General features: G+C 41.7%; 2 protein-coding genes across 2 annotated transcripts; both read right to left on the reverse strand.

Moving 5' to 3' along the window:
• Positions 1-16,059: 16,059 nt before the first annotated feature.
• On the reverse strand, positions 16,060-33,923 carry pdgfra (platelet-derived growth factor receptor, alpha polypeptide). The gene is made up of 29 exons (XM_069150696.1): positions 33,735-33,923; positions 31,443-31,514; positions 31,072-31,362; positions 30,290-30,550; positions 29,720-29,859; positions 28,690-28,852; positions 28,127-28,319; positions 27,378-27,493; positions 26,998-27,294; positions 26,650-26,916; positions 26,393-26,523; positions 26,127-26,295; positions 25,842-26,031; positions 25,590-25,705; positions 25,269-25,395; positions 24,988-25,184; positions 24,370-24,464; positions 23,748-23,880; positions 23,327-23,431; positions 22,114-22,224; positions 21,571-21,724; positions 20,727-20,887; positions 20,326-20,441; positions 19,719-19,841; positions 19,521-19,632; positions 19,339-19,438; positions 19,029-19,134; positions 18,052-18,287; positions 16,060-17,966 (listed from the first exon to the last, which is right to left on the reverse strand). The coding sequence occupies exons 2-29, from the start codon at positions 31,510-31,512 to the stop codon at positions 17,819-17,821; spliced, it is 4,428 nt and encodes a 1,475-aa protein (XP_069006797.1). The 5' UTR covers positions 31,513-31,514; positions 33,735-33,923; the 3' UTR covers positions 16,060-17,818.
• A 4,537-nt stretch (positions 33,924-38,460) lies between these two features.
• Positions 38,461-39,841, reverse strand: gsx2 (GS homeobox 2). The gene is made up of 2 exons (XM_069149950.1): positions 39,435-39,841; positions 38,461-39,206 (listed from the first exon to the last, which is right to left on the reverse strand). Exons 1-2 carry the CDS (start codon positions 39,808-39,810, stop codon positions 38,866-38,868), a joined length of 717 nt encoding a protein of 238 aa, XP_069006051.1. The 5' UTR covers positions 39,811-39,841; the 3' UTR covers positions 38,461-38,865.
• Between the last annotated feature and the right edge of the window lie 32,248 nt (positions 39,842-72,089).

A 72,089-nucleotide genomic window follows, 5' to 3' on the forward strand; every position in this document is an offset into this window, starting at 1 on the left:
CAAACACCACTGAAAATAACATACCTCTAATAGGTAAGGTAAAAACTTCCCCTGTACCTCCACACACAACAACAAATTTAACAACCTGTCAGTTGAAGTAAGAGCGTAAAGGTCAGTGAAATATTTGACAACTTTCAAGATGTCCATATACATAGAACATCTCACAAATGCAATCATTAGGAAATATAATTTTTATTTTGCTAGTGATCTCCTCAGTGGCCCCCTTATGTTTCCCAGGACAGACTGACTGCTGCCATTAAAAAGGCCCCAGAATGAAAAATGAGCACTTGTCACTTGTAGTACCCTTTGATGTGAATTGTCAACTTTGCCCTTCCTTCATTTTTATGTGTCACATGAACTTGCTGTAATCTCTTCCAAATATAATGCTTTGTTTGTTATGGGCCATAAAGCTATCAGTATGAGACTAACAGACTGCAATGAACCTCTGAGGGTTACAAGAGAGGAAGTAGCCCGTTTGACACAGCTATACTTTCATATTGTCTCCACCACACTTGCACTATGGGGAGGTGCAGCTGCCGCTTATACATCAACCTGTGGATGTTAAAAAAAACTGTTTCCCAGAGAGGGAAGGCTGTTTGTTTGGTTTGTAGACTTCAGACATATTTACGATGTAGACATAACTGAAAATTGCAGCTTTGAGAGAAGAGACAGTTTGGCAGTTTTCTATAAGGCGGGTTTGCAAGAAAGCTTGCTTGGACATTAATCAAAATCAGGCAGCTCTGTAATTACCTCTACTGCCTTTTTTCTTTTGTTTCAAATGTTCTCAGCTATGGACAGGTTAAAAAAAAAAAAAGCATGTTGGAATAAGCTTCAGCAGCCTTCTGTAGCATTGCCTACAGGTGCCGTTGATCCATATCAATATTTGCATAGCCATGGAATGTAAATGTGTAACATCCCAGGTATAGAAATACAAAGTAGCAACCTCTTTTGGAACAATATGTCATTGTGAAACTTAATATTAAGACTAACAAATGACATATTGTGGGTTCAATTACGGATTATCTAAATCACATTCAGGACCAAGACAGAAAAGTCGTAATTTTGCCCATAGACATCAAGGATAATATTCTCTTCTATATAATCATCGCTGAAAGTTAATATATTTTGAATGAGAGGCAATAAAGTCCATTATAATTACCCATCTGTTACATATATAATCAGAACCAGGACAAAGGCTTCATGATCTCATACCGCTCTTACCACTGACCATATCACTCGCAGGAGTTTGAAGGATGTGTTGTCCAGGGTCCCTAGAGCTCAAGGGTAATGTGAGCTAAGATACATTTTGCATGTCAATGTAGAGGAATTTTTCCTGGAGTATATCAAGTAATGTAGTCTGGCTTGTGCATGAAGATAACAGGGTGTGTTCAGGAAGGGGATTAATTGGTCTGTGGGAAATGGCAATATTAGGGACTGCTCAGCTGTTTAGAAAAGTGAGTTTGAAACGGCAACTTGACAGATCGAGCAGAACAATCAACCAAGCAGAATGACTAGAAAACACATTTTGATACTGTTCAATGTCCACACTCATCTCCTCTGAGATCAAAAGACTTTAGAAGTATTGAACACCCCCCCTCCCCAAAAAAAAAAAAAAAAAAAAAAAGGATCTACAGTAATTATTCACAGTGGTTTTACAGGCAGCTGTAACTAACAATTGCAAGTTGTTTGGCAAAAAAAGCATTTGTTGTTGGTTTTTGATTGTGACTTTTGTTACATTCTGACTGCTTTATAAAAGCTTTTCTTTGCTGGCTTTTGGATGTGGTCTCTCACATTACTGTTGAATATCAAAAAGATAACCTATTATTTAGTTGAGGACATGTGGGTGAGGCTGTAGATTACAGTTTCAGTATTTTTAGTAAGAGTAACAATTAAAATACAGAAGTGGACTGAGGAAGACAAGGGGTTTACACAAGAAGTGTGTGGGGGATACCAAGGGTTACAGTGTTGTTACTAAAAGGAAATTATTCATGGTATTTATTTAAGAAATAGTTTAGAAAATAATGATGGAATGAATGAGAAAAGCCTTTTATTACACAGTCGGTATGCAGGTTTGTAAAACCGAATGGTACCTTTTCACTGTAATTATAGTGCAGTTGTAGGGTATATTAAAGTTTATATTTAGGTTGTTTCTGTAGTAATCAACTGTAGTTAACATGCCAAAAGTAGTTTTCATGTCATGGATATTATAAAAACGTTTTTATTGAATATTTACCAGATCATTTCCAATGTTCTTACAGTTTAGTTGAGTGTAATTTGTTCCCACAGTGTTGCCTGCACTTCTTTCTACCCACTATGCATGATCTTAAACTAGATCTGCATGCAAGTAGCATACAGTGATCTATATAGCAGAGATTTATTTACTGAGAGATTTTCAAATATTCTCTCTCAAATCAGAATATAAATTGTGAATTTAACCTGCATCGTGAAAAGCTGTTCTTTTATCATTCTGAACACCTTTAATCATTTCAACCAGTCAGAAATGCAACACAATCAGTCAAAATGAAATGATTAATGCATGAATCCCAACTAAACTTTTTAAGGAAGTCTTCCCTTTAATTAGTACTTCCATATTAGATCAGATCAACCTATCTATTGTAACCGGCTATGTACCGCAGGCTTTTAAAGTGGCTGTAATTAAACCTTTATTTAAAAAGCTGACTCTTGATCCAGCTGTTTTAGGAAACGACAGACCAATTTCTAACCTGACGTTTATTTCTAAAATCCTTGAAAAAGTTGTTTCAAATCAACTTTTTGATTATTTACAAAGGAATGATCTGTTTGAAGATTTTCAGTCAGATTTTAGAGTTCATCATAGCACAGAGACAGCACTGGTGAAAGTTACTAACGACCTTTTATTAGCCTCAGATAATGGACTCATCTCTGTACTTGTTCTTCTGGACCTCAGTGCTGCTCTTGATACGATTGATCATACGATTTTATTACAGAGATTAGAAGATGTTACGAGGATTAAAGGAACTGAATTAGACTGGTTCAAATCCTACTTATCAGATAGATTCCAGTTTGTCCATGTCAACAATGAGTCTTCCAGACAAACAAGAGTTAGTTATGGAGTTCCACAAGGCTCAGTGTTAGGCCCAATACTTTTTACTTTGTACATGCTTCCATTAGGAGATATCATCAGGAAGCACTGCGTCAACTTCCATTGTTATGCAGATGACACTCAGCTATATCTTTCTATAAAACCAGATGAAACTAATCAGTTAGTAAAACTTGAAGCCTGTCTAAAAGACATAAAGGCCTGGATGAACAAAAACTTCCTGCTTCTAAATTCAGACAAAATGGAAATTATTGTATTTGGTCCTAAACACCTCAGAAACTCTTTCTCTAATCACTTAGTTACTCAAGATGATGTTGTCTTGGCCTCCAGCAAAACTGTGAGGAATCTTGGAGTCATCTTTGATGAGGACTTGTCCTTTAGCCACCATATAAAGCAAGTCTCCAGGACTGCCTTCTTTCATCTACGGAATATTAATAAAATCAGGAAAATCCTTCCTCAGCGTGATGCAGGAAAAACTCATTCATGTATTTGTTACTTCTAGGCTAGATTATTGTAATTCCTTGCTGTTAAGATGTCCAAATTACTCATTAAAAACCCTGCAGCTGATCCAAAATGCTGCAGCAAGAGTACTGACGGGATTTAGCAAGAGAGATCATATTTCTCCAGTTTTAACTTCTCTTCACTGGCTTCCTGTTAAATCAAGAATAGAATTTAAAATTATCTTGATGACTTACAAAGCCCTACATGACCAGGCTCCATCATATCTCAGAGATCTTATAGAACCATATAATCCTAGCAGAGCACTTCGCTCTCAGTACGCTGGTCTGCTTGTGGTTCCTAGAGTTTACAGAAGTAGAATGGGAGGCAGAGCCTTCAGTTTTCAGGCTCCTCTCCTGTTGAACCAACCAGCTCCCAGTTTGTGTTTGAGGGGCAGAAACCCTCTCTAGCTTTAAGATTAGACTCAAAACATTCCTTTTTGATAAAGCCTATAGTTAGGGCTGGCTCAGGTAGACCTGAACCAACCCTTAGTTATGCTGTTATAGGTCGAGGCTGCTGGGGGACCTCGTTACACGCTGAGCTTCTTTCCTTTCCTTTCCTCCTCTCCTCCTCTTTAACTCTCTATAGACTCATACCTCACCATCTTTTTCTCTCCCATAGTTTTTGCTTATTATCCTTTTGCTTATTATCTGTTGTCTCCCCATTCAGTTCCCTCGCTCACGTAGTTTCTGTTCTTTCTTTTGCAGATGTCCCGCCATGGAGCTGCATGTCTCTGCTCTGCGCTTGTCATCTCCACCAACAGTTCTTCTCTTGTATCCCTATGCTGTCCTTTTCTCTCTCTGCTCTCCTCTCACCCCAACCAGTCGAGGCAGATGGCCGCCCACCTCTGAGCCTGGTTCTGTCAGAGGTTTCTTCCTGTTAAGAGGGAGTTTTTCCTTCCCTCTGTTGGAGGTTTTCCTCCCTTAAAGATCAGTTCTTTCCCTCCTAGCTTATGTGGGAATTGCTGTATTGTTGGGTTTCTCTGTATAATGTTGTAAAGTTCCACTGTAAGGACTTTAATGTGTTAAGTGCCATGAAACAACCTGTGTTGTGATTTGGCGCTATATAAATAAAATTGAATTGAATTGAATGAATGAATGAATGAATGAATGAAGAAAAAGTTATTAATTAACCTCAACTGTAGCTAAAAGACAATCATAACATGGAAATCTGAACAATTTCATGGATTTTTCCACTGTAGCTGAACCATTGTGATTGCCTTGGGCAGCTGCAGCGCCTCAGATGCTCCTCTGTGAAAAATGTTTTTCTTCCCGTACAGAGTCACTGTTAATGTGGACAATGAGACACTTTTGATGCAAAGACAGTGTCACATGTGTCAAAAAAAAACCCCACTTCAGCAGCTGTGAGAAGGAATCAACAATAACCTGCTAATCACTAATGCCAATCGTTTCAGTGATCTATTGTGACACTGAATGACTCAAGGTATTTTTTTTTCAAACTTAAGGTGTTTGTGGTGAAAACATGGAAATAGTGAAGGTACAAATAAAGACAACACAAAGCAAAGTGCTGCTCATGTCTTGTCAAATGATGTTTCCTGTTCCTATTTCCTATGTGCTTTTACCTGGTCTACTTGCATGTTTTCTACGTTACAGTGTGTTGAGCTCTCAGGGCCATGCTATTTACCATTTCAAGCAAACTGACAGCAAAGTTTCACAAAAAATCTCATGGGCACAGCAGTATCCTGTGGGGAGTATGTAAGAGATAGATGATATCTGCAGGTGTTATGCCCCTGAAAATGGGGAGAAATAATCACGCGAGTGATGTGGTGATGTTTCCTAAGTGAAACAGAATTTACTGGAATGAGGAAAACACTGGGAATTCCCTGGGTATGCAGGCGAAGACAAAAACAATCGATCTCAGAATAGCTGATCAGGATACATAGCAGATGATTGATAAGGCAATGGTGTATCAACTTTGAACAAAAATGAATGAAATAAACAATGAATAAATCACAGTTTCTCTGTATTTCAACCTATTTTAGCACACTACGAGTTCTTGCTGTTTTAAAACCCTTTTTGAACACATTTTATACATTCTTCATTATGACATGATCTTTTTAACCATTTTATGAGTATGAATTGACTCTTTTAGAATTATCACAGAAAATATTTTGTGTAACTCAGGTAACCAGTTCTGGTTTTTTTACATCAACTTCAAATTGATAAGGATGGGAATCAAGTAATCCCATTAAAGACAGTGTCACCGTCCTGTCACTAGGAGTTCAGATAAAGTTCATGTCAAGTTTTCCTTGGCAGTGTTCTCTGTTTGTTAAAAATCAATGTGAGTGTTGTCTGTGGTGAATCACAGAAGCTGCAGCTATAGCTGTCCTCAATCACTGCAGGATTAAAACCACTTTCACTAGAGCCCATTTTCACTGCGGACTATAGCAGGTACTTTTCTGGATTTCCACTGCAGATTATACACCCTCAGTGTTGAGTTGTTACTACAGCAACGCCGCCTGAAAATACCCTGACGTCATCTTCAACACGACAATCACACAGAAGGGATGCTGTTCTTGATTCTCATTATGTAGCTGTTTGTCACAGCAGGTTGCGAATTGCCATTGAGTAGTCTAGTAAATAATAAAAATTGCAGATGCTATAGTTGCTTGGCTAGTTAACAATGGCGGGTTTGTGCAGAATGTCCAGCATCACGTGTGAAGTCATAGTGCAATCACGGCAAAACGTGAAATAGACATGCTTGTCCACAACACCAAAATGTTTTTGGTGCCTCCAACCATGTGCTTATTTATTAACCCCAACCACATGTAAATCACATGGCTCTACGCATGCAGTAGATTTCATTTTCGTCCATGACAGGAAAACGTGTAACTGTCACGCTTAGACAGGCCAAAGGGTGAATATACTCGTCAAACCACAAGAGGTTACCTTGTCAGTGTGACTTTCAGCCTCTCCAAGGCGTGAAAAGAAGACACTCGTGTGACCAGGGTCGAAGACGGAGGTCATGTGATGGAGGTAATTTACCAAAGCAGTCAAGTCCAAGCAGGGAGTTAGATTGGGTACAAAGCGTTAGAAGAGTCCATTAGAAAGTGATGTGGATTTCTTAAAGAAAAACTTTTTCAAACCTGAAACAACTATGTTTTTCCTACCTTTTCCTTGGTAGCTAAATCTTAGGGGTCTTACTTTTCAAACCCAGGTAAGGCAAAACTAGACACTGATACAGAATCCTGAAGTGGATTGACAAGCGTATTACGCTCTTTGGTGTGATACCGTGTTGCATTGTAAGCATTTTATGTTGACATTGTACCAGATACCAGGTACTAACCACAACTTTGGCCCAACAGAAAAACAAAAAAGCTAGTAGAGTTAAGTTGAATTGTTCTGAGTTGGTGCTGGCAGTTGAAAATGGGCTAAAGATCACTTGAAAACTGCAGACTAACAACATAAGAATATGTAGTTAGTCTGGCTAATAAAAAGATTTTGCCACATTTTTGGAAGATACACTCTTGGTGGCTTGATAGAGTTTATTACTTTCAGTCTGGCATATGAGAGGAGGATGTCAGTTAAGCCTGAGGCTCCTACAGCCCACTGTCACTGATCACATGAATGGAAGGGTCTCAACCCCAGGCCAAGGGCACAAGTCAGTAAGCACATGACTACTACATTGACTTGGCAGCGAGTGATTCCACATTCGTCCGCAAAGAAAAGCAGACACACCAGAGCAAAGACGAAGAGACTAAAGATACTGTAAAACACAAAAACAGTTTTATACAAAATGAAAAGCCCTCAGAAGTTGAAAAACAAGTCACATGCACAATGGCTGAGTCAACATTGTTGTATCCAGGTCAGAGCCCTAAGCAGCAAGAGGTGCAGTGTTCCAGATGGAACGCCATAAAATAGAGATGGGGAGGGGGTTAAGTACAAAAATGAAATAAACTGAAAACAATCATCACTCTGTCCAGAATTACCAAGACGCTTGTGAGTGTTTGGAGGGGGAGGGCTGGGGGTGGCAGTGATACAGATGCTATGGGCCTTGTTGCTTTGTTTGGAAGCAACAGTCTGCTTGTTTCTCTACATGTAGCTTCGGGGCACACAAGGCAAAGAACCGGTCAGAGCAGCTACTGAGTTTACTGAAGATTTTTCTGTGTGAAGAAACATTTTTGGTAAAAACATTTTCCGTTTACATCAAATGAGTAGAATCAGTCCGAGTTATCACTCAGCAAATACTGTAACGTGAGGCAGCTTGGCTGCATTAATGTTTAACGATGTATACCGTGCGGCTAAAGCGTGTCTTGTGTCCTCAGCAATCACCATTACAGTCGAAGGCCAAGTGCTGAAAAGCAGAGCTGTCAAAATTTCACATGAACTTACCTTACATGGATAATTAACATCATGTTAAAACCTGCTTCTCATTTATACATTGGCTACAGTCGACTGAGCAACAGTATATTAGCATTGAATAAACCTATTTATACGAGTCCATTCTCATTCCCAAGATGCCAAATATTGCCATTTTGTCAAAGCCGTCAGAGACATACGCAGAAGGTGCCCTTTGATAAGTCTTTTTTAATATTTTCAAACTTACAGAAAATGGTACATACATATGATAAAGATAATGAAAAGTAGTAATAATTGAAGTACCATAGATAACAACAACATAAACAAGTCAAAATTACAATAAAGAAATACATTGCATCAAATGACTTGAAAATATTATTAATTTGTATGGGATCAGAGATTAGATTATTAGAAGGATCTTTAATTTGATGAATCAGATGAGATGCAGCACGTCATTTTAATTGGTGGGCTAACAAACGTCCCGGCTTGTCACCATGTCCGTAATAAGTGCTACGATATTTTAACAGAATCTGCTCTGCATTGCAGGTAGAGATGAGGTCAAATTCAGCCTGCAGGTCCAGTTGCTTTTTAAATACTTCAGGCGAGGGGTTTGAAGCATACTTTTGCTCGAGCTGAAGTATCTTAGATGTGACCTCATGAAGCTTCGCTTTGGGTGTTTTATTTAACTGCCCTGGATAGGAAATCATTTTCCCTCTGATATATGCTTTAAGTTTCTCCCGTAGTATGGAATAAGACATGGAATCTTTCTGATTTAGAGTGAGAAAATTGTCACTAGAATTTGAGACGAGCTCCCAAAAATTATTGTCAGATAGCAGGAGGGGGTTGAATCTCCAAAGAAGAGGGCTTCTAGTATTACCGGAAAAGTTGATATCTAAGTACAAGGGGGCGTAATCTGAAATAATAATGCTTAAATACTTAGCAGAACTTACACATGAATTTAGTGAATTGTCTACGAAAAAAATCATCAATTCTATGGTAAGAATGATGTACTTCAGAGAGGAAGTAAAATACTTTAGCTGTGGGATTACAGAATCTCCAAGGAACAATAAATCCTTTATGTGATTCATAAAATCAGAGAAAGCTTTAGACATGTTAAATTGAGAGAAGTTGCGAAGGCAGGTATAATAACACAATTTAAGCCCCCTTCCAATATGAGCAGGTGGGTATTTAGAAAAGGAAGGTTGCTGAATAAAGTTTGGGCAAAGTTGACATCATCAAAATTGGGGGCATATACTGTACGTTTACCAGTAAAACTGGAGTTAATAAAGAACGGTGGCTAAAATAATATCATTGGAGTTCAATATTACTAATTTCAACCCAAACTATACAAACTATGAGCTCTTCCTCACCCTAACTCAGTAGTTTTGGTGTGTAACTCTAAATTGTGACCATGTCATATTTGAACAAGGAGAGATGGAAAATAATGTATTGTAAGTGACATTAATGACAGTTTGAGTTATAGATTTTGGCAGTTGGACTCCGACGATTAGAGGTCGCTTCTTAGAGCAATGTCCCAGATGGATGTAGGTGATAAAACAGGAATCCTCGGAGCCTAGATTAGATTTTATTTTATTAATCCCACAGTGAGGAAATTCGGTCGTCACAGCAGCAAAGAAAAACCACACACACAATATGAAAAAAATGTGCAAACACAGATAACATATAAGAAATGAGATAGAAAAAAAATTATTATTTTAGAAAAGAAAATAAGAACAATTAAAAAATACACACAGACTATACAAACAAAAAGTGGTGAAGTGGGGTATGCTGATTTCAAAATTAGTGTTTATGTAGCGCCAAAACATAAGACATTTCAGGGCACTTAAGACAGGAACCCAACAAATCCCACATGAGCGACAACTGGAAGGAAATATTCCCTTGTAACAGGAAGAAACCTCTGACAGAACCAGGCTCAGACGTGAGCGGTCATCTGCCTCGACCAGTTGGGGAGAGGGGAGATCGGAGGGGACTGATGGAAACTTTAGTGGAGATTCCCTGGAAAAAACAGATGGATGAGATGTTGATAGGAAGGAGGAGGATTGTGTATCAGGAGGTCTGAAAGGCAGAATAACACAATTACAATGATATTTACAGAACAGAGATGAGAAACTGATTGACTCAAAAGCACTGAGATTATTGGGAAAATATGGTGACGACAAGATTATGAATGAGTGATTTGACAGCGTGAGAAAGCAAAAGAGAGACGCAGAAGATAGCACAGCAGGATTAATTCATCTATAAACCATGATGTGAAGTTGCAGATGTTACTTACTGAACTTAAGTAAAAACATAATTTAACGCAAACCTCAATCTTTTCCTAATCTAACCATGTGTTTTTTTTTTGTTGCCTAAATCAATGGCACCTGTGTGTACTAGGATAAGAATGGGTTGTTTGTTCCTCAGCTCAATTACAGGCTTTGAAATCTGAAAAACAACAAAATAAAGCCAGGACATTATATCTTGAGACTCTGAGTCAGAGGTTAGTCATGGAAAATGACTGAATAATAAACAGAAATAGCTCAACCATAATGTGTAATTGATGAAATGGAAATAAATAAACATATTTACGACACAATAGACAAATACTAAATTATAGTCTGCTGTCACTGGCTGCTGACCCAACATGGACATGCTACTAATCAGACAGAGAAAGTGTCTGTATTGTTAAGTTTCACTTGTTAACCAATGACAACATTTTATTTTGAACTCTCTTGAACGTTAAACAAGAGATGATATTCAATAGATAAATATTAAAAAAAGAACTTTTCTATTTGAATTAATTGTCTTGTAGTAAGTAGTCAAAGAGAAATATGTGACCAAACAAAAGTTGGATGATAAATATAAAAATAAATCGTAAAAGTGTTGTTTGGAGTCCTGTGCTGTGCCAGCCTGGAGCCTTCTCATATGATTCCAGAAAGCAAACTCTCATAGTCATGAGTTAGCATGTTTTCCTGGCTTGCAGCAAGTTCCCAACAACTGGGCCAATGTTATTACAGCTATAAATTAGAGATTTTGATCAATGTTTTTCTTTGGTCTTTACAGCATATACAGCAACTGTATTCAGTTTGTGGGGGTCTTTTTAGGAGCTTATGCTAAAAGTACTGTTTATGTAAAATGATTGCTGTTTATTTTCCCGTCCTAGTGTGACAAATCAATGGCAATATCTCTTACAGGGATGGTGTTTTAATCTAGATATGATTCCCCCTCTTGTTAAAAAAAAAGCCTGGGAAGCACATACAGGGCAGGTCCCTCCGAGTAAAACCTTGAAACGAGACACCGGCCGAGGGGACACAAGGCTGCCAAGAGACAATTCAGTTTTACAACATATCTGTCCAAACCCTGAATCGCTCGTAGACCAGCTCTCCCCTAGGAGCGGAGGATGGAGACCGCACGGACGGCAACAAGGCGTCGGATTTCACCAAGGAGACTGATGTTACATATCAAACAAACCAAAGAGATTACTAATCTAATTGTCTCACACTCACTCGCGCAGCCAAATATATCAAAATCAGATTCCCTCTCACTCTCGCACAGTAAAACACGATACAATCAAATTTCCCTCAATCTCTTTCATGACTTATGATCTGGTAAGGTCTCACTGAGTCTCTCCCTATTGTTAAAAGAGATCTTTATTTGTCATTCTAAATCAAATCTAGTGTCATTTGGTTTTTAAAGCATTTGGTCGATGCACCGCCACCACATGTTATTGGCTTGTTTACGACGCGCTGAATGTGCTTTTCAGCCCTGCTTTACCAACTCAAAGTGATGAATTGTTCGTATGGAGAGGTAAATGGTCGACAACTGTCAAATAATGTGTTACATATTGCTGCACGCTAACTTGCCCAACAGTAGTTTTTTTTATTTTTATGGTATGAGTTTGAGTGTACCCCCTCCGACACATTTTGGCAGGTCGCCAACTCTTCCGAGTGTCTCTTTGAATGCAAGAAAAACAGTGTGAAAGATATCAGCAGCACGTCACATCACTTCATAAATAAGCAAGTGTTGACACAATCAATAATGTGTGTCTTTGGGTCGTTCCCTCAGCAAGATGTTTATCATTTCACATTTGTACATCTGTTACGTGAGATTGTTTGGTAGATTATCTTCACATTAACTGCAAGTATACTGCATGTGTCTGTATGTGTAATGAGTAATACTCATGTTGTGAGGACATAAATCTGCAGTCTTGTGGGAACTCTCCTCCCTTTTAGGGACAAAAGCAAATCCCCACAAGGTACATCATCGCTTTGTACATCAGAATTAGTGTTATGGTCAGGAAGGCTGTGGTTATTGTTGGGGTACATCCCCAGGAGATAAATGAAAATATAATGTCCTCTGAGGGAGAGATGACTATGTGTGTTTTTGTTGGGTGTTGTAGCTGGTATCACCAAGGGTCTAAAATAAATGGTTTTCCTTTCCACAAATTCACAGTTTTTAGACACACTAGTGGAATAGCTCTGTGACCTTGTCAGTCTCTTGTTTGGATCAGTTGACCCAGCTAGCTACCACTCACTGTGATGGGTTATTTAACTGGTCCCGAACCCTCTCCCTAATCCTAGCCATAACCTTGACCCTGCTGCAATGTAACAACCAATCACAGGAAGAGCGTCCCTCCCACTGATCCAATCTTGTACCATCCTAGCAGAGCGCAAGTGAGGAAACAAGCCACATGGAGATCAGGGCACAGTTACTTCTCTTCAAATAAAAGTATAACTTAGAATACTATCTTAGAATATATTAGAATCCTGACGTTATTTGAATTTAAGTGGTTTTAATGAAAATGTATTATTTCTTTTGGCAAACCCCTGCTGAGAGAAAGCAGTTCATGTCTAACATTTACAGACTCCCTCAGTTATATCACTGAATGCAAGATGTGAAGGTTCTTTTCATTATTTTTGGGACAAGTGTGCTTGTCATAAATACATTAAAAAAAAAAAAATCCCTGTTTCCTGCACTAGTTTACTTCTGCAGCATGAAATCTGCATGCAAACAAACTATTGGTCCTTAGCTCGAAGGACAGCCCAAAGCACAGCTCTTCTGAGTATCACCATTTGTCCATCCAGTAGAAACTCCTTTGCAAACTCCTCTTGACGTTGCAGCTGTGGCTTGGAACCGATATTGACCCTGTTGTGTGCTAGCACAGCTCTGCCTTCAGGGTTTGACAGTTTGAGCAGAGGAACAAAGCAAAACCAGCAAAACAAGGCTGCATTTGTTGGACAAACAAGGGGAACATTTTGTTGTTTTTGTTGTTGTTAATGCCTTATAAGTGTGCAGATGTGGGTTATAAAGTTATAAAATAATAGTTCAGGAGTGACTGATGAATGCACTCTGAAACAGCAAGTATTTATCATGTTATTTCACTTTTTTTTTTTTTTTTAATTAACATGATGTAATTTATTGCTTTATAAAAAATAAAGTTGCTGTAAAACAGCATGACTGCTAACAGAATTGATTAAGTTAAAGCTGTTGAAAGGTTGGTCTTATGACATGATTTTAAATGAATTGCATGTGCATCTTAGCTGGTGCACTGATGCCACAGACAGCTGCACCCTCCTCATGCATCATCACTGACTACCTGAAAGGTAGACCACACTTTGTCCGTCTGGGCGGTGTGCTGTCTGATGCAGTGGTCAGTGGTGCTGGAGCTCCACAGGGAACTGTTCTGTCTCCCTTCCTGTTCACCTTATACACCACTGACTTCCAGTACAACTTGGAGTCATGCCACCTGCAGAAGTTCTCTGAGTGGTTGGGTGTATAAGGGATGGACGGGAGGAGGAGTACAGGGCAGTAGTGGAGGACTTTGTGGAGTGAGCAGGTAGGAATCAGCTGCTTCTGAACGTGAAGACCAGAGAGATGGTGGTCGACTTCAGGAGGAAGACGACGGCTCCACAACCGCTGAGAGTCCTGGGAGAGGAGGTGGACATGGTTGAGGAGTACAAGTACCTGGTGTCTCCATGACAACAGACTGAACTGGAAGACCAACATCAACGCCGTCTACAAGAAGGGGATGAGTCGACTCTTTTTCTTGAGGAAACTTCAATCCTTCAACGTGTGCAGCGAGATGTTGGAGATGTTCTACCATCTGTTGTGGCCAGTGAACTGTACTTCACTGTGGTCTGCTGGGGGAGCAGCATTGGAGCCGGAGACACCAACAGACTTAACAAGCTGGTGAAGAAGGCCGGCTCCATCATTGGCTGCGAACTGGACAGTCTGGAAAAGGTGGTGGAGAGGAGGACGCTGAACAAACTGTTATCCATATTGGATAATCCGGTCCACCCTCTCCACCACCTGCTGCAGGGACAGAGGAGGACGTTCTCCAAAAGATTCCTCCAGCTCCGCTGTCACAAGGACAGATACAGGAGATCATTCCTGCCCACTGCAATAAGACTGGACAATTTATCACCTAATTTAATTTAATATTATTCTATTTTATTGTATATATTATGCATTTTTATATTTTATATTTTTTACTCTGTTGTTTTATTGCTTTTCCTCTATCTATCTATGTATCTATGTATCTATCTATCTATGTATCTATGTATGTATGTATCTATCTATCTATCTATCTATCTATCTATCTATCTATCTATCTATCTATCTATCTATCTATCTATCTATCTATCTATCTATCTATCTATCTATCTATCTATCTATCTATCTATCTAACTAGCTATCTATCTGTCTATCTTCCTCAGGCCACACAGTGGTAAACCTCAGGAGGGCATGTCTGGATCATGGGGGTCCACCCATGTCTGCAGGCTCAGATCATCAGCTACACCTCTTCATCATGCTCACCTTCCCTTTCTCCCATTTTCTCTCCCACCTTGAAGGCATTGAGCATTATCTGGATACTACCTCCCTCTAGTGGAGCTATGAAGCAGCGACCGCTAATGCTCAAAGTTAGTCAGCAAATACAACAGAATTTCAACATGCAGCCACACAAACCATCCTCAAAACCCTGACATTGAGAAAACTGAGCAGCACATTATATGACTTACAGCTTTATCATTTTTGTAGTTTATTGGCAAGGCAATTGACAACCACATGCAGAGAATATTGCCCCCCGGTGGCAGCTTTTCAGACTACATTTGGTCAGACAGCTCCACGTACTGCATGAAGTCAAAGATTATTAATATTTGATAGTCTGTGATATTACAGCATTTTGTTTTATTGTAAATAATTATATTTTTGAATAATTGTGTTGGAAAATAAGTACATTTGCTCCAAATTGCACTGTACAGATTTAAAATACTTGTACATGACACAAGTATTTCCATTTTATTTCAGAGAAAAACTACATAGGCCATATAAATACTTCACTATCTAACATCTAATGTTTCAGATTTGACATTAAACAAAAACACTTGATATGTTAAGACGTAATTCATTGTATTGTAAAACTGTGATTCTCTGCCTTTTTGGCTTGTGATGCTATGCAGAAAAGTATCATTTAGTTGCAGCTAAAGTCAATCAACTCTCAGTCTTCTTTGATTGGCTGTTAAAAACTATGGGAAATATTAATGACACTATAGACTCCACCAAAATAAAACAACAAATTACACATTTCTGTGACAGCTACACATAAATGATTATGCTTTAAAACATTATTATACTTACAACTGTAAAATGCTGTTTCCAAATCATGCATTAGTATTATACTTTGATACTATCAGATACAGTATATTAATGTCAATCCCAGTTGAACAAGTACTTTAAATTTTGATACTTACCTTAAACTGAATTTTTTTTTTTACTTGTGATAGAGTGTAGTAGAATTTTCCTTAAGTACACGGACATGGGTATGTCTACCCCCACTGGCTGGAAAAGGCATTTCTGTGTCTTCTCTTTTGTGATTAAATTCTAGTCTTTTGTACCAATATATTACACTGTCAGATAACTAAAATGATTCTCATTCATCTATATCTATTCATCTTTGTATTTTCATTCTTTTTGTCCAGGAACACTGCATTTTTCATTGCATGGAATATCTTTGTGGACAAAAACTAACAACACATTCTTTTTATTTGTCTATTTGCCCATTTCCATACAGACAAGCACCTCATAAATCATTTTATATTACCACTGTTAGTTCATTTTAAATGAGAAATACTTTAAAATCACAGAGAACAACGGGGCATGGTATTTTTTTTTTTTACACATTATAAATCATTTATTGAAATATAAATCATCTGAATGTACATGATGTAAAATAATGGAACATAGTAATAAATCATGATATTGGGTGTGATTACCTATAATTACAGATAGGGTACCGTCAACAACACATCACTCATCTGCGGCACAAACATTCACATCCAAAGCAAGACTGTTCTTTCTTTTTTCTTTTTGTCCAGCCTGCCTAATTTCTCAGCAACATCCAAAACAAAATGGAAAAAATAGGAAAAGTGCAACAATTACTTGCGGTTTATATCACAGTCGACGGGAAGAGGCAGTGGTACAGCTGGCACAGCAGCAGGAAGATACCGAGGGTTTCATATGAAGAGTCGACGGACAGCTGATGTATGACATCAGATCGACATCAATCTCTAGGTCATCTGGTGTCATAATATAACTGGAACCTGCTAATAGACTTCAGGACAATAGATACAATATGAGACAAGGGAACACAACCTCCTGGTTAAGCAATGTTAATAGATAAAATATTTTTTGGGCCATACTGACACGTTTACTGATATGATGAACTTTTCTTTGATTCCTTAATTGTAGGTGCTAAATTGACCAATGCTATACATCATATGTCACTAACATATGAAAATATGAGTATTTCTTAATCAATGTTCTGATCTGGATATACTGTCAAAGACTTTGTTGTCCATTATGATGTTTTCTTGTTGATTTTGTTGTTAATGTTTTGTGATGATTTGTCAAAAGCTGTGGCTTCACAAAGGGCAGATAAGGGTGCAGAAACTTGATATGTGCTCACATAAAATATTTAAGTGATATCCCAATAATTCTCTCTTATAAAACAACTCTGGAGCTATTTACATTACAATCACACTTTGTTTGATAAAACCCACCACTGAGGTCTTTACCAGGTATAACATTTGAGGACTTAATGCTTTTGTATTTTTCGGGCAAAAAAGGAAAGACAATGCAAAGACGCACACATCTCAGAAGCCTTTTCTCACAACCATTCAAACAGCTATGGTCGATATTTACTCGGTATTCACAAATAATACATGTTTACATAATGATGAAGTAAAAAAATAAATTTGAATTACGTGCACGTACGTAACCACTGAAGACATTATATGGTCATATACAAAAAAAAAAAAATGCACATAGTCCAAATGTTGTGCTTTTAAATCCAAGTATTGCTATTGATTGTGCCAGCATCAGGTCCTTCTCTTGCAGCAGGTGAGTGTGGAGTGAGTTGACCTGCCAATGCTGTTGCTAATATTGGAATCATCTAGTTTAAATAGTGCATCTGTAGTGGTTAGATATACATCACATGGATGACATCATTTGGCATTCCTTTAGAGTTGCTGACCAACATGTTTATTTCGTCCCTTCTTGCTTATATTGCTGTGAAAAAAAATGCCCGATAGAATAAAGCTCAGCAAATTAAAGACTTAAACACACACAGGCTCAGTGGTTCTTTGAGTCCTGTCTTTGAGTCACGTTTTAATCACCGCTCCTCCAACCCAGCAGGGGGAACTGTCCTGGGATAAGAGATGGTCGTACCGTACGTCGCCACAGACTCATCCAGACAGTGAAGTGGTTTTGCTCCGTCTTCTGAAAGGGCAATGGAGAAGAGGGGTGGTGGGGCTAGAGGGTCGACCACAAAGTCTTTGGTTGATTTACAGGTCTCTCTTTAGTTTCCCGTGTCCTTACACCCCTCTTCTTTACTGCTCCCGCTCCTCCACAGGCTGGGCAGTTGTCACAGAAAGCTGTCCTCCACCAGGTCACTACAGTCCAGACACATCTCGTCCAGCAGCGTGATGTCCTCCAGGGTCTCACCCTCACGCTTGGCGAAGGTGGAGCTGCTGGAGCCCGTCTCAATGGCGCTCTCTTCAGACGTTTGAGAGCTGCAGGGGCCACGAATAACACGTTATCACTGTCTGTGTTGCAATACAGTGGACTGTAGTAGAAGTACATGACTGGTCCATTTACCTGTGTCTGTTCCTCTTTCCGTATTCTTCGTCAGAAATCGGGTCCAGGTCGGGGAGGGGAATGATGTAGCCGCTGTCAGAGCTCAGCCGCTGCTCGTCGAAGCCGCTCTCCCTGTCCTTCAGCTTGCCCTGGTTCTTGTACGTGATGCCGATGTAGTCCTCGTCATTTTCCAAACACACCCGCGTCACAGCGGGGTGGTCACTCTTCAGGAACTCATGGTTCACCTTCTCATAATGCTGCACAAAACAGATCAGAATTAGATGCTGATAGATGGTGGAAACACAAACGATATCACATTTAACTTGCTGCACAGAAAGCAATAATAATGGAAGATGTGTGGAAGTATAAGCACAGAATAAGTAAATCTCTAACGCAACAGGAATGGGGCATTGTGGCATGTGTGATCACTAGTTGTGTCGCCAGCTGGATGGTGTGACCCAAGCTGAAAATCACAGCCCAAGGTGCTAAAATGAGAGCTGGTTCCTCCTCAGCCGCCAGCCATTAAAAGCTGTGAGGAAGGCAGAGGTGAAGCTGTTTTGATGTGCCATGTGTGGTGTGTAGTTTAATGGGGTAATTAAGGCTGGGCGGTGGAGGCGAGAACTGGGGCTGCGTCATTACCCAGACTCAGACCAGCCACTCCGACATCCAGCTGCTGCATTTGCACTCTAATCACTTGTCGGTCCTTGTTTTACAGAAACGCAGTGCGCCGGCAGAAACACTCCTGATGCACTCGCAAAGGAAGTGGCAGGGGTTTTAAATGAACAGCTATGTTAAGAGTGTATTTAAATTATTTTCAACCTGTACTTTGCTTGGCAAAATGACAACTAAAAAGCTCATAAACAGCCAGAAAATAAACTAAATAAAGAGAGGAACAGAATGTGCAGGTCCAACCGTGAGGTCAGGAGTGATTGGTGGTGAATTTAAAAAGCAGGTGTTAAGAGTGCACAGAGGTGAGGTGAGGACACAAGGAGACTCACTCTTTTGAAGCTGGAGGGCAGCAGAGAAGCTACAGTTTCACTTAGACCCAGGAAAGAAGGCCTCTTCTCGGGCTCAGTGTTCCAGCACTTCATCATCATCTCATACCTGAAGAAGTAAAACAAACAGGCGATGTTACTATAGAAACCGTAGGAGCTGTCCTGCACCTTGTAATTTTAGCCATGACTGCCATCAGCCAACGTATATCACAGCTCAGAAACAAACGGTTCTGAGTTTCCAGCCTGATGCATTCCTCATGTGATGTGAGGGAAGCTTGAGGTAATACACGGCGATTGTATAACCACCACGTACACGTCATGAGGTGCGTGCTCCGGTTTCGACATCCTGTATCCGCTCTTGATCTTGTTGTAGAAGCTGGAGTCCACCACCATGCCTGGGTACGGAGTGCCACCTTCAGACAAAGACACAAGTTCATCCACCGATTCTGACCTCAGGGAGTTCTGTTTCTCTAACAGAAAGCTGCAAGGGCTCACCTAAAGAGAATATCTCCCAGAGGAGGATGCCATAGGACCAAACATCGCTCAGGCTGGTATACAGGTTGTCGAAAATACTCTCAGGTGCCATCCACTTCACTGGCAGAAAAGTCTGTGTGATGACAGAGAGGAAATGTTAGACATCATTGGAAACCCCTTGTGAAAAAGCATATTTAGGGATAAAGCAGAGAGACTTACGCTCCCTTTGGAGACGTAGTTGTTATCATGCATGATGTCTCTGGCCAGTCCGAAGTCACAGATCTTAACTATCTTGCCCTGAGAGAGAAGGACATTCCTGGCTGCGAGGTCCCGATGTACACACTGTAAAAAGAAAAAACATAAGCAAAGTGGATTCACAGCTTGTTGCATGATATACAGTTGTTTTCAATTCTCACTTGCATCTATTCTCGAGCCCATTCTGCTCCCACGGCGACTGGCTACATCTATTTCTGTGTGTATTTCATTTCAGCCGGGTTCATTTTTAATGCCGTTTCATTTTTGCTTTATAAAGCATAGTCTTTGTGTAAACATGCCAGTTGGAGGGATGGCTGTGACCACTGGATATTTAGGGATAATAACTATGAAGCTGAATGAATAGCTTGGAGCTGCTGCGTGTGTCCCTGCCTGGTAATTCTAGCCCTGACTGTGCTGCTACTATATTCAGCCCCTTGGCTTCTATCCTGAGTGGGCTCAGCAGCCTTCATGGGATTGCTTATCACACCACCGCCAACTTCCCCGCTCTTTAGGCATGAGTGTCATTGTATAGGACACATCACAAAATCACACACTATTTGCTCAAACTTACATTTTTGGAGGCGAGGAACTCCATGCCTTTGGCTACCTGGTAGGTAAAGCTGAGCAGGTCAGTGGTGGAGAGACCTTCGTTCATGTCATCCGACAACAGGTTGTCCATCTCACACTCTGGTTTAAGGAAACACACACACAAACACACCATGAGCACATGTTCATAATGTATTGTAAATATAGTACAGCCGGCTCAAACCTGGCTTTTACTAATGGCAGGGAGAAACCGGGCATTATTATGCGTGTGCTACAATTATCCGCTGTAATTACAGGACGGTGCCAGTCCTAAATTCTGGTGTACCCCCTCAACCGGTTCCAAGTCAAACACAACACCAAGGCCGAACAAGTAGCACACCAAAAAGGACAGAGTGAGAGGGAGGATGGGGGGGGGGGGGGGCGTACCACTGGAGCCTTTCTGCGAGGGTGGGTGGTCATAGTTTGACCTCTGGATGTCTGAGTACTTAGAGGTGTTGCTCATCTCCAGCATGGGCACGTACTGAGTGTTGTCACCCTGCTTCATATCCATGTAGTCCGCTTTGCTCTCGAAAGACAGGATCACATAACTGTGCAAAGACAAGAGAGGTGTGTCGTTAGTGATGACAGGACGTGGGACTAATAAACCAGGTGACCTACAGTGAGAATACATTAAATATATTACAGTCAGTCCCCCATTATGTCTACGTCCGTGTGTGCGTGTGTGTGTGTGTGTGTGTGTGTGTGTGTGTGTCCTTAAATCCTCTCCCTCTGGCTGAGGTTGGAGGAAGATGTGGTTGCGGCTTACATGGTAGCCAGGATGAAATCATGTTAAGGTCATTTGGAATCCATCAACACAGAGAGAGAAAGAGAGACAGAGATGGGGGGCTGCTGTTTCACCATGAACATTTGGGTGGACACAATTAACAGGTATCTCCGTGGTAATTACATTAAGCTGAAAGCTGAAACCACTTCAGACTGCGATCTGATTAGGTGAAGACGCCAGAAAATCTCCTCGACCACGGACAAAATGGCGATAGAGTTACCGATTAGGCGTGGAGGGAGAAAGTGAGTGTGTATGGCTGCAAATGGGTGTTTGGGATTGTAAAATGTACACTTAGATATGCGGTTTTTTTGGCCTTTTCCAACCATTAGTGTCTGAATTACAATTAAAAAATGTTTTCCCCCTAAAAATTACTTTAAAAAATATATATATTTTATGTCAGGAAATAAAAAAGATAATTTATGCTTAGAAATATAAACTGTGTTGTACCTCCTGCTGCTCTCATCTGCAGGGTTGATCCCAAAGATATCCAGCTCCTTTTTATTTTTCTCCGGGCTCAGGCTGAGGAAGTTCTCCCTGTTCTTGTGCAGATAGTTGACCAGGTCCCCGTAGAAGCAGTACTCGGTGATAATGTAGATAGGGCCTGGGAGCAACACGGCAGATAAAGTCGTGCATCGGCGTCAGTCTGCAGGCTAATCTTATCAGGCTCGTAAAGGCTAAAAGCACAGTCAAGAGGGTAAGCCTCCAGTTTCCCATAAAAAGCCTATTAAAATACCACACCCACAGAGAGCTGGGGCATGACTTTCAATCTTTTTGGGCTGTCAGGAGTTTTAAATGTCTACAACTGCCAAATCTCAATCCGTGTTGCGTGTGTGTGCACATGAATCAGGGTACTATTGTGTTTGTCTTTGTAAAGTGGTGACGAAATTGCATGGTAGAGGCAACAATGGCCAACTAAACTGTTACTATACTCTATGTGTTGTGAGTGTGTGTGTGTGTCTTTATGTTTCCAGATTTGAGTGTGCTATTCACCTGACTTGGTGCACGCTCCCAGGAGGTTGACAATGTTGAGATGGGGTCCAAGATGAGTCATGATCTTCAGTTCAGACATCAGGGCCTGTTTCTCACTGGAGCGTGCTGTGGCTGAAAGAAGATACAGCTGCCGTGACTATCACTACAACCAATGAAACCGCCAACAAGCCAACCAATCACACACCTTCTTTCTTTTCTCTATGGGTAAATTCTTTCATATTTTCCTTTGCATCACTATTTCCACTTTACTACTGTTGCCCCCACAAGTATTAGGTGCTGCAACAAAGAAAATCAGATGTCAGATGAAGTGTTGCTACATCGTCATGTATCCGTTAATCTACGTGTTATCCGGAGGAAACTGGACTAGCAGATTCTTGAAGATGTTTCATCTCTCATCCAAGAGGTTTCCTCAGTTGTAACTGACTGGTGGGGAGACCAGACTTCTTGTCTTTTCTAATCTTTCAGTACAATTGAATACTTTAGCAGGCCTAATAATATTTTGTGCGACTGACTGAATTTATTACTAGCGTTTTATAAGCTTATTAATTTATCATTAAATGGTCTGTACTTGTATCGTGCTTTATCACCTTTTGGTCTCAAAGCGCTTTAACATGTTTTTTTTCCATTCACCCATTCACACACTAATGAGACAGATCACCATGCAAGGTGCTGCCATCAGGAGCACATTCACACACCGATGGTTCACCATCGGGAGCAACTTAGGGTTCAGTGTCTTGCTCAAGGACACTTAGGCATGTGGACAGGAGGAGCTGGGGATTGAGCCACCAACCTTCTGATTAGTGTGCAACCCACTCTACCATCTGAGCCACAGCCTCCCTCCATTAAAGCCCCTGACACTATACATTTGGCACTGCTAAAAGTATACCATATATAAGCTATTAGCACGCTGCTATCACTGGATCAATAAAGTATCACTGTTTTACTCTGAAATTAAAGAAATCTTTAAAATATAACAATTCTAAGCCACCTTTGAGATAAAATTTTATAATTTGCCAGTGTTGCTGCTGCAGCTGCTCATTGTGTTTATATGCTTCACTTTACAGTTTGAAAACCTCTAATTTATGTATATATGACTTGCAGTAGAAACAATTTGTTGCCATCTTTTAACCAGTTCTGATACCTAGTGCATGTCAGTAGTAACATATCATTGATTGGTAGCACCAGGGCTTAAATGTCAATTGTTGGAACTCACGTTTCAGCATTTTCACTGCCACCTTCATGACAGGTTGGGAGCAGCTGAGTCCGTAGGCGGTGCCTTCTACCACCTTTCCAAAGGCTCCAGAGCCCAGGATACGACCTGAAAAACACAAGAAGACACAGGATCAATTATCTGGGAGTAAAAAAAAAAAAGAAACTGCACAAACACGTCCATGCACTTTGGATGCTTCTGCTTTCTCATCTGTGACTCCTTCAATGGCTCAATGTCCCCCTTGATCACTGAGTCAAACCGAATCTCATTCAGCAAAACCTCAGTGCTCGAGCCAGATTCATTTATCACAGCCTCATTTCAGAGACAGGGAGACATCCCGGCTGGAGCATCCGTGCAGGGGCAGCCGCAAAGCCACAGGCACCAGACCACAGTGTTAGCATATTGAAAATGATGGTCAGCTCACCGAGCACAAGTCTGTCACGGGGAAACTCCCATTTGGAGTCATAGGGAAGCTGCATGGGATCTACGTAGATGTATTCATGGCCGTCTGGGCTCACAGACTCTATGACCCTCCAGCGGATCTCATACCGTGGCTTCTGGAAGATAGAGAATAAATGAAAACTTATCAATTAACCTGCATACAGTCAAGGCTGATTGTTTAAGGATCTCTTATTTAGACCACTTGATATAACAGCAATTTGCTCTTGTTCTTTTAAAATACAACCACAAATGTACTTTTATTTATTGGCTTGTTAGTTTTAGGAACATTTTTAAGCTACTCGCTGGAAAACCAAAATACCCTGCATGTGAGTGTACCACCTTTTATCCAGGCAGAGCAGCAAATCAAACATGGTGCCCATTAGAAATGTAGAAATACAAGGCTGCTCATATCTCATGTTAAGACTAATATCTCATCTGAAAACATCATAAAAATCCAACCTGATCTGACAAAGATGATCTTTCTCCTAAAACAAGTTTTTCAACACTTTTATATTTAATGTAAAAGCTGACGAGAAGAAACGGGTGAGTGAAATGGGTGAGCAGGTGAGAGGTGGGAAATAAATGCCAAATGATGCCAACAGTACCTGTTTCCAGATAACAACCAAGACAATGAGTGAGATGATGACAATGACCAGGAGCACCAGCACAGCAGCGGCTACAGTCAGCTCGGGGTGAGGACCTGTTCGGGAGGAGAGCCAGCGGTTGCACATGTTAGATGGAGAACACACAGAACAGCTGAAATGCTTGCAATGAAATACACTGTATGTGTTTCATTAGAAATGTCCAGTTAGGTTTAAGAGACAGTTAATCCACAAGGTGTCAAGAAGCTGGGAAGATAACATGGAAGTGGGGGATGGGGAGACCAGGCATTGGTGTAGGGGGAGGAGGGGTATGAGGATGGGGGCTGTAAAGCTCATCTGGAAGGACCAAAAGGCCTAACGATCTCTTAGCTGTCATAGCCTGCTATCAGCTGTCTCAGTACAAACTCATCAGCTGACAGCTGCTTCAACACTGACAGCACTAACCAGCCCCGAGCACAGTTGCTCACAAAGCCTGTCACACCCCGAGTGTTGGAAAGGAACTTTAGAGGAAACAAGGCGGAAACAACAACATCAAATGTCAATTCAAAGCTAAGTAAAAAAAACAAAAAAAAAGGAAAGTCAGTTCAGAGGATGTGATAAGACGCGTTTGTGTGTTCTTACCGTTGGACACCAGTTTGACCTCCCTGCTGACGACGGCCATCTCATTCTTGGCCAGGCAGCGCACCGCCAGTGTGCTCTCCAGATGACCAAACATGACCTGGCTCTCCATGTTGCTGTCTTCATCCATGTGCGAGTCCATTGTGATCTCCGTGGAGTTGGCAGGGAGGGCCACCCAAGACGACGAGTCATTGGCACAACTGGACGGGAAGATAAAAGAATCAAATCCCTAAAAGAACTCCAGAAACATTCATGAATAATATATTAAAGAAAACTGAACTTACTGTTTGATGTTCTTGCAGATGAACCACTCCACCACAGGAGTGGGCTGCCCTCTGGTGATGCACACCACAGACTGGCCTGTGGCTGAGCCGTGGTGGATGTCCATCAGGTCCACAATGACTGCAGGCACTGTAACGCAGTGCAGACGAGGTGAGCACAGCCGTGTGTGTGTGTGTGTGTGTGTGTGTGTGTGTGTGTGTGTGTGTGTGTGTGTGTGTGTGTAAAAACGTGAGCGAACGACTGTAACTGAGGCTAAAAGGTTGTCAAAGCAATATCAAAGGACATAAAGGTAATGAATGGCTCTGGGCATTCCTTTCCCTGACCTTTGACCTCCAGGATTAAGCTGACATCACGACTTTGGTTGCCATTCTCCACTCGGATGGTGTAGTTCCCACTGTCCTCCTCCTTGGCCCGGATCAGGGTGAGAACGCTGGCATAACTGCACAGAACAACAGCAGCAGGAGTTACAACAACCACACAGCAGTAAATGCTAACAATTGCACTAAAAGCCTAATTAGAGGCCCGGCTGATGTGTGGGAATGTTACTTTGAGGTTGTCATTAGCGAGAGGCTCACCTGGTCTCGCTGATCTGCCGGAGGCTGGTGGAGATCTCTGCTGTCACGTCACTGAGCAGGACGCCGTCTTTGAGCCAGGTGACGCGAGCGCTGGGGAAGGAGCTGATCGCTGCCCTGAACTCTCGGACCTCATCCAGCTCTGCGGATTCAAATTCATTGAATTCCGGCTGGATGGACATAAACTTGGTTGCTGTTAAAAAAAGAAAAGAGGCCGACAGATCATCAGCAAGGATCCACCACTACAGGAAAGTAGACGTTATGAAAGAATGCCGTATGATTTTATACCGTAAACTCGAACAGCCACTTGTTTGATCTGGGTCTCATTAGTGATAATATCAGTGATGGAGCACGAGTAGATGCCGCTGTCTTTGGTTGAGGCGTTTGGGATTGTCAGGGTGTAAAGGATCTCCTGATCCCTCTTATTCTCATGCACTGTTTTGATGGCACGATTAGCCTGTTAAACATAAAAGGTGCTTTCAGTTTACGACTAAAACACACATACAGTCAAGTTCAAATCATCTTTTGTGCCACAGACTGACTCCAGCGCTCACCAGTTTGCCGGGGTATTTCCAGTGGTCCTCCAGGATCTCAGATCCACGGGCCACACAGGTGACAGTGATGGTGTCTCCCACCAGCAGGGCAGTCCTTTTGGTGGTCAGCTCAACATGCAGAGCAGCGCCACCTGAGATACAACAATGGACAAGGTTAAACTTCCTGTTTCACAGATCCACCAACGAAAACATGATGGAGGCAGATCAGATCTGAAATGTGAAGTGCCATTTCTACAAACAGACACTGGAACACACACCTGTCCAGCCGTGGACGATGTATTCCCCGCTGTCATGCTCCGCTCCGTTTATGAGGGCCTTGCAGATGTAGGTCCCAGCAGTGAAAACTCCCAGAGCGCCCTTCTTGCTGTCGTAAACACAAGGCACAGGCTGCTGCGTGTCAACGTTAACCAGGGTCACGTTAGCATTTGGATCAGACACTCGGCACTGGATCTCCATTTCCTCGTGGTCAGACAGGACGTGGTTACCAAAAGGGACCGGTGAAGGCACGAAGGGAACATCAGGGTCTGTTGGTGTAAAATAAGTCTCACAAATCAGACAATTAAGTCAAAAAATAAAAAGACTCATGCTTGCTGCGTACTAATTACCTGGCACATAGATGTAGATGCTGCTGTCCTCTACATCCTCTGTGGTATTTCTGCTGTAGAAGCATGTGTAGTAGCCTGTGTGCAGCGCCGAGGCACTGTACACAGTGATGGTGGTGACAAACAGGCCGCTGCTGTCCTCCTGCGTTTCCTTGGGCACATCGAGCGGAGTTTCCCAAGCCAGCTTTGCCTCTCCGCGACATGTCAAAGTAAAAGGAGAGTGGAGGGTAACCACCATCTCTTCCACGTCCGGCAGCAGCACCGGGGCCGAGGATGGAGGGATCATCAGTCCGGTGGGGGCTGAAAAATAAGACACAAACCGTGTTCAGTCACAGATCATAAATCCTTTACATTCTGTCGGTGTGTCTGTGCGTCTGTCTTACCCTTCACTTTAAGGATAAAGGAGAACTGAGCGGTGCGGGAGCCACTCAGGGCTGTGATGGTATAATTTCCATTGTCTTTCTCCAGAGGCTGCCGGAACGTCAGAATGCTCTGATACCTGCAAGAAGGAAATTAGCAAATATCTTTGTTATTTAAAACAACAATTGACATTTTGGGAAATTTCCTTTCTTGCAGAAAGTTAAATGAGAAGATTGACACTACTCTCACATCTGTACACTAAATATTAAGCGATAGCCAGCAGCCAGCAAGTTTACCGTAAAGACGGAAATCTGAAAGAAAATGTTAGTCGAGCTCTGCACCTTTTTCACTGATTTGTTTTTTATTTGATTTGAAAGACTAAAATTGACATGTTCTAGTTTCTAGGGAAAGATTGCTCTCTTATACTTCATTTTTAATGTTTTTGTAGAGATTAAACTTATGAGAACTAACTTCATGAAACCAGATAAAAGGGGTTAAGCTTTAGAGATATTGGTAAGTCAGGTTTTTTTTCTTAGAAAAATAGAGTCAGGCTGGCTGTTTTCCCTGTTTTCAGTCTTTATGCAAAGCTAACCTAATTTCCTTCTGACTCTAGCTTCATATGCAGCGTACAGATATGATATTGATATCAATCCTCTCATCTAATTCTGCTAAGCTACTGCCTTATAAGCTATACCTTCAAATTTAGTAACAGACCTGAGATTGAAAGGTGTCCCATATGAAACTAATAGTAAAACACCATCTCTGTTCTCACCGATTCCCCTCCAGGTGGCTGGTTATGGTGAGGACGTAGTAGTTTCCCGTTAGGGCTTTGCCGTCTTTCAGCCACGTCACTTTGGGGGCCGGGTATGCATCAATGAGGATGGTGAACTCTGTCTCCTCTAAAATGCTGACAAACTCCGTCACAAGGATCCCACTGTGGTCCAGAGCCACGAAGGACTTCTCCTCTGAACAAGAAACGGAGAATAAGAAAAGAATAATTGGATGAAAACGGATAAAGAAACGGATTCAGCAAGTTAAAACTGAGGACTGGGATGGAGGCAGAGTGACAGTGGGGGTCGAGGTGAAATAAAGGCCTGACACACATCTGTTGAAGCCATCCCATAAAACACAGTAGCTGATGTTGAAAGCAGAGGTGAAGCTTTATGTTCGGATTGTAGAAAATGACTTCCACACACCGTTTAAAAGCAGCCTGTATTCATATGTGAAACCACGACTAATTTACCTGAATGATGATGAGAATATTAAACATATATGATATAAGTGACTGGAAGTCAGCGGTTTGAGTTCTGTTGAAAGGTTTCCAGGAGGACTTACCAAATACGGTGACAGCCACTCTGCTGACTCTGACCTCTCCGCTGACAGTGTGTGTGATGGAGCACTCATAGGTGCCGCTGTCCCGAGCGCCGGCTTGCGGGAAACGGAGGGTGTAGATGACCCGGTCAGGAAGGGTCTGTTTCATCTGAACTGCATCCACAGCCTATAAGAACAAAGGAACAGTATGGCTTTAAGATCCTACTCACCGGAATCAAAATGAAATCTTGGTAATATGATATTTGAATATTGCAACTCTCAGTGTTTTTCCATTTTACAGGTACAGTCTGTGTCTGTGCGTCAAGCTGCCGGAGGCGAATGGTTAAAACACTAGCAAGGCCGCAGGAGATAAATCAGGATCACAGAGCCTTTTAAAAGCCTGTAATTGCAGTTGAGACCAAAACCAGGAGTCAAGAGTCCTACGTTCCTGCCCTCGTCCATCTCTGGAAAACGGCTTAAAGGAATCCCGAGCAGAGAAACCCACAACGTGCAACGCAGATTAAGAATCTGAAAGTAAACATAACTCTCAGATCTTTGAAACTAACACTTCAAAAGCATTAAATGTTTAGCAGCTTGTCATGTGCAGACAGCATCTGTCCTGCACGTCTGAAGGTCACAGGGGTCAAAGGATTTACAAGCCTCTTCTTTCCCCTTCTTTTGAACCACCTCCTTCCCTCAAGCCATTTGTCCTGAACTTTAACTCTCGCATTGGGGTTAACTGCCACAGCGAGCTGTTTGGCCGACATCCTCCCAATGAAGACACAACAGTCAGTTGCTGCTTTCCTAACACATACTTTGCAACCACTAAGGGCCGTCCTCCGAGCTATATTCCACTTGCCGCTGCTAGGTTTGGGTCCAAAACCATTATCCGCTTATTTAAGGCTCAGTGCCGCTGGGTTGGAAATGACATGGAAATATGACAAGGGGTTGAAGGAAATAACACAAAACCAACAGGGCGGGCGGATGAAGCCATAAAGGAGACTAAATTGAAATATTTTTAAAAAACACAGAAGGGAAAATGATTGCATCGTGCCTGTTTTTTAGGATGGAGCCACTGCTGCTGGAAGCCCGAGCCGGAGGGAGCGACGCAGGTGACGTTGAAAGGCTGCCCAGCTCTCACCGTCTCCTCGCTGGCTTTGACCTCCACCCTGAAGTCCTCCACCTCCTCGAGGGCTGCAGAGCGACCACCACAGAGCAGATATCAGCACCGCCATCCCACAAGTCCCAAGACGGACGACAACTTGATTACCATGACCTCATTTATCAGAGAGGTGGCTCAGTCATTACTCACACACTCACTTACACACTCACACTCACACTCACACGCACACACACACACACACACACACACACACACACACACACACACACACACACACACACACACACAGAGTGAAAACAGGAAACAGGCATGTTAAGTCATCTCTCCCCCATGAGAGCCATGACATAATTTGACAGCTCTCATGCAGTGAGATCACCCTGGAGCCTTCTCGTGGTAAACAGGGAGTGTTTCCAGTTGTGCAGTTTTTAAAATCTCAACAGCCTGGTCCTCAATAATAGTGTTAGACAATATCATGCTACATCTATGTTTTTCTTTACATACCCTCGATCTTCACAGCATAAATGGCACTTTTGAACATCTGGTCGTTTACGGTGGTTTCACACTGGTACTGGCCAGGAGAGAGGCTTCCGAAGAAGCCCATCTTGTTGTCGTAGAAGGCGGACATCTCCTCTCCACTGGGGACGCTCCTCAGGATGACGTGAGAATCGGGGTGAGACACACGGCACGAGATGGCGACTCCGGACAAGTCCATGGGAACAAGCAGGTTATCAGGCGTCTCTGGGACAAACAAAGCGTGGGGATCTGGGTGTGCAAAGAGAGAAAGTCTTATACTTAATTTCACAACTATATAACATATTCTTAACCTGATTTATTGACTTGTATTCCCTGCTTCTTACTTTAGTAAGAAGAAATGATTTCTAACATCTCATACAAGTCCATCCATCCACCTGATTTATCACTTTGTGTGACACCATTACAGAACATGCACACTCTCACATTTGGAATCAACAATTGATTTCACATATGTCTGAGAGGTGGGATGGAGAATACACCACCTCCACACTTTGGTTCAGCTAAGCAGGAGCATTGAACTCATGACCTTAATGTTGAGAGGAAACTACACAACTACTGGACCACCACGCCAACATGCCACTTCAACTTATACAGTTGATCTTATGAGCAATCTTATATCGCTGTGTTTCCAAACATTACATTACTGTATGATTTACAATTTACTTTTTCCTCTAACACCATGGCGTGCGAAAGAACTACATGGCCGCCCTTTAAACATCCAAGACAGACTATATCATAAACATATTCACCTGGAACAAACACATATATTCCCGCCTCATTGTCTTCTTCCTGTTCATCGTCCAGGTCTCCCTCCTGTGTTTCGTAGGCGCACATGTAGTAGCCGGTGTTTTCCACTGTCGCGTTGTAAATGAAGAGCGTCGCCGTATAATATCCTGGATAAACGAAGGTGTTCTCCGGCAGCGGATCGGCCCAGATCACGTTTCTTTTCCCGGTGCAGCTTATGTTAAAGAGGGAGTTGGGCTGCAGGACGAACTCTTCCTGGTTGGACACGATGGTTGGCGGCGACAGTGCGCAGGTAACTGAGAGACAGTATTGCAAACATTAGAGCAGCTGCCAGAGAAAACACAAAACATTTGGCCTGTCTTAATCTGAAATTTACCTGAAACCAGCGCCAGCCAAATACCCCCAAAGACGACACACGTCTTCACCCCCTCCATGACTAATGACATTCCTGTGAAGACAAAAGTTATTTAGTAGGTAAACACGTTTTGGATTTTCCCTGATCAAAGAAGATACCACTGTCTCCACATTTTACGCAGTTTGAGAACAATACTATTTAATCAATAATTCAATGGAGTATTGACTCCTCAGTGTTGTGTGAGGCCTAACTTCTCAGTAGTTACCCTGATGTTTCACACACAGCAGGAGATCTGGTCAGTTATGATTTTACGCTTTAGTTCTGAACCGGCATCGTTCTGTAATCCATTACAGGAGAACATTATTTATCTTTAGAGCAGGGTTGAGTCTCTGAGACTGTTATTTCATTTGCGTTAAAAAAAATAAAATAAATAAATAAATAAAAAAATCTACAGTATGGAGAGAGCACAGACTGGAGCTCCTCTCTGGCCGCTGCGCACCGCTCCAAGTGTCGGTAGAGGGCGACACAGTCCGCGTTTTAGGGGCCATGAAGTATTCGGACTTTATCGCCTCCAGATTGAACAGTCGCTTCTCTAAAATGTATCTTTTCGTTGAGCAAAATCCACTTTTAGTTGGTTTTAGTGACAAAACGTGGATTTTTAAGCTTGAATTATTTACCCATTTCTGTGTTTCTTTTTTGTTAGTCACAAAATAATGTTTAAATAACTATCCACTTGATGTCCAATGAAGACATTCTCAGGTTCAGCTCAAAGTCCTCACAATTCATCACAGATATGATGTCGTGTTTAGTTTTGCAGCGATCCTTTCTTGGTCTGCGTGTCTGATGGTGGATCAGGGTTCTCACCAGGGGCCACAGTCGTTTTAGAGGCGACAGCAACTCCTCTAAACGTTTTATTTGTCTTAACCCCCAGCTCCTCTTCATAAAATCTCAATCTAAATCAGTTCTGCTTCGGTGTGATTCAACTTGAAATTGTTTTACATTTGACTCGGAGGTTTAGGTTCGGTTTTTCTGGGCCCTTTATGGATGTTCTGTATCTTCAGTGTTTATCTGCAGCGTCCCCAAACAATAAAAGTGCTGGCCCTCTCGCAGTTTCCTGTGGCTGTCCGCTCTGGCTCAGTCTAAACGGACCAAATTGTCCATGGGCAACCTGGGTTTGTTAAACTCTATAATTAACGCACCCACTCCTGCACATAAGTACACATTTGCGTGGGAATCGGTTGACAAAATGCCTAATCCGTTTTGGCGTGTTTGCGCACACGCCTTGTCTCGAACAATTTCAATAAGGGGATTTGTCTTTTTCTTTTCTTTTTTTTTTTGCCTTAGCTTGGCGAGGATCCTCCAGCCACTGCGCGTAAATCTAACTAAGCCTGGAGTGGCAGTCAGACTGTGTGCATGTCCTGGTCTTTTATTTCCCCCGCTCTCCCACCAAGCGATTCGACAAATGTGCCAGATAGCAAATGCATCCTCTGCCACGCAACAGATGATAAAGGTTTGTCTGAACTTTCAGTTCCACGTCAAAAAAAAAGTTTATTTCCATGAAAAACGTGGCACTGTCTAGACATTACAATCGTGCAAACATCAATGCACTTGAAACGTATTTTGTCTGAATGTTGCAGAAATTATAACAAAAAGCTGTATTCCGCTGTGAACGTAACTCCTTGGTGACACAGCAGGGTCTGTTAGTGAAGAATGCGCCGTGGCTCCACTCGGCTCTTCTTCCTCTCCCCCTCTTGAATCAATTCGGCTTCAGCTCCGAGTCCCCATTCCGCCTGATTCCCAGTGCTCCCATTTTTCCATTTTAATTCCTCACATTCCACGGACAGCCGGGAAAACAATGCGATGTACAATTTCCAATGTGTTTCCCATTAAGTGCCAAGCAGCATCCCACAGCGCTGTCTTCTGTCTTCGAGGTGACACCTCCAGCTGTGAGGCCGAAACCGAGCGCTTTTATCCAGCCGGAGTCAGCGACATCACCCCGCGCGGCGTCCAGTGGTGAGACCATATGGTGCGCGAGGGAGAGAAAATCTAATCTAAAAAAGTTATAATGCTTTTTCTAATCCAATATGCATACAATTTGCAGAGTGTTTTAATATTTATGAATGGAACGTTTAAGAAACTTCTGGTGCAAAATGAAAAGGGCATTTAGTCTAATAATTGGATAACCTAATTAAATCTGCAATTAAAATCCCTCTAGACTAACCGAAATGTATTCTACCACATATTTCTCGCGCTTTACTCGACACAACTTTCTAAAAGGCTGCGAAAAATAGTTTCAATCGACCTTTCAATTACCTTTTCCTAATCCCCTCTTTATATTCCTTTCGTGTCAGTATATCCACAGTGAATTGGTCGCTCCCAAAGGCGCAGCGAGGGTCCTTTTTCAGCGGTTATAATCCTCCGAGATCCTGCGCTGAGAGCATATGCGCGACCCTCTGTCCGCATCCACGACCGCCCTCACAACTGCGCTCCAGCTACAGCGACCTGTAACTGATTCAATGTTACAGTCCACCCTCCTTCACCCCCACCCCCCCCAACCCCCCTCCGAAAAAAGTAATCATCTGGCTCAGAGTAAATAACTCAGGAAATGGCACCCCCCTTCTCTCTCTCTCTCTCTCTCTCTCTCTCTCTTTCTTTCTCCCCTCTTCGAGCGCTGGACCCATTTTCTAAGTAAGTGTCTTTTAGGGAGGAATGTCAGACTCCCGCTGAAATGAGGACGTAGCATTGCGTTTTTTTCGGACAAGAGGACTTTTGACACCAAAACGTCGGTTCGATGACTTTTTTTTTTTTTTTTTTTTTTTTTTTTTAAATTAACTTATATTACATCTGATGATGTTTCACTTTCATACATTTTCAAAATTTTTCCATTTTGTGGCTCTAATTGTCACCGACTCACCTCACCAAGCATTTCCTCCAGGTTCCATATTTTTTTTTTTTTTAATTAAAATAGAGCCTACTTATTACCGTTTTCTATGATGACGCATCGGAGCTCTGTTGTGAATGGACAAAGTTCTTGTGCATCGGTCAGAAAGTGGGAACAGTGGCGCGCTGAACTCATAGAGGGCGCTCCAACACCATCATATCGCATCCCGCTCGTCTGTCTCTCTCTATCTCACACACAGACACACTTCTCCCTTAAATTTCATCAACAGAAATCACACTATCAGGGCAGTTCTTTTCCTCCCTTTATGCGCCACAGAAAGCTAATGGGACCCTTGTTTACACATGCATCAGCTGTTTACCGAGACTTTTTTTTTTTTTTTTTTTTTTTAAACCCCATCTCCCTTTCACCCCGGGGCTCTCCTGGCGGGCAACCGAAGAAGAATGGGGCCCTGTGAGTCACCTATCTCTGGGCACAGAGGAGTAGTATCAGACCGGTGTCTGCGTGGAGCAGGGCCCCGGGGCCGATGCTGCAATCCCCCCTCCTCTTCCTAACTCCACGCAGCCGCTTGGCGCAATTACTTCCATATGTTGGCGAAAAGAACAGTGTCCTTGTTCTCCAAACAAAGGATCTCAACTTTGCTTACCTCAGACCGGGTTGAGGTTCGCACTTTTGAGCGACTGTCAACTAACACCTTTGACTCAAATAAAAGTTTAATTTACACAGCAAATTACATCCAGGTGAACAGATTTTTAGAAGCACCTTTAAAACCTACTGAAACTTTGCTGATCATTTATGATGAATTTACTCCCAAACAATCCAATAAAATCATTGAGTCATAATGAGTCATAAACACGCAGCACCGTAATCTCCAAAAGATTACAGTTACTTATCACTGCTAATATCGGGAGGTGATGCTCACTTTTAAGATGATGCACCAAAATAGGCTCCCTAATGTTCCTACAGTTGACCCAAGTTCCTACATGGCTGCACACAGTGCACAGAAATGGGGATAGCTGCCCTGCACCAATTTAACTCGCCTTCTTGTCAAGTGACATAACCTGTCCTGCCTTCAGCTGTCCACCAGGGGGCTTTTGAAAAATGGAAAACTGCAGTCTGTAACTGTCGTCTACGTTTAATTCTTACATTGAAAATTGATTATGATGAGGCTTATTTTGAATACAAAACAAAAACACAAATCGACATTTTCATATTCTGGCATATAGAATGTCTAGTGTTTTCAAATCCGACCTCAAACCTTGAAGTTAGAACCATCTCACCTTGCCTAGCCTTTAAAAGCTGAGTGGAAATTGCCCGTTAAGAGTAAAGATTCAGTTCACAGATTGGTGATTTATCCTGTGTCGTGCTTAAGATTTGCATTAGTCAATCAAAATTATGTGATTAAATTCATCTGTCTCCATATTGCAATTTGCAACTTTATAGTACAATTGACCGTAGTGAATGTACAACAGAACACTTCCTGCGGTTTTATCGGGCTGATAAGTGTTTGAAGATGACTCCGCAGACTGACGCTGGCCCCTCGGGGTGGCGGTCCCTGCGGAGCTGTCCAGCGTGCTGAACTCTGCCTGTACCAGTCCGGATAAAATCCAGCCCTCTTTTATTTGTCATATCTGACATATCTTGAAGCAGTTTACTGAATGGCTCTGATCCACACATTAGTTGAGTTAAGCAATTAATTAATGACCGTATAATGCACAACACTAAAATATTTTAACACCTCCGTGCGTCACAAACACCACGTTACTCAACCCATTTTAAGCTTCCTAAAACCACCATAACACCGTAAATAGAGTGATGTGGACGTCATTTTACTGCCACAGGCCACATTTCTTGGCAAACCACATAAAGGTCAGCAAAACAAATTTTATGTAATTTTAATTTATTGTTCTTCTGGCCCTGCCTCTTCCTGTGTAAATGTACCTGACCTTGTTTATGCAAAGGCAGATGTACCCACTTGACTTTTACTGTTGAAAGGTTACTATTATGATTAATTATAAGCCCCCCTCCCTCCGTGCACACACACACACACACACAAACACACACACACACACACACACACACACACACACACACACACACACACACACACACACACACATAGAGATGAGCTCCTCGACACTGACATTATGTTTGCAAATTAGCCCCCCAATTATTCACAAAGTAGCAGATCCTGTAGCTTAAATGTTGCAGTTTCCACAGCAGCTCGGTCCACAGCAACAGTGGACCATCATCATCCATTCAGATGAACATTTAAGGGCACAAAAAGTTTCCACAACACAGAGGGAAGACTTTCTTCTTCACACTTTTCGATGAGAGCTACAGGCCGCATGTATGGAGACTGATTCATAAATAAAGTGGACGTCTCTTGACCGAAAAAAAAAGACAACATTGTTCCCCCCTCTTCCTCTCGGGTACTTCAGCGTCCTCTAGCCTCTATCTCCCCGCATGAGACAGCAGCTGCAACCGGCTGAAAAGCGCTCTTATTAATTGTCTTTTGTCATGCGTAATTGCCACATTTTCAATGGTAGTCAAGGTCTGACGTGTTTGGAGTGGTTTCGATTTTCTCTGCATTTGTAGGTAGAGTTTAAAACATTAAATTCCACAGTCTCTGCCTTACTATATTTATTGTTTGGTAACGATGTGATCAGAAGTTTTGGGGAATGTGACAGTTTTAAAAGAGATGACCAGTCCGACCTGGACAAACAGATCCACTCTGAAAACGAGCCTCAGCCCATTAAGGTGGCCTTACAGTCTGAGGTCACGTCCTGTGGGCCTGAAAAGGGGGAGTCTTTCTCAAAACTGCGGTTTATTCTATTGTGAATCGCTTTAAATGCTGCATTGGTCTTTCACACCTGCGAGGGAACTCTAATTCGATTAATAGGAACTTCAATATATATTCATTAGATGGCTTTCCCTCAATAATATATGATCACCAGCAGGATGTGAAAGGAGACCATTTATTCCCGCTCTGAATGGGCCTGCGTGGGACCAAAACTTCACCTGCTTCCCCTCTCAATTAGGAATGTATCCCAAACTCTGACAGAAACGAGTTAAATTAGGCGTCAGCTAATTTCCAGTGGCCCCTCCCACGTAATCCCTCCTCGTAGTCTTTCCATTTGAGCATTCCCCCTTTAATTCACCATAAGTTGAAAGGTTCAAATAGTGCCTAATGAAACAGTGACTAAATCGTTCTCTGTCGCTCCGAGGAACCCTGTAGCTGTCTCTAAAAGCTCTCCGAGCACACAGCCGTCGGGGGTCTCGGGCTAAATGCGAGTCCCAAGGCAGGACAATCTAACCTGTCAAAGCCTTTGCCCACTTCTATATATCCTTGTTCTGTGGTTTCAAGCAATAGCAGCATAATCAACCGACGTGGGACCGAAAACGCAATTAAACTCGCTTTGGACAACCAAAATCTTTTCAAAAGCGAACATTAATGGACTATTGGCTGCTCCCCGGGGGCGTTATCGGGTACCCTTTTGTGGTCAGATCTAAGGAGACATTACAGCTACACTTTCATAAAGCTCACGCCATCCATTTTGAATTAAATGGCATGTATTGAGCTCTGCCCCATAATGTGTCTTATATATATATAAAAAAAAAATACGCACAGTTAACATGTAACAATATAACAGCGGTAATGCCAGCTTAATAAGTCATGATGAAAGACTGAACGTTTTCTGCTGTAAAACGCTGGCAGATAACGGCACCCACAGTTTAATGTGCACTAAACTGCTCTGCTTTAATAGAGTGCCCAGAAAAATAGAATCTCAATGCAATCCAATAAATGTATCAAACTTTATTTTTCCCCCTTTTTTTAAAGATGGTGTTTCACTTCATTGCATTATGTTGGAATACATTTTAAAATTGGATTTTGACAATATCGCTACAACTAGAGCACCAGTGCTTCCTGGTGCATAAAATTCTACGAATAATAGTACATCATGCAGCGATTATATTTGTATAATTTTGGATGCAACAGTGTATGAAAGTAAATTCAACTTTCACTGACGCAAAACTAAAAAAAAAATATATTCCGTTTATCAGTATGATTTCCTTCATTATAATAGCTGAACGCATCACTCAGTAAGTCAATACACATAATTAGGTCAACTCGTCATGTTTATTACAATAAATACAGATATACATAGTGTACAAATTGTTGCGTACAGGTTTCAGGTTCACATGCTATTTCTAAGGGCTTCCGTTACCACACAACCTCACAGACAGTAATGGGATAATTAACAAGACCTGGATATGTAGGTGAGGACCTCGAGGTTATCCAAAATAACATCATCATAACATGACGTACAGTAGGGCCAGGTTTTCAAATGTTTCACGAACATCTATTCACATTTTTTTTTTCTTTAAATTGAACATCAGGATGAACATGAAGCAAAGAACAATTAATATTTATAACACTTCTTAGACTTCATGCAGGAGATTTTTGGCTCAGAGGTTGTAATGTAATGACCCATAACTGCACAGTAAGTGCCATCAGTGGGACTTGGGGGAGTGGAGTTGCTGTCAGATGGGTGACACCTCTTTCTCCTCCGAAGCAGAGGCCGGAGATAGAGACTCCTCATCCTCTGACCTCGAATAGTCCGTGTGACCGGTTGTACACTTGCAACCGCTGTGCGCGCTCCTCTGGGTGGCTTTGCCCTCTTTCTTGTGCTTCACTCTGCGGTTCTGAAACCATATTTTCACCTGTTTCTCTGACAGGTTCAAATACGTGGCGATTTCGATTCTTCTGAGTCTCGAAAGGTACATGTTTGTGGAAAACTCTCTTTCAAGTTCCAGGAGTTGCGTGCTTGTGAACGCCGTGCGCATCCTCTTGCCATTCTGTATGTGGCTGTTCTCGGAGGCGCCTGTTGGAGAAAATAAACATTTTAATGTCAGATGCTTAGATGTACACTATCTTTGTCAGACTAAGCTCAATCAAAGACAAATGACGCAAATATCGCGCGTAAATCATCGTGCGTAAAAATCGAGCGATAACATTTATCCAATTGCCTGAAAGTGCAACAGGAACCGTAGTAAGAGTAACCCAAAGGTGCGGTGGTTATGAGTTGAGACTGAGGCAAACAGGTGCTTACCAATAGAAAGGCAGTGGTATCTCCTGGGATCTGTGACGCTGAAGGTGGGCGTGCAGACAGGTGTATGTCCAGGGTGCGCGAGTGCAGGAGACTGCTGGTGCGCTATTCTCTGACAGTACTGTGCCTCCGCTCCTGGAAACTGACTCTTCAGCATGGGAATGCCGCTGCGGGAAGAGTGGATGTGGGACGTGACGCACAGCGGGCAAACACAGAAAGTCCCATTTTTCCTGGACGGGCACACCGGAGCCGTAACAGTCATTACGCTCGGGGAGTGCATGCTGATGGGAATAAGGAAGTCTTGTCCTGGATGCTCAGCTGGTCCGGGTCGCACCGTATCCTTGATTATTAACGAATCGACATAAAAAGACCTCGACATGGCTGCGCCGCTGATAAGTGATCGCTCCGTGCGCAAAGATGATAGCCGTTTCTCATCTGAACCCCTCGGGATCTCCAAAGGTGCTTATGTTTGATGGTTCAACAAAAGGGACCCCGAAGAGGGTTGGCCCTGCAGCGTCACCCACGTGCGCACCCGTCTCCAAGGGTTTATACTGTCAGTGACCCAAACCACGTGATGTCTCCGTGGGCCTCCAATCACAACTTGCAGATCTACTCTTTTTATCCCGAATTTAGAAAAGTCTTGAAGACTAGATTAATATACCAGCCACTTGTTTTATTAATTATTACAGCACTGTGCTGAAAGTGTGCACTGATTTTCTTAAGCAGGCTCCAAATTTTTATTGTATTAAGTGACGCCTCTTTTTGAAATATTATTAGGATTTTTAAATAAAGCCTGAAATATATATATTTCACAAACATTAAAACTGCTGTTTGCTTTGGTGTTGGAACTCGGTTTATATAATTATTATAGTGATTAAATGACTAAAATGTCCTTTGGAAGTACCTTCTATTGCATAACAGATCCGGAACACTTCAGAAAATATTACACATGCATTAAATATGTCAGATTCACTGGGAAGTAGTAAATAGATATTTTCTGATCAGCATTCATTTCTTAAACTTAACACCTGACATCAGTTAAAATGTGTTTATTCTTTTGAATTACTGCATAATAAGTCTGGCATAATAAAGGAAAGCCATTTGATGGATTATATTCAGATCTACTTTTATTCAACAGTCGATTTATTTTTTCTCCCAAATGCGATTTAAGCAATTATTCACGCGACCATAAGCACTAATTGCTTTGCAGTCTGATCGGACCTTGAATCCGGTTGGTCCAGGTTTCACTTCCAGCAATTAAAGAATTATGAACTGATGGCGAGTCTGGGCAGCGGTTATTTGACGGCGATTAGGATTCAATTAGAAAGTGTTTATAATGGTTGGTCTGTGCGGGGGTAAACAGGCAGCTATTTCAGAAATGCGCTAATCCCTCATCTTGTGACAATAATTAGCGAGTTTGATCCCCAGGCGGGTCACCGGTAGGTTTAGCTTCTGCTTTCATCTGCCAAGTAACGCCTCGGACCTTCAGAGGTGAGCCGTCATGGTGCAGACGATCCAGGTCCAACACAACATGTGTTAGTGTCTCCTCTGACCTCAGACGTACTGAAACCCGCAAACACAACTGGAAGAAGCCTAATGTGAAGTCTTAAGATTTCAAACTTATTGTGTGTATATTTTATTTCCTCATTATGGAGCAAAACGCACATTATGAAAGCAAACAGGCAGTTGAAGCATTTATTGAACTGTGAGTTTAAGTTCACTCTTTTAAAAAAATTAGAAAGTCTTTAAAATCCAACCAAGATAAAAAAAATATATATATATATATATATAAAACAGGCACGTCTGTCACACAGACAGTAATTGCTATAATAGTGAATTCATTGTTTGACAGGGAAGACGCACACTTGTTATGGTACAGATAACAGTCTGAAACAGAGAGGGAGAGAGAAAGAGAGAGGGGGGCGGGGGGTATAGCGCAAACCAAGCGGAATGATGCGTGGCGCGCGCCCCCATCACACCATGCGAGGTCTAATATTATTTTTCTATAATTCTGCACGATAAAATTTCATTGTCTATTAAGTAATCCCACAAATGAGATCCTTTATGAGGCTATAATGAGGCCTAATTGCCAGTACTAGTGGAGCCACGTGGAAGGATTTAGGAAGCATTAAGCCGTCGGGTACTGAGCACAGGCTGTTACCTAGCCATTACTTTCATAATTCAAGGAGAAAATTAGTCCATTTAAGGGAAAAATCCTTTGATTCCCTTTATTCTGCTCGGGGTGACAGGGCTGCAGTTTTTTGTTGTCCGCTTCGGTTAAGAAGCCGGTGCAGCAATTGGGGCCGCTGCGATATTACTCACTGTTTAAACGTTAGATAAAAAAAAAAAAAAGAATTTCAGAAATGTATGAAGCTCCTCCAGGCCCCACCTCTCTTCTTTTCTTCAAAGTTGAGCGCCTTTTACTTTATAGTGCAGCAGTTAGCCTCCACTATTCAAACCCATTTCAAATTGTGTTGATAGGCAATTAATCACGGGCCTATTCAAAATTAAATTTAAATGGAGAATTTTTTTTTTTACTTCAGAGGTTGGTGTAAGTTTATTTTCTCTGGTCAGTGCAAAACTTCTAGCGTGAGAGTCTATGCAAGTTTGTCAAAGTCCGTGTGTCCGCGCGCACAACTCCTCCCAGTAGTAAAAACACACAAACTTGCTAAAGTGCACCGCTGAAGTCCCCCCTCCCTCATTCACGCCGCATCCCATGCCATATTATACCGTGAAGAAGTCCATTAATGTTTTGTTGAACAAGCGTCATTAACTTGTATCAACGCCTTTTTACAAACCTTGCTTTGTTGTGCAGGGCCAGTCTGCGGCCCATCTTGGCCAATACAGTGGATGATTTGGCCCTTTATTAGTTTCCAGGCAACAGATCCTGAATACCAAAACTCAAAGGAAACACTCTGGTCCTCCATATAGATCGCAGTGGCGATGGGAGGGAAGTGAACAATGATCCTGTGGACAACATAATGCCACGCAATGACTTTTCATTAACAATTATCTGGTTGATGTGAATAGCAGCTGCAGTGGCTACTCTCCATCTCCTGGTTTTTGCAGAGAAAAGGGGAGCAGGGGAGAGAAAGAGGCCTGCCAGTGAATAGTATCCTGCAGGAGTTTTAGGGGGTTCATGGTCTCCCTGAATGTGGAATCTAATTTATATCTCGGTGAATAATTAGGTTTCTATGCAAAAATGAGTTGGAAATAATTACATCTTAAAACAGCGTGACAACTTAGCCGGATAAACAAAGCAAAGCAGCGCCTTTTAATGTCTCTCACCAGGAGTTTTTCTAATTTTTCAAGTCACTGGTGAAGATCAGGTTTTAGTGCAGAAGAAAAAGGGTCAGGAAACAGATTCTTTTTCAGGAAAGAGTCCCAGGATTGTTGTGTTGCAGCTATATCCTTGAATATATCTACACACTGTTCCAGTGATTGGGTACAGACGACACTATAAAAGAGCCCGGCCCTCAGTCCTATAGAAAAGTAAAGTGACAGGCTCAGTGGAAGAAGAGGCTGCTGAACAAAGCCAGCGAGGGCCCTGTTGATGGCCTCTAGAGATGTCCTGCACCAGGCTCCCTCTAATTAGGGAGACGCTTCTCAGTCTCACAGAGCCGCTCCGACCAGACACTCCAGACTGAAGTGTGCCCCTGTGCCAACGAATGCGTCTGCATGTCCACACTCGACGCAGCATGTGTACGAGTCCGCGCTTCATGGCGCACACAATTAAGGAGTCTCGAAAATGAGATAAACACCGACTGATAGTGACGCCGATCACGCGTAAGTTCCCAGAGAAATGTCTTTATTAAAGCTTTCTGCTCTAGCCCTGATTTGTCCCCTCGGCCTCCTCTGTTTGTTTCCAACAGACTAAGCAAATGCCATTAGAGGGAGAGCACAGAACAGCCCTTATTTCAATCTTTTCTTGCTTGAGTTGTCAAATAGTCCTGAATTTTGCTCCTTATTGGAATAAGAAGCTCTCTCATTGTCGGTCACTTTGTAGTGCATCTGCAGGAGTTGGGAGTTATCAGCTGTGAGGACTCATTACTGGGTTCCTCACTGGTTTCCAAGAGGATCAAGATGCTGTTTTATCTTTGTTAATGATTGGCCTTTTAGCAAAATTATTTGTCTCCAGAGTGATGCCTTTAGGCTTTGTCAGAAAACATGCTCATCTACACAGAGAGCAGACATTTTTCGTTCTCAAAGTCACAAATTGGCAATATGGCAACCTATCAGCATCCCCCTCCTTTGAACAGCTTTAACCAAAAGCTGAAATGTTCTCACCCCTCCTCTCCTCTCGTCCCAGAGCTCCTGACTTCCAATGAAATCTAAATCAGGAAACGTCTCACAGTGAATGACAGGAGTCCCTCCACCCGGTTACCCGCACCGGTCCCTGCCTCATTTTTAAAGGAGGTGATATTGTAGCCTCTTTTTCTTCCCTTTTGTAAAGGGGGAAATCCCTGGGATTGAGCTTGTGTGCTGGAGCGGAAGCAGACTGGAATGTGTGTCCGGCCGTGTCTTTTGTCGCCGGCCGGGGGAAATGAATAGAGGAGGGCCGCAATCTCTGTCTTCTGTTTATCAGACTGTGAAGAAGCAAACAAACCAAACTGTTTCATTCGTGTGTTATCTGCACCTTGTACCTGTCAGTCACTGTTCATGCCTGAGTGGAAGTTTGAACTTTTCCAGCTCTGACATGCGCTGAATCACATCTTTCAGAAAAGAACCTGCAGCTTTGTGCCATTGATTAGCATCCTGTACTAAAGTTAGCCACACTGGGCACATCAACGCTTCCTCTGGCTGCCTCCATTTTTAAAATGAGCACTATTTCTGATTTTATTCCTACATGTGCCCTCCTCAGATGAAATATTGATTTGGAAAAGTGTCACGTCGAGTCCAGTCTCCCATTATGTTGATTTTCATTGTCGCCTTTTAGCGTCTCTGGCAGCTTGTAGCTCACAACTTTTCCTTTCAATTCAGGCTTTCACACAAATACGCAAAGCCTTTTCTTAATTGAGATGGTGCCTAAATTTATACATCTGTTCTGCATATATTGGACAATATGTAGAAGTTTAAAGGAAGCCAGAGAGTCTGTCAGGATGCATTCGGCCCATTTTTGTTCTCTTTTGGATAATGAAGAACACCTCGATCTGATCCTTCATCACATCATCATGCTGCCATTTCATAGTTAATTTACATCCACTCTTCTGATCTTCCCATCAGAGCATGTGATTCTTTTTATGCCACCTATAGAGAATTATCAAATGTTAATTGCTGTAGGCACAATAGCGATTTACAGTTTTTACGAAGAGAAAACTCCACTTGTTCTCATGTAATTCTCAGATTTAAAGCTTAGATATAAGCTTTCAAGCAACAATTTCAATATAACACTTGTTAGCTCCTGGGTCAGTTTAGCTTCATGTGTTGAATATCCTCTTTACAATGGTTGAAGTATTTCGCAGCAGCAGCAGCTTAAACATTTTACAGCTGACTTTATATGCCGGCTGGGTTTTTATGTTTGATGTGTTGTCAGGAACACAAATGCCGGTGGTGGTGTTGGAAACAGTCCTTTTAAAGTAAATACAGCTGATTGTTCCGATCACAATGAAGTGAAGGTGTGATTTTATGAGAAAAATGTGAAGCTACCGACTCCAAAACTCTGTAAAATCTTTTGAGTGCAGTCCAGTTTGACAGAACAAAAGCAGCCAGAGTTTGTGTTACAATCTGAAGCGTTAATGCAAACATAAAAAAAAAATCTTTTCTTCCACCAACATGGTGTAGCAACATGGCATCAACCAGATTGAGGGCATCACAAGGTTTAATAGAAGATAAACTAAAGGAGTGTTTTAAGCCCAGCAGAGCTTATTATACAACAGGCAGCTAATTGTGTGGTGAGCAGTTTGGAACATCACATGAACTGGCTGGAGTTTGGTGGGCAGCTGCATCCAGCCTCCAGCTGGTGAGTCATCAGGCGCAGCAGCAGCAGCAGCAGAGCCGCCCGCAGGCGCACAGCCTCCGAGCTCTGCCTTATATGTGTGATATTTACAACTTTAAGTCATCTTTGTGAATCTGTTTAACAACTTAACTTTAAAATATTACACTGTCAAATGAAAAAGATATATAACAATATTAATCTTCCAACTATAATATATGCAAAAAAAAAATTGCATTTAATATGAGGTTTCTTCGTTTCAGTGAATTTCAGGCAATGAAAGGGAAACATCAGCTTTTTTTTTTTGCATTGTTTATCCAGACTTTTGCAAATTATTCTAAATGACAAAATAATCAGTTATTAAAAAACGTATATATGTAAATATAAGTCTAAATCCCTCAGCGGGTCGTCAATTAAAATCCAACATTTATAGGAAAAATGTGTTGCTGTTGATAAACCCACAAATTCTCTTAAAATGAAAGAATTTCTTTTATACTAAATTCAAGTCATTTAGATATACCTACTGTATGCAACCTCAAATACAGTCACTAATAACAGTCACTGCTGTTCAAACTAAATGATAGCGTTTAGATACAACATTGATGATTATGAAAGCTAAGTAGTTAAATGAATAGAACTTGAATCATATCTGCACTAATACAGCATTGAATTTGATATAATTGAGCACAATTTGTACACATAGTGCAAGTAAAATAAAAAAGTACCTTCAAGCAAATGAAGAGCGTTGACTCAGAAAATGTGCGAAGTGTTCAAAACAACAAACTAAAATTATATATTTTAAAGAAAATAACAGCATTGTGTGATTGGTGTCTTGGTGTTTTCACATTTCCATCTTTCAACAGATAATCCAAATATCAGGCTGACTGTCAGTCGGCCGTAAAGTAGTGAAGGTTTAACCAGTGTGTGGTCAGTGTTAATTAAAATTTTTCAGTATTTTTCCAAGCTTGAATTTAACTCTCACCATCACTCATGTTGCTCAACTGTAGTCATCTCATTACATGGCATTAGATATTTAATAAAGATGAATGTATAGTGTATACATTTTATTTATTTAACAGCAAATAGGATGTAAACACTCCAAAACCTCAACGATGCATGATAGTGTTTTATCAATTAATTATTTTAAAAAAACAACAACTATATAACCCCACACCACCACACATACACAAAAAGTGACAGTAGACAGAGAAAAATAAATGCATTAAAAGTCAGGATTTTTACCTTTTTTATGTGTTGATGTAATAAGCAGCTGTGTTGCTGTGCTGTTCACATTATCATGATGGCCTCACTGATAATACACAGTACCTTTTTAATCAGCTGATATATAAATATCACAAAAAGCTGCTTGGATTGTGGATGATAGGGAAGTTGGGATTTAGAGTTTAGTACATTTAGATTATTCTTCAAAACTCTCAAACCTGAAACAAAGGAACCTGAAAACTGCATCACCCTGGTCATCTTCCGCCCATTATCCATCCATAACAAGCGTTTTGTTTCACTTTGTTTGCATTACCAAGTGTCTTTGAACGTATCGAGACAGGCGAGGTCAGGGCCAAGAGCTCCTGTCTGCATCGTCCCAGCTCTGTGCCAGCCAGATAAATGGAGAGAGTGTTTGGACGCTGTCTGAGCTTTTTGTGTTTGCACAGAGTCACAACTTTGTATGGGGTCGAGGGGGAGTTCGGGGCAGCTCACCAGGATTTGTATGCAGAATACATCGCAGCAGCCGCCCCCCTGGTCCACTCTGTGTCCTCTCACCTGCCTGTTGCAGTAAATCATTGAGCCATCAAGCAGAGCGTGTTGATGGGCCTGCACGTGCAAGAGCTTTGCTGCACCTGTCGCGTGTGTGTGTGCGTGTAAGAGCGCCTGCATGTGTATGTGATGAAAAAGTAAAGAAAGGTCTCTGCAAATGTTTTATGTGTTTCCATGGATGTTTACCTCACTGTATTCCCCTCCTCAGTCTCTGACTGATTCCTTTTGCAGGCCTGAGGGCTGGCGATAAGAGAGTTTTGGATATCTGCCTAATGGTGTGTGTGTGTGTGTGTGCGTGTGCGTGTGCATGCGTGTGTGTGTGTGTGTGTGTGTGTGTGTGTGTGTGTGTGTGGGTGTGTGTGTGTGTGTGTGTGTGCGTGTGGATCTCTGTGTTAATAGTAGGGATTGAAATAGAGGTAGCTGGGTGTCAAACAGGAGGTCTGCAGATGCCTGTCCGGCTGAGAGCTGCAAGGTACCTCCTTTTGACAGAGTATCCATTCAGAGTCAATGAGCTGGGTCAAAGCCTGCACGTCAGGCTGCAGCTCGGCCTAGCACTGGGGCGGTCCAAGGGGTCAGTCTTATTCACATGGCGCTGTCATGCAAATGAACCCACCCACGCTTAAACAACTCTTGGAATTTTTATGTCTGCTCCCTGGCCTTTTTTTTCCCCTCCGTTTCTCCCCTTTTTCCCCTACTTTCCTCTCTCCCTCTCCTCCTCTCAAAATCTCTCTCCCCTGTATTCACAAAGTCATTGACGAGACATTCAAAGCTTTTTAAATTGGCCAGCTTCATTGTGCCCGCTCTAAAGTAGGGGGGGAATGGAGAGAGGGAGAGTGTAAAGAGGAGTGGGACTAAATATACTCCGGTCTGAAAGTAGTTAGATCATGTTCTTTTCATGGTCCGATTAGAATCAAATCGATCCCCCCGCCCCTCCTGATACTCCTCGGTTTGAAGAGGAGCAGCCAAACAAAGATTCCTTGGCTTAGACTGGGGGATGAATGAGCCAACCTGAATGCTAAACACACTCTTAAAAGTCTCATTCTGAAGCATGACAATACCCGAGAGAGTAAATCTGTTTTAAGTGTGAGCAAGAGATGTTTGTGTGGGTGCAGAAAAGATATCTGTACAGTGATGATACTGTAGGAGCATCTCTGGAGGAGACCTGATCTGCATATAAATCAGGAAAACACACAAACCTCAGTGGAGTATCTTCTCTAAAAAGGCTTTAAACCTTGTAATGACAAAAGAGAGGATTTCACACAGACTGAGAGATATCTCTCCAGCAAGGTTACAAACACAAAGTACGAAGAAGTGGCTTGGGGTGAGAAGGCTGGCGGTTCGGCCCGAGGTGTCCGATGACGGAGATGACGACCAGCAGGCACCGCGGCTCTCCTTTAGGGAGGCGACTGCTGAGGGTGAGGGGAGGGAGGGGAGGAGGGTTTTGAACTTGGTGACACCCTTTCTGCACCTGCAGCTGTGAAAATCATCCACTTATTCTTCCACCAAAGTGCAATAATCCTGTCAATTTATTGGCATATGTAGTTTTTTTCAAGCAAACAATTAATCAGCAACTGCATGAACCGTAGTTTACCCAAGTCCCTTATCAAGAATATTATATATTATATATTATATTTGTCCCATTAAAAACCTTGTACAAATTTTCAACTTATCATGAGCTAAGGATAACAACCTAATTTGAAACGTTTATGTTCCATTTTTCAGGTAATCCAGTGACTTTTAAATAGTTTTAAAGGGTTTATAAGCTTTGGAAGAAGAAAAGAAAATTCTTATTTAGTTCTTAGTTAGTTTCTTAGTTTGGAAAATTCAATATCCCTAAATTTGGAAGGAAGTGGCTTTCATTGGACAGCAATGGTTTGCTTGTTTTTAATGAAATTGATGATATACTAGGCAGGCTTTTAGATTATGGGCTCCCTGTCTGAGTCCAGGCATGTTTATATCCAAAATAATAAGCTAAGAAAATCAGAGTATCAGTAAATATGGTCAGGGTCAATCAGTGAATACACCGACAGGTGTTTCTATTATGTTGTCCACTCTATTTATATCAATAACAGCAGGGTAAATAACAACACCACAAACAGCCGCCTCCAAAATTATAATTTGTATCGGTACCTTTTTAAAAACGGATCATTTTAACTTTAACGGGAGGAATAATTGCAGCACTGTCGGATTGGACAGCATCAGGTGTAAACAGGTTCAACAGGTTCCTTGTAGCTGTAATAAATATATATCTGATTAATGAATATTCCTTTATGTTAGTGGGGCTCCCTCTGGCCCTAGTTCTTCAAAACACAACACTGAAACATGGTGACACATTAAACTAAATAATTCCATGCATGATATTGATATATTGTTGTTAGTGTAAATAAAAACTCAAAGACTGCATCACTAGTGTGTTCTCTCCAGGCTCCATAGCTTCAGCAAAATTAACTTAAGTATATTTTGCTTGATATGTTTTAACGAATCAGAAGCCAGAAAGAACTATATTGTGAACTATTGTAAACATTCTGCAATTAATATGTAGAGTATGAATTCCTCACATATATATCTCTGTTGTATAATTGTCTCTAATGCTGTGTTCTGCCGTGGTCTTTAAAATGAAAGGGTGTGGATTTTTCAATCCTCTCAGCTCACATTTATTCATCTTAAGCAGAGGCCTGCACATGAGTCCGTCATTAAAATTCAATGCTGTGCACAGAACTTTTTTAAGGAAGTTTCCAAAGGTAACAAATGTGTCAGGGTGAAAAAGAGTTTTTAAAAAGATGTAAAATATTTCCCTGAGAAGGATGCAGCCATGATGAGTGTATGGTTTGAATATGTCAGTCAATATTCAATATAGCATAGAGCTTCAGTGAAGAGAAGGAACAGATTATGATTCACGGAGACAGTGTAGAGACAGACTGGGCTGCTTAAAGATGGGAGAAAAGGTGAGGGAGCCTGAACTATCTACATACTGTATACACCTCTAGCCATGTCAGCGTGCATTCCTCTCCCTCTCTCTCTCCTCCACCCCTCTCAGTGGTGCTACAGGAGCAGTCTGAGCTTTTAGCACGGAGCGACAAAGTTGTTTGTGTTCTGAATCCTAAGAGAAGCCAAACAACTCTGTCGAGGTGGAGGGAAGGAGGGACAGAGGGGTGGGACCACCCTGCAGCTGCCCCCTTCTCTCTCTCTAGCTCCCACCTCATCCCTTCGTTCCCTCTCCTATTCATCCTGCAGCTGCAGTCTTGTGCCCCTCTCTCTCACTCTGTCATACAAAGTTTCTCCCTCTCTCTCTCTTTTTCTATTTGTCCTTGAGACACAAAGATGGATGGAGAAGCTCCTGGAATGGGGCGCACAATAGGTTGTGCCACAAGGTGAGCAGCCTCAGCTGCATACAGCCCAGTGCTGCCTTTTTTAGCTCGTGCGAGGCTCCTTACCCGACTGGAGTATGTGTGTGTGAAGGGGGGTCTGAGCGGCACAGTATGGCAACAGATGCTTTTGTTCGGCCAAAAGTCTGAAAGGGGCCTTGGGTTGGGGGGCTTAGCAGTGTCAGAGCACAGAGTCATTTTTCTCTCCTTTTTCTCCCACTCTGCCTCTCTTTCTCTGCAGCTCCCTCTCCCCAGCTGTGCCTGCCGTGGCGGCTGAGCAAGAGGAAATGTGAGGGCAACGGCATGATGGAATACGTAAGTGGGGCGCGCGGTTTTGGCCTGTTTTGTGGATGACTTCATTAAAGGGTCGTTTATCTGGCCTGTGATCCCATTGTCCTGGGCCTTCTTTATCAGCCCCGGTGTGTCAGGGGGGCGTAATTGGCCGATTGGCTACGGTCTGCGCATGCTGAGGTGATTTATAAAGCTGTGAATGGAGCTGACTCCTCTCCGGGCAGCGCTCCCTCTCCCATATAGGAGACACCGCACTGCAGAATAACACTGAGTAAATGCAGAAGAAATGTGAAAAGGATGAAACGTCCCCAAAGCTCTTTGTGCGAGTGTGAAATCAGAAGCGTGAATAAAAGGGCTCTGAAATCACTCTCTCCCTTGTCATCTATTTTCTCCACCTTTATGCTCTATCTGACTTTGTTGTGTCACCTCTTTAGACTCTCCTCTGCTCCGTGGTGCTCACTCGCCTTTCAGTCTCATTTATTTCATCCTATGAATCACGGTCAGAGTGTAACTTTCTTCTTACCTCTCCTGCAGTGAAGAAATGTAGAAAAAACAGGAAAATGTGGTTTTTAATTCTGAAGACTTCAGAAAAAGACTATTATTTTCAATGCATGACAAACGAAACACTTTCACATAGTTCAGTGGATAAAATGACCTTAAATTAACCAAATAAAACACAGACATGTTCAGTTTTGTGGAACCATGTTCAAAGGAAAGTTGGATTTGCAGGTTTTGTGATCGCAGGTGGGAGTGCGCGCTGGCTTTATGTGGTCCCGTGGTGTGTTGAGGTTGGCTCTTAATGACCTCCTAATTAAAGCAGGCCCTCCTCTCAATGGGCTGATCATGTAGCAAAGGTCAGAGGTCATTTACAGGGCTGCTGGTGGCCAGAGTTCTTGCTCCATGCTAATTGCCCTCCAATATACACAAATTAACACAGCATGATCATTCTGGCAGGTAAACATTGACAGTTTATCTGCTTCCTGGTGGAGTCGGTGGTACAGTTTTTTTTTTTTTTTTTTAATTTTTTTTTTTTTAATGCCAAACCAAATTGTTTTGTTGTTGTTTGTTTTTCTTGTTGTTGTTGAGGTACAATGAATTCACCATCCAGTGTTTCTGCTGACAGTCTCTCTCTCTACAACTACTTCATACGTGTTTAACTGCATCTAAAACTTGAGAGAAAACTTTGGTTGCTTCCCTCTAGAGCTTTCCAGGAAAAGTCCCGTTGGAGTCCACAGACAAGGGAAGGCCAGGCGAGGAGGAGGGGCCTGGCTCAGGTTTAATGTAGCTGATTGTGTTCCCGTGAAAAAAGGAACAGTTTCTTCTGTGTTAATTTTCAATTTTCTTGCTGTCTGTGCGCCCGGCGGCCTTTGTGTCCAATTCTTCTTCCCTCCCTAAACGGCACCACCACCCCTCTCTTTTTCTTTTTCCTTTCACTCCTCCTCTGGTCAGGCCATCTAGATTATGTTGCTAAGGAGATTTCTCTCTTTCTTTTTTTTTTGTGTGCTTTTTTCACTGTTTCCCATTGATTTGGTGTTAATGCGTTTTGAATGCCCCTTGGTGTGTGCCGAGCACTGGGGGAGGAGGAGGAGCACAGGGTCTTGCAGAGTGGAGGAATTTCAATCTGAAGCGGTTAGGTGGGGGTCCGTGTGGGTTAAGGCCCAAAGAGAGGCACTCAAGTGAGAGCTGAAGTGGTTTGCAGTGCTGAGGAACCTCAGCCACTCCCCCTCCTCTTCCCCCTCTCTTTCTCAGGGTCACTCCTTCATTGGCAGCCCACAGGTGCACTGTCAATCTCTCCTTTTCATATCCAAAAATGAACCCATGAGTAAAACAAATAAATTATTTCCCTCAGTGAGAAAATGAGAGCAAATGTGCCAGCGTCTTTCACAGCAAAGTAGGTATGCAGTTTAGCTCATGATACAAGTCATGGTTTGGGATTAAAGTTTCAGGAGTTTTCTGTTACAGTGAGAAAGCTCAAGAGTACATTTCTTTTCATCTATTATCGACAGTGTAAACGCTCATATTTATGGGCTATATTCTAACAAGTATCACATGGAATTATGTGCCTATTGGATGGTTACACAGCTCATCATACAGTGCCAATGAGCATGTCCTTTATGAAGCAGACAGTAAGGATGTGGAGGTGGATGAGCAGGTAGCCAATCAAACTTCAATGCAATCAATTGGACCTTTCCTCCTGTTGTAGACCTTTTGCCTCTTTATTACCAATAACCAGACTCCTTCCGGCGTAGTTTTGCAGAATCATCCAATACTGACATCATAGTGAGGTGATAGGTTGGCACCAAGTGGTAATCTATGTACTGTATCTTGGTTTGAGAATGGCTGCTTTGAAACTTTGAGCTTGGCATTTTGGCAGACACCATCTTGGGTTTTTGGAGCCAGAAGTGACCATATTTGGACAAGTTGGGGAGGAACGAGGGGCGATCTGACACGGAGAACCCGAAGACATCATGTCAGCCCACTTACACTGGCAGCCTGACTGCACCACAGGTATGTCAATCAAACCAGACACATGGAAACACACTTCTTTTGAGGCCTTTTGAGTAATTATGGAATTATTTTTTGAAGGACCACCACAACACTGACCAGAAGGAGGGAACTTAACAAGTGACATCATAATGACTTTGTATTTGATGAGAGAAGTAAACACTTTTTAAATGGGAGTCAGTTGGGGCCACAAGTGGCCAGCCCCTAGTGGCCCTCAATGGTATTACAATTAAAGACATTCCTGCATTGGCTTCACTTTTCAAATCAGGAGACCACATCCATTTTTATACACACTCTGGTTGGCACCTCATATGAATGGCATGGGTGGGTGACTGAGATGTCTGTTTGACTGTTTGCTTTGTGTTTTCTGCATCAGCCTTATACTAAATGAGTTATTCAACCTAAACCTAAGGAAATCTAACTGTAGAGTTTCAGATCAAAAAACAGTCAGGAAAAGAAAAATGATTTGTCTTGTTCACAGGACTCTTTGTGTGAAGGATGTCGTCTTTGTGCAGTCACATCTGCAGCAATAAAAACATTGTTTGTTCAAATTTTAAATGGCAAAACAAGTTTGAGCGATTCAGTTATTTTTATATCAGGCTCATGCTTAATATCAATCAACTTTAATCAATATCTTTATATTAACAAAGGATCACATAACTATTTGTGAGTGAAAACTGTTACTCAGTGATGAACCTGCAGATAATTATCACTTCCCTCTGGGCATAGCTTCACAACACTGTTGACTTCTTGTTTTTCATTTTTGAAACTGTGAAGACTTGCGACTTCACAGTTTGGTTTGTACTCTTGAATCTTATCGAGTTTCAATTTTCTTTTCAGCCTAACACCTGTTATCAGCAGTGTTATCTGTCCGGCACAGAACAGCAGACAAAAGCTGGTAATTTATTTTATTTTTTTTCCTCAGGAATCATTGGAGGACAAAATCATATAGCTCAAAGGAGAGAAAATGTTGGACTTACACTCAGGTGGACAAACACCTTTCTGTATCTGTTGGATGTGGAAAAAGACAGGAAAAAGACCTTCTTTTTTTTTTTAATTTCCCCTTGGGGATTAATAAAGTATCTATCTATCTATCTATCTATCTATCTATCTATCTATCTATCTATCTATCTATCTATCTATCTATCTATCTATCTATCTATCTATCTATCTATCTATCTATCTATCTATCTATCTATCTATCTATCTATCTATCTATCTATCTATCTATCTATCTATCTATCTATCTATCTATCTATCTATCTATCTATCTATCTATCTATCTATCTATCTATCTATCTATCTATCTATCTCACCTTTCCAAACAGCAGATAATGCACACACAGCAGGGGTGTAAACACAGCCACAATATCATGAAAGCTTAATTATGGACATGTTAAGTAATTAGAAATTAAGCAACTTGCTAATATGTAGTTAAAAATATTCTTCAAAGATATGCGACACTTGTACTTTCATTTTCATGACTTTTTTCCACACTACTGTCTTAGCGTGTCTTAGACTATATTGCATTAGTGCAAAAATGTGTAAACAGGCAGCAGTTCACTTATGTTGTGTCAAACTGTGTAAATACAGGATTTACAATGATCATTTGTCAGCCTGAATAGAGGCTCTGCACAAATGACAAAAGCACAACTACATGACGCATTTCCCATCCAAAGCTATTATTCAGCATCTGTAGCAGCTGTCAACCAGTCACACATTGAAACTCTGAACACACTGATCATCAAAGTATTGATCATAGAGCCTGACAGACAATCACACAATTCATTAAACAGCAGTAAACACAAAATCCATCACTTTTCAGAGCTTTCCACCATATATAAAAAAAAATAATAGCTGACTGAACTCCAAACTAGATATGATTCTTCAGATAATGAACATTTTCCACTCATTACTTTTGTGATTCCTGCACCACATCTCACTGGCAACAATTTTTTTTTAAGTTGACATGATATATTAATCAATCCATCCATTAATTATCTATACCTGTTTTATCCTGTAGAGAGAGTTCACTGCGAGAAAGACGGGGTACAGGTGGACAGATCACCAGCTGGCATATAAATAATAATAAGTGTTTACAGTCTTCCCTCCTCTGCTTTTAAAGTCTCCTAAACAATCAACAATTGAGATCTGAATAAAAGTGTTTGAGCTCCCTTGGCTCTGGATTTGGCAGCAAACAACATTTGAACATTTAAAGTGTCTGTCTGTCTCCAGACATGTTCTCTTGTCGTTAGATGGACTAATGTTTCAGGTGAATGCCTGAGGTCACTGACTCTAAGTCAATTAAACCTATTCTACACCAGAGCCCGGGTTTGACCCCTGACCCATGACCCTAATTTAACTAACCATCACCAATGTACTACGAGGAGACAAACACTCCCAGCTGCTGAGGATCTCAATAGCCTTTAACTAAAGGGGAGGAGAGGCCATTCTGCTGCTGCAACCAAAGTAGGCTCAAGACTCTTGTACTACACTTGTAAGGAAGTCACTTGAGACTGTTGTGTCAGCAGATGCAATCATTTAAATGTGCACGGACAATGCACCTCCACCATGTTCTTCAAATGGTGATGAAAAATGTGTGCACGGTGGTTGATTTAGCAAATAATCTAGATTTAAAGAGGAGTGTAGTTCATTTCAGTCATTTCTAAATAATTGTCAAATACTATCAAATATTCACTTATGCACTTTTATATTTATTTTCAGACTTTGCAGGGAATTCTCCATGTAAACCAGTTTATTTATTACCGGCATGTCCTTCTGACATAAATCATATAATGTGTGTGCAGAGGAGAAAAAGACAAATCACCAAACACATTTCTGATGTGTTCTTTTATCTAAATGATGATGCCGGTTTTGTCGAGAGACAGATGGAATTACAGATTACTGTGCAGCTTTGCCTCAACTGTGGTCGGCCTTGTTTGCTTTAGTTGGTCTTCTCTCTGATTGGATAATGATACGCTGAGCTGTAACGAGAGATATCGAGGAACAAAGAAACATTTCACTCACCAGCTATTATCTCTCCATGCTTTGTGCTCGCTGATGAACTGTAACCCTTTTTCTGAATGAATATGGGTTTAAAGAACTTTTAGAGAAACACTCTGATGAAAGGTGAACTCAGCAGTGAATACTTTTTAGCTTCTCCTCCCGCCTGTCACTGTGGTCGAACCACCGGCTAAAATCCTTTTATTTGACTTTGGTCAAGTGAATAGTTCAACACCTTCCACAAATTTCAAAAGTGACTGTGATTGAGCCAACTGTAATTATTTAATTCAAATAAAGTAAAGGCTTGGATACTCTTTTAGAAATGGGAAATTCAACAAAACATGTTTTACTTACAGGAAGCAGAAACCTGCAGGATCTGCTTGTCAAAAGTCTGGCAGCGGTTAAAAGTTGCTCCTAAAATTTTAGTAAATTGATTGGTTTAAGATTATTATAATAAAACTACAGGTTTTCTTTTGAAGATTGTGATGGAGGTTAAATCAAATTATATTTAAGTCCTGTGGGAAACACAACAAACATCCCATTAATGTGGACGTCACTTGTTCAGAGGTAAATCCTCACACAGTTTAAATTCACAGGCTGTTTACAGGTATAATTTACATTCACAACATATGTATGCACTTGCTGGGCAAGCCACCTGTTTTACCACTTTACACAAAATGTACACATCCATGTTGGACACACATGCATGTTGGACACATACACACACATGCAACGCAACAGTAGCGACGGCAGCTGCAGTGGGGTGCCATCACTGGTCATGTCTTCATGTGTTTGATCCTTTTGACTGGGAGCTTTACTTCTGCAGGAGAAAAAAACAGCAAAACTGAGCTAATGTGTGCCTTTGTCCTCCATGGGAGGGGAGAGCCTTTCTTCTCCCCAAGTACAAATCGCAAGACTTTGGCTGCATTCTTCCTGGACAGAGGGAGGCAATGGCAGAGAGAAAGATCCCAATCAGACATTGATCTGAACCAAACTAATCCCCCATTGGTGCCAATGTGACCTTAAAAAATCGGCTTAGAGCAGCTCGGTTAAACTGGACACGGTTTTTATTTAAGTGGCCCCAGCTCAGCCCACCCTAATTTTGCCACCCACAGACATTGGTAGAAAAGAATTAAGACACATACATTCATAACACTTTTCATTATGGGGGGAGGGCAGGGGGAGGGGAGGGGGTCTGTGGGTGGTGTATCTGCCGCCCTCACACAGCAAAAACAACTCTGCTGCAGGGATAAGCCTGTGGGCCTGATGAGAAGAGATGGGATGATATCTTCCTTTTTATCTTTCACCATTTTGCCGTGTATGAGATGGAGTTTGAGAAAGTTTTTCTTCCAACTTCCCAAGTATGGAAATAGACATTTTCTTTGGGCTTGTGTTGTGGACTGCACACAGCAGATTTGGAAGAATTCTGTAAAATATAATAATACAAATGTGCTCATTATTTAACCTTGATGCTTCACATTGGATATGAGTCTTAATTTTGACAGACATATTGGCGGATTGTCACAAAATTGTGTGCAGACATTCTCGGCCCCCGGAGGATGAATCTTCTTGATAATAGTGATCTTCTGACTTTTCCTCGAGCAGCACCGTGTGGTTGACACTTTTCGTTTTTAGTGAATTGACTCTTGAGGATGTCCAGAGGTTGAATCTTAATGTCCTTCATAATCCACAGAATCCTTGTTATTGTACTTATGAAGGTGTTGAGAAGTATCTCAACATATTCAAAATGGATTGGCACCATCCCTCCATTATCTATGGACAGGGTCACGGGGGGAGGAGGGGGGGCTGGAGCCTATCCCAGCTCACATTGGGCGAAGGCAGGGTACCCTGGACAGATCGCCAGTCCATCACAGGGCCACATAGAGACAGACGGAAACAAAGACCATTCACACTCTCAAGGACAATTTGTAGAAACACATGTTTTTGGATGGTGGGAGGAAGCCAGAGTACCTGGAGAGAACCCACACAGGCACAAGGAGAACATGCAAGCTCCACACAGAAAGGGCCAGGCCCGGATTCGAACCCCCAAAACCTTTTCGCTGTGAGGCAACAATGCTAATCATCGCACCACTGTGCCGCCCCTGGATAAATACAGTATAAAAATATAGGGGGAGGCCTCACATTAGTAGTCTTTGCTTGAACAAAACTGCAGGCCAGATGTGAACTGTATAAAAGAGGCAAAGGTCAGAGGTCAAACCTGACACTGGTGTTGTCTCTTCAGTTCTGATCTGGTACTCTTCAAATGCCCATGCTTTAAATAGTTTTAAACGTTAGTCTTCTGTTGCACACTGTGCAGTGATGACACCATTTCAAAATGACTTGAGATTATTGTTGTCCCTTCAGTAAACCAGTGTGGCAGTGAGCAGCTTGAACTTCAACAAGGAAGAAGCCTTCTCTGAACAAAAATCATGAGCCATGTTTGTCTGCACCGACCTTTCCTCAGTTGCGGCTAACATCTTCACTGCTGCCTCTGATAAGAGAGCATGAGCCTCAACAGCTAATCGCAGCTCCTCTGTGTCTGTGGCCGCCTGTCTGTCTGTCACTGTGTGGGAGGTGAGCACATGAATGGATAAGAGGGATACTGGAGCAGACTTTGTTTGTATGTGCAGCGCTGGGAGACCGAGACTGACAAACATTAAAGATGCTGATCTGTGTTGTGGCCTGCTGGCTTACAGGCCTTTCTGAAGACAGAAGACTATTTCGAGCATGGCTGAGAAGCATCTCAGCTTTGTTAGAGATGGTAGAGATATATAAAACCAAAAAACAACCACAGTAAAAACAGCCCTATCCTATGATTTGTACGAGCTCCAATACGACCACGATCCTCCACTGCCACTTCCAGGGATCAACGGCTAAACCAACAGGCAGTAAGAGGCATTTGGGGTTGCTGGCAGAGGGCCAGAGCCCATAGAGAGGGTCCCATTATGAAGCCAGATCCTCCTATTATACAGCCTGCACCACAAAGACTCTACTGACAGATCTCACACACAAGAATTACACAGATATACCCAACACAATTAGATCTTATAGGTTCTGCCAGGGTGCCATTCATCTTGTTACTTTACTCTCGTATGACACATTTCTGTGTAATTAAAGACGCAGACCAAATACTCATGTTTATAAATAACAATGGGAACACATTTTAAAAAGCATTTCTTTCCACTTTTTTCTTTGAATATGAAAGATTATGATCTTGTATGCGGAAAATATGCGATTTTGTATATTTCCTTTAAGTCTTGGGCAAAGCTGCACGACAATTATGTAAACGTTGACTCTGCCCTGTGAGGTGTCTGTTTACTGTTTAGTCTGCACCATCCGACAACACAGGCCTGGCTCATGTCCTGTCTGCTACTGGGTCTCTCTGCAGGGAGGCTGTGATTGTGTGTGTGTATGTGTGTGTGTGCGTGCGCGTGTGTGTGTGTGCCTGAGCGTCTGTGTCTCTGTGTGGGTGTGTGTGTGTCTTTGTGTGTCTCTGTGTGTGTGTGTGTGTGTGTGTGTGTGTGTGTGTGTGTGTGTGTGTGTGTGTTTTGTAGCACCCTCATAAATCACTCATTGGAGCTCTTCTGAAAGTCTTGCTGACACATCAAAAGACTTGCTACCCAATCAAGACATTAGTCGGTACCACCTATAGCAGAAAAAGCAGGCACATGCTCTCAGTGACTTCATACAGTTGAGCTAAAGAGAGGTGAAAAAAACCTTTTATGTCAAGTCACATGTTTGTTTTGTCAGAAAAAGAGACACGGTGGCACACAGAGGAGGATGTGATTGCTAACATGTCCACTGGTATGATTTGAACTGAGTTACCTGCACTTTGTGGGAAGTGGAAGTTGGGTTTAAAAAAAACAAAAAAAAAACAGCTGCTACTTCACATCTGTGCTCCCAAATTAAATGACAATTTCAGTTTCTTAAATTTCTCTTACTTCAATGAAACACTGTCATTGATCAGTAATGATGTTTTTGAAGAAAGTTCCAACGAACTGTAAATAGTGGAGAAAAAAAAGCCCACATCTGATGCAGCTCCAGAGCAGAGCATGTCATAAGTGACAGTCTTACCAACATTTAAACTAGAACAATGTGTTTCTGTTGGTCAAACCGCTGTTATTTTCCTGTTAGTTCTACATCAAAGTCCACAGTCTGCCGTCACTGTTCTCGGTGTGAACGGAGCAGAGAGCCAGACTCTTGGGGTAAATGAGGCAGCTTACAAAAACCACACCACTCTTAACTCCTCCAGAGAGACAGATGCACTCGAGACGATTCTCAAGACACTCTCAGTGTGTCTCTTCAAAGGAGACAAAAAGTAGAAGAGCACCAATTACGGTAAGTAATCCTTCTTGGGATCAACAACAAAGTACTGTGGAGATGAACACCACAATGAGAGTTAGAAACTCCATCTTGTAGTGTGCAGGAGACAGAAGAGACGCCTGGGTGAAGTTACAGTTTGATTGTTTTAGGGCGTAATGGAGTTCTCTGAGGCACTTTTCTGGGGCCGTTTGGATATTAAAGCCATTTTTGTTCCATTTTCTCATATGTTACTGATAGAGTAGTTCTCTCAGCTCTGTGCTTCCTATGAGACCAGCTCTACAGGAACAGACAAACACTGCCCTCTACCTCTGCCATGTGGAAACACAACAATCCCTTCATTTCATGTATCTGGAAGAAAAACAAAGATGTACCTGTGGCCTGCAGTGCCTAGCAGTGATGTATTTGGCCCTAGATGATGTTTAATTTTTGTTGTAAAAGCTTTGGGTTGTATTTCTCTCTTTTGTTTGTAAATGTGAGACTTCAGCTGCAGCTGACTCGGGGAAGAGTGTACTCGGTGAGTCGTTAAATTGTTTCTCAGAGGGAACAAAGAGTTTCATTAGCCAGCCCAATGACAATGTGGTGTCTTTTTTTAACCTGTGGGGTGGGGGGTGGAGGGTGGCGGAGGGGGGGGGGGGGGGGGTGAGTGGTCAGTGGAGTGTACCTCGGGGGCCCTTAATTCAGCAGGTCCCACTAAGAAAACAACCATTGTGAAGCTGTCAGCCTGATCTGCATGTCAGCGTTATATTGCTTTCTCCAATGCTCTGTTTTATTACTGAGGTTTTTGTAAGCAAAACAAACTTTTTCAGTGAGTTCCTCTGGAAACAAAACATTTGAAATGTCCACAAGGCAAACCAGAGGACGGGTTGATCCAGGATACAACTGAGGATTTTATTGTGTTGCTTTAAGTAAGAAAAAAAAAATCCACAAAGTGAAGGAAGTAAAGGGCTTCTCACTGTTGATGCTGTTTTTGTGACAGACGTCTTAGAAGCAGTGTTCAGGATGAATGGAGGTATGGCTTATGCATAATTACACAATCTTTGCTCCAGTAGTTTACAGATAACCTTCAATGAACAGAAATTAATTCCATATCAGATTATGTATCACAATATCTTCCTTTTTTAGGAACATCTTTCACATTGAAAAGAAAAATAATTATGCGGCCTCACTTTAACTTTCAATGAACTTTTGAACAAGGACTTTGGATTTTGTTCCCTACTCCTTATAGGCTCTACTGGAAATGCCCTGGATCTTTTAATGACACACAATATGAACACATTTTTTAATTTGTTCATATTGTGTGCACTTCTTTTTTCTTTTTCTTCTTCTCTATGCTGCTGTGACGAGTAAATTTCCCCACTGTGGGATTAATAAAGTCAAATCTAAATCTAAATCTATTTACATGAGGGCTGATTACAGCAACAAAAACCTGTTACAGTGCTCATATGAGCAACTGACAGCTGTCTTAAGAAGACTTCAAAAAAGGGAAATAATTCCATAACTGTTCGAATTTAGCATGCTAAGCATTTGATTGATCTATTATTTATTTCTGCGTCTACATTGATTATAGGCTGTTCTAGCTTGCAAAACTCCAAATACAAAAAATCCTAAGAAAATTATTTCAAATCAGCACAAACAACACAATGATATAATAAAATGACAGAAAAACTCAAAAGTTGTCAAGCCTTAGATCGTTGTTTACATCACTTCCATATATTAATCCTCCAAATAGAGGAAGACATCGGTCAAAACCTGCATTCATGAGAGTTACAGAGGTATGCCTTAGAGGTACCACCATGTCACTGATCATCTGGTTACCTATCAGTGTGTTATTGTGATGAATTATTGCAAATATAAGGTATATTAAAGCAAATATTTCAGTATATGTAGTTGATATAGCAATGGAGTTTTTTTTTACTCACCAATATTCATGTCACCTGTGATTATTAGATATGTTACAGATTAAGGCAATTGCTGCCCAGTTTTTTTTTTTACTTAAAAAAACAGTTTTGAATTGTTTAGCAGGGCTTTCTTAATTTTTCTTTGAAACCTCATTAATCATCTCATGATCCCTCAGGTTAACTTGTGAACCCTTGATGGGCCTTAAGCACTGGACTAAACTAGTGGACTTTACCACATAAAGTAGTGCCATCGATATGTCAGAACAATCTAATGTTGTAAATTATTTAAGAGCAAATATCAGTGCCACCACCACTGATCTTTAATGATTCTAACTACATGCACATAGATTTGCTTTTGCAAACCTGCTCACCCTTTTTCTTAAATTTAATCATAAGATATAAGACGGAGATATTTTAGATAGATAAGTTTTAGATTTTCTTCATACTGAGTGTTTAACATACAGCTCTAATATTACAGTTTTCTGTTTGAAACCCATCATAAATTTCAGACCAAACTCTGAAACACTGTCACTCCTAATGAGCCTGTCTTCTCACCTGATCCCCAGACAACACTTCCCCTTCAACCTGTGACAGTCCACTTTCTTATCACCATTGTATTCATTTCAAATGTGACAGCTCATCATGTCTAATCCCCCCTGCAGCTGTCTGGTTTCCATGGCGACGGCGTGCGGCTATGGCCCTGTGGAGGGTCCTGGGGAGGTGACCTATTACAGTGGATGGGGACCTGATACAAATGACAATGACCTCAGCGGCACTCAGGAGGATCTCTGTCATTTCTTCGATCAGCCTGACCTGCTGCTCGGCTGCTCGGCCTGCTGGGAGATTAAAGTCATCAGTCTCACAGAAAAACTAATCTTCAGTGGCTAATGACTTCTCTGTACCTTCGGGTGTATAGGACTGACAGCATTTGGAGGATGTTTCCTTTCAGAAACTGTAATCAAATTACAAAATCAACTTAAAGCATTTGTGCATCAATCAGGAGCTGAAGATAACACCTTGCATGTGTCAAAGTAAAACCAGTCAGAGGAGAGTTTCTGCTGTCTGCTGGCTCCATGTGGGAGGTCAGCTTAGTAACCGAACTCCACCTCCACCCTGTGTGAAGGAGGTGGGGCAAGATAAGGGACTATGAGGAAACATGCTGGGGAATTTGACATGGTTTGTTGGAGGGCTAACACGATTTCCGGACTTTGCATTTTCTGCCTCTGTTGAGCCTGACTTGTTTCATAGAAACCTAATCTCTTGTAACTTCCTATTTTGACTTTCTCAGAGTTTAATAACCACATCCTTTATAGACTTCCTTCATATCTGTATTTTGTCTATTTAAAGTATTTCTTGACACCTAAACCTTGTCTTGTCCCCTTACCTTCCAATGAGGTGTTACTGATGCTGAGTTCTTGAATTTTTCTCTCGCTCTTCATTCTGTAAACCAGCCCTTCCCTTAGCGTCTGTGGATCCAGGGTTAAAGGTCAGAAGGACTGGTCTGTTGGTATGACCTCCTGTAAACACTGTCACCTACACCACCCTGTGAATCATTCAGTATCCTGACCTTCTGGAGCTAAACGCACATCACTCTGCATCCTGAAAAAAATATATGAGAATTGATTTCATGCACAAATAAGTTCATATTCTGAACAAATATCACAGTCCACTGCTCAAAATCACAGCACGTCATATATTAAAATAGCTGAACATGCCTTGTTGTGTAAACCACGATGTTTTCTGGTTTGTGTGTGATCTGTGTTCTGCATTCCAAACACCCAGTGTTTTATGGCTGGCGGTGTCGGCGGTGGGGAAAAGCCAAGATCCAGGCTCAGTCTGGTGAAGTCATTACCTTGTTGATGGACAGCCTCTGAAATGTTTTACTGTGAAAGGCCCAGTGCCCAGGAACTCCCACCCTCTCCCATGCGGACCCCCACATCCAAACCTCAGTTTGTACACACACATACACGTGAATATACACCGTGGAGTGCAGCTGCAAGCAAAACAAATGAACACCCAGGAGGTGCTTAGTGGGGCTGCATACCTATTCTTTTCATTGCATAAGCTGACACAAAACACATCTCAACTCGAAGCATAACAGATGAGGCATGTCGGCACACACACACGGCACACGTATGGCTCATATGAACTCAATAATACATTTTACAGTTGTCAGCGCCCCAAAACCTAGAAGGTATGATCCAAGCTGTATCTCCACCCCATAGCTCCACGCCCCTGTTTTTATAGCATCTCTGCTTCTGATCAGAACAGACCCCTGGACTCCTACCCCAGGACTGTTTCCCATGAGCGGCCGTACGGGGAATGGCCCGGTCACGGACTCAGAGGTCATCTGGCTGACTGCAGAAAATGAATGGTGTGCTCATTTGCTGACTGAGCAGCGTGAAAATCCGTCATCGTGGCCCTGATGTGAAACACTTTCACAGAGCTGTTTGCTAACCTCTAATCCCTCGGCCACAGGAGGGATGGGGGAACTGTGACAGTGCTGTGTAAACACACACACACGTGCACACCTACAAATAAGCTGTGGCTTACAAGCTTATGTAAAACCTCCCAATTAAACATGAGTCATTTATGTTGTCAAGCGGCAGCAACAACCAGGAACAGGACTGAAGTTTCGCTATCACTGCATCTGTAAACACTTGGGATCTTATAGCAAATCGACTGGAGAACATTATAGCATCCGACAGTGATGCATACATTACTGGAAGTGTTTTCCATCAAAACAACAGTTTTTTTGCCATGAAAATGTGAAAGCATTTAGTCAGATGTGATTTAACAGTTTGAGGTAAAACTGGAGGTCTCCTGATATGATTAGTAATGAATAATTTAATAATAGGGACAAATGACTGTACATAGTATGAAACCGCAGAGAATTAAAAAAAACTGGGCTATTTACTCCGAAAAAGTCCTGATGCCAGGCATTTTTCGCAGAGGTGTCATGGCAGGGGCTCCAGTGGTCATGATCCTAAACAGACTCCAGATGTTGAAGGAGAGCAGAGGAGAACAGTGCAAAAGGCCTGACGGCGAGAGAGAGTGCAAGCAAGAGGCTCTGCGGGCCCCCCAGCACCCCACAGGGGACGCGACTAACCGCCGGGTCACATCCGTCTCCTTCTTTCAACATAAAGTCATTCCTCTCTTTCCTCCTCTCCCATCGCAACACTCCGATATGTGTCAAAGCCCTTCCTGGCAGCATTCCTCCCATCCAAGTTCCTCTTTATCAATACCATATCTGCTAAATTTACTGTTTCCGTTGCCAAATCTGTTCTAATCTGCTCCTTTATTCTGTGTTTCATCCCTTTCCTGCAGCCTTCTCTCTGCTTGTGACCGATCTTGAGCACACTCTGCTGCTTCACAGTGATGCCTCTGTCTGTGGAATACAGAGGAATATATTTATTGGAAACATGAATGCAAATGAATGCAGGACGAGGTTTATTCTCGCTCAAAGAGCTGGCTTGTTTTCCTGACAGCTCCATGTAGTGGATGAGGAAGAATCTGAAGTTTCCATCAGTTGTCCTCTAAAACATACACATGCACACGTTCACATGTTCCTGCACGGATTTCTGCGACATTCAGATTGAGGTTCTTAACTTAAGAGAACAATTATGTTTGCAGCGACAGAATTCAAATCAGGTTAAGTGATTTATTTACATAATCCTTTCACATGTGCACATTTATGTAAAACTCAGCTAAATTTGGTGAAGAGCACTGCTATATCAGGAATACATGGAATTATTCCATCAGAGAGATTTATGTCGGTTATCAGGGGTTTGGATTTGGGGCACACATACCGACACGCACACACACGCCAGAAATCTGTGCTACACTGCCATCTACAGAGACACAGCTACAGTATTTCCTGCAGCATCACATACACTGCATCCATTTCTCTCACTCTGCTTTTTTATATATTTTTTTTAATGTCCATCTACACTGTAAAATATTTTTTAAACTGGTTGAACTATAAACATAAATTTCTGTCCTGCATTAAAAATGTGACTTAGATTTAATAACCAGTTAATTTCATGTCTGAGTGATTCGAAAATATAAAATCAACAGAGTTAAGGTCCCCAAACTTGAGGAAGCCAGTTCAATGATGATTTGAAGTTGAATTACCAACCACACTGTAATTCATGCTTTCCATTTCATCAGTTTTGAATTTGACACAAAAAGCTTAAAGCTGATGATGCTGTGGAAGCCATTTGTACACACAAATATGTGGTGAAAAGACAATAAATCTCACTGCTCCCTTTAATTTTGTAAAACTAGACTGTGGTTTTAAGACTCTATAAGAACTGAATTTGTGCAACAGGCAAACATTATTTGGGTCTGTGAAACAGCAAAAGCAAAAGTCAACTTGGATTTTTTTTTTAAGTAACGAAAGTAAGTACACTTATGTAACATCCGTGAAGTAACTTAATGTACCTAAGTAAGTAATTTATTTTAATCTAAATCATTATCTTTTTCTAAACCCAACCACCTGTTCTTGGTGCATAAAATGAAGGCACCTTTTGTTTATGTCTGAGACGGCAGTAGGCTTTGTCAGTATTTGACACTCTGGGTTTAGGGGGCAACACAATTTCTCGGCGCCCAGGTGCATATGAAGTAAGATCAGAAAAAGACACAATCTGGCAACACATTAAAACAATGCATGCTGGGAGGTCCGCTAATATACTGATAATAATACTGATAATAATAGTGCTAATTTGATGATCGTGTGTCTTGAACTTAATTTGATGACTTAAACCTTGGAGGTTTTTTGTTGCCAAGCGTGGCGTATTTACTGAGGAGGCCGCCTTTTACTACTGTGAGTAAAATGCATTTGTTGTGTTTCTATTTGTTGCATCAGACATTTAGAACAGGTTCAATAACATCAGTGTCACTGACTGTTATTAGGCTGTTATTTATTCTCTAATTTAGTTACAATGAAGTGGAAGTGAAAATGTCCATTTATTTTTTGGAGCGCTTCACATCTCACTCTGGCCTGGTGATAAGACGAAGTAGATTTATTGGATTTCAAAACTCCCAGGTTCTTTTATCCACATAGCCCAAGGTTGTTCATTTTGGCCAAACAGTTTTGCAGCTGTTACTGACTGGATTTGGGGATGTTTTTTCAGGTGGAAAATTTAAAAAAATAGCCCCGAGCTTAAGGAGTTAAGTGAACTCTCAGCAGTATATCCATTTGACTCATCACTTCAAGTCAAAATACTTCTTTTAAAATGTAATGAAATGTAATATTTACATTACATTACCAATGAAGTATTGCTCTAAATTCTTGTAGGATCTTTTACAGTATATGTGCATGCACTCACGTGTACGTGCATACGGCAACATAGGCCTACTGTATGTGTGTGTTTGATTGACACCAGCATTCATACATGGAGCTGCTCATGGAACTCACAGTCTCATGACCTGCAGCGACAAGCTGGAAGGTGCCTGATTGAACACATCTTCATTCGTCAATCCCACCTGATTACTGAGCCGGCTTCCGCTGACCCTGCCACAGACCATGTCACTCTGGTCCATTGTGACTAAGAGACTTCAATCAGAGCTGTGAGTCAGAGCTATAATGACTTCCATCTCATGTAGGAAATTGGACCAAACTTCAGTATTTTTTACTTTGTGACATGTAGAAACACAAATTCAGACAGGTATGCATGGTTTTACACACACAGACACACAGACACACACACACACACACACACACACACACACACACACGCACACACACACAAATACAAATTAATATAGCTCATTCTCATTTCTGTTTTCCTGATTTATTTCTCATACCTCAGACACAGAAGCATGTGAGCAAGAAAAAGATCCTTCAAAATAAAGGCTTGGGTATGTTTTTCATTTCCTCCATTGCTCAGACCACTCCAATTATCCCCGAGGGCCGCAGACACATCAACCCCCTGCAGACCATCCTATCAAACTGATTTACCTGATATTCAGCATTCGTGTGCAATCAAACCTTTCATTGCTGTTGTTAAAATGACTCCCAGATTGTAACAGATTGTTTCATTTTTTTTTCAGTCTGGAAAATTTCCACTATAAATACATGCACCACAACAACAAGATAACTTAAAGACAGACATATCTCCCACTTATTAATATTCTTTCTGACAAAAATCGTCTGCCAGCTGAGGGTTGTGTTGTGTTGGTGGCCAGAGGGGAATGTTTATGGTCACGGTAAACTATCGACAGTCGTGTATGCTATCATCAAACAATACAAAAGCTCACCAAGGAAGTTTGTGTTGCTGCAAAGCTCCAGTCCAGATGTTCACAGAAAGGGAGGAGGTGGAAAGACAAATATTAGTCTACTGGAAAGCTCAGAGGAGTGGGCTTCGGGTTTGAAAAACATCAACAATAAAAGGCAGAACATAGAAAGAGGAGAAAAAGGGAACAGGACACTTGTCCTGGCTTAGGAAGAGACATTTGGCTGGAGAATCTAAGTCAGCTGGTGGAGATTCTTTGTACAAATATATAAACTGTTGAGAGAAAAATGTGTTTCTTAGCAAAGCTCTGTCTTTATGTATTCATGCAGCAGAACTAAAAATGGCAGAGCCTGTTCATAAAGTATAATTTGTGGTGGGAAAAACAAGGTCAGCAGACTGCGAGAGAACATCTTTATTTTAATCAGCCACACGGAAAATTTAAATGGAGAGTTATCTTAGATCACTTCCCCGAGGAGATCCATGTCAGAAGGATAAATTATAGGGAGGTCGAAAGGTGTATATATAGGCCTCTGTCATTCCAGTGTATGAAGTCATCAGATGGGAGGGTGTGGCAGTGAAGTTATCGCTTTAACCCAGCGGCCATCATAAACAACATCATGAGAATTGTCATGTGGTCATTTGTGAGGTTAAAGTGCGGTCAGCCTAGGTCAACTGCCCTCGACACCATAAAGTCAGAATGAATTTCTGCTGTCCTAGCAGATTGTTTCCTCCATGTCAAGGTCACGTCAGGAGTGTTTGTGAGGTTCGGTTTTCGTCCACTTCATCCCACCCCGGTTCGGCTCCACTCGACCAGCATGCCGACCCAGGAAGCACCTACCGTAGAGCAGCCTCTCCGTGCCTCTGGGGCCCTGTCGAAGGCAGGGCTCTGGGTGTTAAGTGACACTGAATTGAATTACCAAATAAAATGGACAGGCTGTAGCAGGGTAATTTACCATGTCAAGGCAAATCAAATTATCCCCGAGGTGCAGATGGCAGTGTATCCATTACTACAGCTGAACTGGTAAACGCAGGCTCTTGTTATCTTTACTCTCCCAATTTCCTCCTCTTTGCTTTGTGTAGGAGGGAGCATGTTAAATAGTGATGATAAGTAGTGATGATAAAATAATCACTGGCTGATTAAACAAGATTACTACAGTGGTGCTTAAGAAGACACTGAAGGAAGGCATGCCGGAAAACCTTCGCATTGTTTGGTGTGAACAGAAACCGGAGACATTTTGCAGTCTCCATGAGGTCAGTTGGGGACAGGACAATGAAACAAGACAAAACAGCCTGCAGCAGGGCTATCATCAATGCTAAATGGTCCTTTTACCTTAGTGGTAAACAAAGTGCTTTACAAGGTTTGACTCCCATTCACCTATTCACACACATATTCACACCAATGGCAGCAGAGCTATAATGCAAGGTGTTCACCTGCCATTGGGGGCAATTTACCCAAGGGCACTTTGGCAGGGGAGACCGGGGATTGCACTGCCAACCTTACAATTAGTGGGCAACCTACTCGCCCGTCTGAGGCGCAGTCTCCCACTTCAAGGCTGCACTTCAAGTTAATACTCATGGTGCTACCCAGTCCCATGACAAAGCGTGTATTACACCCATCAGTCCACTACAGGATATCGTGTCAGTGTCACGTTTTGCCTCATCTAGGCGTCTAAAGCAAGGTGCATTAGGTGTAGCCAAAAACCATGGTGTTAGATTGAGGCAAAAATACTTGATTAGGATCAAGACAAGATTATGGTTTGGGTTACAATAAGTAATTTTAAGAAAGTAACTTTACACAGTAAGTAAGTTACTTATCGTATGTTACATAAGTTTAATACATTTCATGATGTAGGTACCTTAATAAGATTATTTAAAATAATCCACATCACTTTCTCATGGACTCCTGGATGTAAGTCCTGGGTTTGATCCATCTGTCCATGTCTGACGTACCTCCCGTCCTTTACTATATCACTCTTTACACTTCATCACGCGACCTTCATATTAACTCCTTCCTCAACCCTGATCATACATGTGTGTACTTTTCATGCCTAGGTGAGGCAAAACGTGACACGGATGGTATCCTCTAGTAGACTGATGGGTGTAATACACGGTTGGACGTGACACCGAGCTACACCATGACAATGCTACATATAATGTTCACCATCTTAATTTAGCACATTAGCATGCTGACATTTGCTAACTTGCACAAAACACAACAGATGAGGCTGAAGGGAATGTCATTGGTTTGAAATGTATTTGGTCGAAAGACTAACTGTAAGGCAAGTTGAAGTTTTGACTTGATGGTGGCAGAAGATGAAAAATCACAGGATAACTAAATTTATAAAATTTTCTTGGCAGGGATAAATTTATATATCCAATAGTTTTAGAGTAATTCCCCTCAAACCACAAATATCAGCAAAGTTATTGGATTCATCCTCTGGGGATCACAAATGTCTGTATAAAGTTTAATGGCAATCCATGCAGTAGTTATAGAGATATTTCAGTCCGAACCAAATTAGCGAACTGACAGAAGAACAATTTGACATTGCCATCTCTGGTGCCATGCCGTTAGCATGGATAAAATTACTGTTATTACAAGTGTTTCAAATGTAGCATAAGATATCAGTAAGGAAAGAGCAACAGCAAAAATATTGGTATAGTCAGTTTAATTTTTGTGCTCTCTGCAGGCTTCCTCCTCGAAGGATACATCAGCCTCTCGCCCATCCCCTTACCCAAATATTTAGGTTCCCCTGATACATGTAATAAAACTGTTTATAATGTTTCCCCAGTCTTTGACCTCAGAGGAAGGACGTAAACCATTTCACAGCTCGAGAAAGAGAGGAAGCAATCGGCAAGAAGAGATCGAATGTCTACGCACACCTTATGTAAATATTTAAGACATCTGCAGTTTCTGGGCAACCTTTTCTGTCTTGAGAGATGAAATGCTTCCTGTGATATGTAGTCTACCTCACCTTCACAGAAAATAGTGCCTCGTTTGCTATCAGTTTCTTTGTGCTGTGTATTTGCTTGACCTATAATAATGATAAAAAACAACAACAACACTGAAGTCTTGAAAGTGTTGGGGGACATTATCAATACTGCCTCCATCTTTAAAAGGCACTTAACAACCACGTCAACGAGAGTTTGAAAGTGAGACAGACGGATGCATTGGAGAGATCGTTATGAGTCAGACAGTTCAAACCAGAAGAGAATATACTGTCTAACAGCACTTATGAAATCCAGTGTCTCCCACTCTCATGTACACGTGTCTGCCTATTTCCCAATGGTGCCGAGGCTTACATAAGTGGCATCACTGAATTAATATTTAAGGTTTG

This window comes from Embiotoca jacksoni, unplaced genomic scaffold (assembly GCF_022577435.1).
Source record: "Embiotoca jacksoni isolate LCO1_2020_lvr unplaced genomic scaffold, fEmbJac1.0.p SCAF_16, whole genome shotgun sequence".
NCBI classification, from domain to species: Eukaryota; Metazoa; Chordata; class Actinopteri; family Embiotocidae; genus Embiotoca; species Embiotoca jacksoni.

Coding starts and splice junctions, on each gene's coding strand:
- gsx2 (XM_069149950.1), bottom strand. CDS start 39,810: ATGTCGAGGTCTTTTTATGTCGATTCGTTAATAATCAAGGATACGGTG. Junction 39,207..39,434: donor ATACCACTGCCTTTCTATTG/GTAAGCACCTGT, acceptor TTTCTCCAACAG/GCGCCTCCGAGAACAGCCAC.
- pdgfra (XM_069150696.1), bottom strand. CDS start 31,512: ATGTCATTAGTCATGGAGGGGGTGAAGACGTGTGTCGTCTTTGGGGGT. Junction 27,494..28,126: donor AGCCACCTGGAGGGGAATCG/GTGAGAACAGAG, acceptor TCCTTCTTGCAG/GTATCAGAGCATTCTGACGT. Junction 22,225..23,326: donor GGCAGTGAAAATGCTGAAAC/GTGAGTTCCAAC, acceptor ATCTTCTTTCAG/CCACAGCACGCTCCAGTGAG.